General features: G+C 39.1%; 4 protein-coding genes, 1 non-coding gene and 1 pseudogene across 5 annotated transcripts in view; 4 read left to right on the top strand and 2 right to left on the bottom strand.

Moving 5' to 3' along the window:
- Positions 1-8,052: 8,052 nt before the first annotated feature.
- LOC122436000 (histone H2B type 1-A-like) lies at positions 8,053-8,627 on the bottom strand. Its single transcript, XM_043460122.1, has one exon. The coding sequence runs from the start codon at positions 8,617-8,619 to the stop codon at positions 8,137-8,139; it is 483 nt and encodes a 160-aa protein (XP_043316057.1). The 5' UTR covers positions 8,620-8,627; the 3' UTR covers positions 8,053-8,136.
- A 7,699-nt stretch (positions 8,628-16,326) lies between these two features.
- Positions 16,327-16,627, bottom strand: TCEAL7 (transcription elongation factor A like 7). Its single transcript, XM_043460120.1, is given in 3 exon segments — positions 16,327-16,466; positions 16,469-16,555; positions 16,558-16,627. Coding segments are annotated over 3 exon segments (297 nt in total).
- Positions 16,628-34,646: 18,019 nt separating this feature from the next.
- On the top strand, positions 34,647-36,303 carry BEX2 (brain expressed X-linked 2). Its single transcript, XM_043460121.1, has 3 exons — positions 34,647-34,799; positions 35,258-35,336; positions 35,674-36,303. The coding sequence occupies exon 3, from the start codon at positions 35,679-35,681 to the stop codon at positions 36,063-36,065; it is 387 nt and encodes a 128-aa protein (XP_043316056.1). The 5' UTR covers positions 34,647-34,799; positions 35,258-35,336; positions 35,674-35,678; the 3' UTR covers positions 36,066-36,303.
- Positions 36,304-57,618: 21,315 nt separating this feature from the next.
- LOC122434695 lies at positions 57,619-58,034 on the top strand (annotated as a pseudogene).
- Positions 58,035-64,337: 6,303 nt separating this feature from the next.
- LOC122436068 lies at positions 64,338-64,444 on the top strand. Its single transcript, XR_006267840.1, has one exon. It is a non-coding gene; the product is annotated as a U6 spliceosomal RNA (small nuclear RNA).
- A 7,369-nt stretch (positions 64,445-71,813) lies between these two features.
- TCEAL8 (transcription elongation factor A like 8) overlaps positions 71,814-72,089 on the top strand; it is a 2,180-nt gene continuing 1,904 nt past the window's right edge. Inside the window, exon 1 of the mRNA XM_043460119.1 lies at positions 71,814-71,940. The gene's annotated coding sequence lies outside the window, so the exon portion shown is untranslated. The remainder of the gene's footprint in view (positions 71,941-72,089) is intronic.

Below are 72,089 nucleotides of genomic sequence, written 5' to 3'. Positions count from 1 at the left end.
CTCTCTTATTCTGTTCCATTCATCTAGTCTTCTCTCATTTGCAAATACCACACTATCATGATTACTTTAGATTTATGGTAAGAGTTGCACTTCTGTTGTAGTCATTGATGCCGGTCTTTCAATTTCATTGTTCTTCAATGTTGTGGTGGCTATTTTGGGTCTTTTACCTCTCCTTATAAACCTTTGACTATTTTGTAATCTCCACAGAATAACTTGCTGGAATGTTGATTGGGATATAACTTTTTAATATGCCTCTAGAACTAGTTTTTCTACCTAACTCTCCTACAGTTACACACATTTAAGCTACCTCTGTTTCCCATCTAAATAAATAATGCCAATATACTTTTACATGCCAAATCAGAAACCTGGGTGTTATCCTTTACTTTTATTCCCTCACTTCCCTCAATCTCATCAATAACCAGTTCCTGAGAATTCACCCTTCTAATTATCTTTCACCTCTGCCTACTTTTTTCCAAATCTACTACCTGTTATACTGCCACAGTTCACTTTCAAGATACTCAATTATATTTTTCCTGGAATACTATGGAATGTTATTTGCTGACATTCCTACATTATATATTGTTCCTGTTTAATTGATTTATTTTTCAAATATGAAATCTTATAAAAATCACTGTTATTTAATATCTTATTTCTACTTTCTCCCATAACCATATGAAATAGGTACTTTTGGAAGAATATTTTTTTAAGAGGTTGATGTAGTGGGGCAGAAACCACCACCTTCACCAAGGTAAAAAGGAACTTTGAGTTACTTATTTATATATAAGCTTTTAGCAGCTTACACAGCCTTGTTACCATGGAATACTGAGAGGATAGACAGTAAGTGCAATCTTTGGGTACACTTGGGGACCCAAGAGCTTATGTGGGACAACTACTGTAAAAGATGAAAATTATGCATAAATTCATTTATTTAAATTCATTTCAGTTTCAATTCAAATCACAAGAAATCTGTTTTGGAACTTGAAAATGTTGCTTGAAAATTCCTCTGAATTATAAATACACATACATATACAAATACCCAAACTGATGAAAACAAACAGTAAAAGCAAACTCCACTGCCAGATAGATTAAGAATATTTTTTTAAGTGACTGCCCAAGAATAGAGAAAAAGCTAAGGAATACCATTGGAAGGTTGATATAGACTGAGAAACAACTTGACTTTTAGAATATAATAAAGATAACCTTTCAAATTCAGCAAAGAAAAGCTGGTAATTTTAAAAATTGCACATTTATTTATACTATTTTGACTTGGACACCAGCCAATCCATATGGTCCTCAGTCCCAGACTTTTCAGCCTAAAGAACATAAGTTCACTGCTACCCTCATCCTCATCAGGGGTTGTCATTAAATGAATACATATATGCATTACATAGTATGGCCATTAAAATATAAATGTGCAGGAGCTGATAAACAAGTCTCATCAGTCCATAAGAAGGACACATGGAATGATAGGTAGATTGGGAAGCTAGAATCCCAGCCTTGATACACTCCAGGGTTCAAAAGTATTACCTAAATTCCATATATATGTGTTAGTATACTGTATTGATATTTTTCTTTTTGGCTTACTTCACTCTGTATAATAGGGTCAATAAATAAATTAATTAATTTAAAAAAGTATTACCTAAAAACTTTGAACCTCAGTTTTTTATCTGTAAAATTAGAACAATATCTGTAACATAGGTATAAATCTGGGGATCTAAATGTAGAAAACACGAACGCAAAGCACTTTGTTTCTATCACTGAGACAGGTTTAAGAGGACACAACTGACCTGTTGGCAATGATTTTCTGTTAAGTAGGTAAAACCTACTGACACGAGCATATTTAGAGAATGATTTTGGACTAAAAGGTGAAGGTCAAAAGTAGTTTAGAGAAAGTGGCAGTCTTCATGAGCTGAGGTAGTCTGAAAAGACTAGAGATCAAAAAGGTTTTTAATACAGTCTTGGTGATGTGAAGGGAATAGTCTCATGCATTGCTGATGCCACTGTAAATTGGTACAAACTCTTAGGAGAAAAATTTGGAAATATTTCTAATAATGAAAATGCATATAATTTTGTATTGAGGTGAAATTCACATAAAATAAAATTATTTTAAGTGTGCAATTCAGTGGCATTTAGTATGCTCACAAAGCTGCACAAATGTCACTTCTATCTAGCCCCAAAACATTTTCCTTACTCCCAAAGGATATCTTTTTTTTTTTTTTTTTAAGCAGGAGTGAATGTTTACTGGACATAGGCAATTAGCAATGTTGTGATAGCTTCAGGTAGACAGCAAAGGGACTCAGCCACACATACACATGTATCCACTCTCCCCCACACTCCCCTCCCATCTGGGCTACTACATAACAATGAGCAGAGTGCCCTGTGCTATACAGTAGATCCTTGTTGGTTATCCATTTATTTATTTATTTTTTTCATTTATTTTTATTAGTTGGAGGCTAATTACTTCACAACATTGCAGTGGGTTTTGTCATACATTGACATGAATCAGCCATGGAGTTACATGTGTTCCCCATCCCGGTCCCCCCTCCCACCTCCCTCTCCACCCGATTCCTCTGGGTCTTCCCAGTGCACCAGGCCCGAGCACTTGTCTCATGCATCCCACCTGGGCTGATGATCTGTTTCCCTATAGATAATATACATGCTGTTCTCTCGAAACATCCCACCCTCGCCTTCTCCCACAGAGTCCAAAAGTCTGTTCTGTACATCTGTGTCTCCTTTTTCTGTTTTGCATATAGGGTTATCGTTACCCCTCTTTCTAAATTCCATATATATGTGTTAGTATGCTGTAATGATCTTTATCTTTCTGGCTTACTTCACTCTGTATAATGGGCTCCAGTTTCATCCATCTCATTAGAACTGATTCAAATGAATTCTTTTTAACAGCTGAGTAATATTCCGTGGTGTATATGTACCACGGCTTCCTTAGCCATTCATCTGCTGATGGGCATCTAGGTTGCTTCCATGTCCTGGCTATTATAAACAGTGCTGCGATGAACATTGGGGTGCACGTGTCTCTTTCAGATCTGGTTTCCTCAGTGTGTATGCCCAGAAGTGGTATTGCTGGGTCATATGGCAGTTCTATTTCCAGTTTTTTAAGAAATCTGCCCTACTCTTTTTACTTTAAAATTTTCCTAGAGATGCTTCAAAAAAGAATCTCATTCTTTTTAATGACTATGTAGTTTTGTTAGACAGAGGATAGTTTATTTGATCTTTACCGCCTGATGACTTGGGCTATTTCCAATATTTTGACTTGCCTCAGCACCCTGGGGAAATAGGTGGCGAAGCTTACAGAGTTGTGTCCTGGTGCACACAAGGTTCTGTTTGTGCCCTTCCTGAGTCTATTTCCCAGTCCTGTGTAAGTTCTGGCTGCTCTATGGTGGGGTTAATGGCAACCTCCTCCAAGAGGGCTTATGCCATACCCAAGTCTGCTGCCCCCAGGGCCCCTGCCCCTGCAGCAGTCCATTGCTGACCCGTACCTACACGGGAGACACTCAAACCCAGTTCTGTCTCAGTCTATGTGGGGTCTCTGGGTCCTGGTGCACACAAGGTTTGTTTGAGCCCTCTGAGTGTCTCTGGCGGAGATGGGATTTGATTCTAAACGTGAATTCGCCCCTCCACCGTCTCGCTGGGGCTTCTCTGCCCTTGGACGTGAGGTATCTCCTCAAAGTCTCTCCAGTGCCTACCATCTTGCTGGGCTTCTCTGACCTTGGACGTGGGGTATCTCCTCAAGGTCACTCCAGAGCCACACAGCCATGGAAAGCAGTATTGGCCAACATGCTGCTGTATTCTTGCCTGGAGAAATCTGCTCCCTGACAGAGAAGCCTGGCAGGCCACAGTCTCCAGGGTTGCAAAGAGTAGGACACTACCAGAGCAACCCCATGTGCAGAGGCACAAGACTTTTTTTGCCTGTGGCAGCTCTGCCCCAGTGAGAGTTGACCGTGACGGTGGCACAGCTGCTTGGCTTGCAGGGACTCTGGCAGCACCAAGTGTGCAGGGACATGGACTGCCTCCACCGCAGGAGTTATGGCCTTATCAGAGTCTTTTTTTGAGCCTCTTGTAGCTGACGATCAGAAGGCCTCTTTGGCCAGTCTTTCTCCGTAGCTCCACCCATTCAAGCACTTAGAGGGATTCCTTACCTGGGGACCTTCTCTGTTGTTTGGCTCATCAGGCACATATAGCAGCCACCCCACCCCCACCCCACCCCGCCTGGGGTCCTACTCTGCAGATTGGCACACCAGAACTTGAACGCACACCCTGGGTGGGGTCCTACTCTATAGTTCAGTGTGTCAGGTGCTTGCTGGGCCAGCCTCTCTATTGTTCATCTGCCAATGCTGGCACTGTGAGGAGAGAGAGGCTATGGTGATGGCTCCACCCCAAAACGTGACTCAGCAGTATCACCTAGCTTCCATGACTGCCTGGCTTTCCTCCACAGGCACTTCCCACCACAGTCCCCTCCCTCACATCCCCTTGATCAGTCTCTCCACAGTCAACAGCAGCCCTCACTTTGGGGTTGTTCCACAATCTCTAAACTCCAGCTACCAGCCACTGCACCTTCCAGGGGATCTGCATCCCAGTCTTGGGTATGTATGGTTGCAAGGACTGTCTGATTCTCATTCCATTTAGGCTGCCACAGATCAGCTGTTTCACTCTCAGCCTTAAATGTTTCTCCTCTGACTCAGACAATTGCCCTGATGTGGGGATTGGACCCTTGCTTCAGTTCCCCCACCTGCCGAGGGCAAGTCTAGTCCTACTAACACTCCTGTTTTTTCCCCTAGTTCCTTCATCCTACCAAGGTTTGGGTGGGTCTATATATTATTTTCCACTGGTCAATGACTTCTGTCCACTCTCAGCTCGTGTTCTGCATGTACTTCTGCATCTGAAGGTGTATTCCTGATATATCCGTGGAGAGAGATGTACTCCATGTCCACCTATTCCTCTGCCATCTTGTTCTCCTGTATGAATTTTTAAAACAATTTCAAAAACCAGGAAATTAGAAAATTGAAATGTGTGTGAAATTTTTGTTTTGCCATTTCTGTACTATGTATTAGTCCCCATTGATATATTTAAATGTTTGATTAACTAGGATATGTGGAAAATATGTAAATAAACTGGGATAAGTGGGGAAAGTATAATAGAGGTAGTGGATGGGTATATCAGTTTCTTCACTTTATCTATTGCATATCACACATAAACTGCTTCTGAAGAACTCCATAGTACACTTTGGGAGAATGAGAATAAACTGGGAAATGAAATTGCTAGGGAAATGATTTAGAACTTACTGAACTCTGTCATGACTGACCTAGAGAAAACACTAGAGTTGGGGTCAAGAGGTTGGAATTTTGTAGATCCTCCTAGCTTTTCTCTCATTGTTTTGCTGAAAGTCACATCCTTCACAGATTTCTACATCCAATAACGGTGGTACTGATAAACTCTTTTTAACTTTAAAAATTGTATGGATGTATTCATGAGTTGCAGTATTATATTTGTTCAGGGTTACAACATAGTGATTCAGTTGTTTTATATATTATACTCTGTTTACATTTATTATTAGATAATTGGTGAATTTCTCTGTGCTGTACAACATATCCTTGTTGCTTAAAGTTCAAAATGAACAGTTTAAAATATAATGAAATATTAAGTTCTAATGAAAACCATTGTAAATTACAAAAGACTGAAATTCAGAGTGCTTCCTCTCTCTCCAAGGATGTAGTAAGCTTGAAATCAATCTTTTAAAAAATAAATAGGAGAATAGGATTATGGACATGGGGAAAGGGGAGGAGAGGGTGAGATGTATGGAAAGAGTAACATGGAAACTTACATTACCATATGTAAAAAGATAGCCAATGGGAATTGGCTGTATGGCTCATTGCTGTATGGCTCAAGAAACTCAAACAGGGGCTCTGTATCAGCCTAGAGGGATGGGACAGGGAGGGAGATGGGAGGGAGTTCCAAAAGGGAGGAGATATAGGTATACCCTAGGTTGATTCATGTTGAGGTTTGACAGAAAACAGAAAAATTCTGTAAAGCAATAATCCTTCAATTTAAAAATTAATTAATTAAAAAATAAAAACTATCTCAAACACAAATAAAAGGAATAGGAAAATCAACAACTACTTTGAAATTCAGCAATATACTTGTAGAAATAAAAATGTCAATGCACCAAGAAGAAAATACAATGGACATTAAATTCAGTAAATATTATCATAAGCAATAGCAGTCAAATACTGGAGGTAGAAGAAGGAGTCATCTTATTTCTCTTAATTGCTGAATATCCTCCTCCTTCTTAATTTGATGCAAGGAGCTAGAGACATGTCCCACAACAAGAAATGGATGCATGCATGTGCGCTAAGTCTCTTCAGTTGTGTCCGACTCTTTGTGACTCTATGAACTGTGGCCCACCAGGCTCCTCTGTCCCTGGGAATTATCCAGGAAAGAATACTGGAGTGGGTTTCCATGCCCTCCTCCAGGGAACCTTCTCCATCTAGGGACAGAACTTGGGTCTCCTGTGTCTCCTGCATTGCAGGCAGGTTCTTTACTACCAGCACCACCTGGGAAGACCCAAGAAATGGATGTGTGCATGCTAAGCCACTTCAGTCGTGTCTGACTCTATGGATTGTAGCCCACTAGGCTCCTCTGTCCATGGGACTTTCCAGCAAGAATACTGGAGTGGGTTGCCATGACTTTCTCCAGGGCATCTTCCCAATCCAGGGAATGAATCCATGGCTCTTACGTTTCCCACATAAGGCAGGTTCTTTACCACTAGCACCACCTGGGACGCCCAAGAAATGGATGCCTGTACTTAAATTGCCACAGTTAAAAGCAAGTGCTTGAATGGAAAAACATCAGGGAAACTATCACCCCACGTTCCCGCTCCACCTCTAGGCTGAGTGTCACAGGAAGGTTGTTATTTGTTCAGCCCTCCTCACTCCACCATATGTTTGGCCAATTGCTTTGGCTCATGGGCTACCAGTCCCTCATTGGCTGCTACTTTGGAGACTATGGCTACATTCACTGTCACTGGACTATCCCATCAACCCCGAAAGTTTGCAATTCAGTCAGGATTTTTGTTTTGTTTTGTTTTGTTTTTTTAAAAACAAAATGTTCTAGGTTGCAAACAAAAAACAAGATCAGAGAAATCTGGATAAGGTAATTTCAGAAGATATGGTGCTTGATTCCAGAACTTTAGAATTTAAGAAAATAAGAATTTTACACTGTGTTTGAGTCCTATTTTACACATGGAAGTGAATTGGGATTGAAGGAATAGAATGGGTAAGTGTGATTTTTATATCTGCTACTGCTGGTGCAGTGATAAAGAATCCGACTGCCAATGCAGGAGATGAAGGAGACAGGGCTTCTATCCTTTGGTCAGAAAGAAGCCCTGGAGTAGGAAATGGCAACCCAGTTCAGTAATTTTGCTTGGAACATTTCATGGAGAGAGGAGCCTGGCGGGCTCCTGTCCATCGGGTCAGAAAGAGTCCGCCATGACTGAGTGACTGAGCACACATATACACATACACTGCTCTTTGTGTGCATGCGCGCTACCTTGCTTCGGTGGTGCCCGACTCTTTGCAGACCCTATGGACTGTAGCCCACCAGGCTCCTCTGTCCATGGGATTCTCCAGGAAAGAATACTGGAGAGGGTTGCCATGCCCTCCTCCCAGGGATCTTTTTGAGCCAGGGATAGAACCTGCCTCTCCTGTGACTCCTGCGCTGCAGGCGGATTCTTTACTGCTGGGCCACCCGGGAAGACCACACTGTTTTTTATCGGTTGCTATACCCCATATAAAAATCTCTGGATGACACCTAAATCTAGATGGGAGAATGAAAATGAAAAAGGCCAATGAAACTTTTAGGGAGAGAATTTTGACCATAAAGATCCCTAAAATCGCTGAGAAACCATGAATAGGAATAACCATTTAGGAAAGTGACGAGTTGCAACACGTTAAGAAAAAAGTACATGATTTTCCATCGAACAAATGGCACAACCGACACATATTGAAGCCAAGTTAATGAGGTTTTTATTAATTTCTTTAGGGGTAGAAATGCTTTGAAGAAGCAGTATAGGGCCTAAGGGGAGAACCCTTAAGTCTGGTTTGCGTCAGCTAGTTCTGAGGCAGTTCATTTGTGGGTGATGTATCTGATGACCGACTTGGTGGCCGCGGACATGGCATACTTGCCCATCTCCCCAGGCAACAGAAGACGCACAGCTGTCTGGATGTCCTCACTCATGATGGTACAGCGCTTGCTGGAGCGGGTCAGGCGCCCGGCCTCTTCGGCAATCCGCTCAAACATATCCTTCACGAAGCAGTCCATGATGTTTAACGTTTCGTGGGAAATACTCAGGCCTGTGTGCACTTGCTTCAGCACCCGGGGGAAATAGGTGGCAAAGCTTACAGAGCTGTTCAGACGGTAGGAGTGGCGACGGCGACGGCAACAGCGGCGGCGACGGCGGCGGCGGCCCTTAGCTGTCTTCTTCTTTGCCTTTCTTGGCTCGTCATCACAGGGTTCTGGTTTGGAGAACTCGGAGATCTCCATTTCGGAGGTGCAGGTTTCTTTAGTGACCAGGCTTTCCTCAGAGTTGTCAGAGGATGGTTCAGCCATGGCAGAGCCACCACTCCCCACAGGTCAGAGGGAAGAACAATGAGGTGGTTGAAGGCCGTTGGCCGAGTTTATAAGCCCTGCTTGCTCTGACGTCACAGACACTGTCCCTATCTGATTGGATAAAATGCCAAGGCAGGCCTGTTACTATGGCAGCCCATGTAACTTCTCACTGGATGTCCCACCTCCCAACTCCTGCCGTGCCCCTTCCCCACGTTTAACCCCCAGTCAGCCAAACTCAGTGAAAGTCACCTAAGTTGAAAAATGAAATAATCAGTTAGAGCTTCCTGAGAGAGTATGACTGACCTCCATATCTCAAACTCTTTCAGGCACCAGAGTGACTCAGGTCACTTGGTGGACATTTTGCTCCAACACAGAACCTTCTCCTGATTGAAGCAGGAGCAGAATGTCCTGGCTTCCTCAGCAGAGTGCTCCTGAAAATCATAGGAATTAATTGACCAGCTATTATCTCCAAAATTTATCAAAACTAGTGATCAGTATGAAGAGAATGACAAAATCCCACTCTCCAAATACAGAACACAAACAGAAATAGGAATACTTTCACATACATACTAAAAATATTTAACATTTTGCAAATTTTAAATTGTTTTCTCAAACATTATTTAAGTCCCCCAAGTACCACACATATTGGAATTTATTAATGATTTATAGTGGTTATTTCTCAAAAAATGATCACTCTTATTGCTGAAAAGCCTCCAGGATGAGAGAAAATGCATAAAAAAAGAGAAATAAAACACCTAGGAATAAACATACCTAAGGTGGTGAAAGACCTGTACTTAGAAAAAATAATACTCTGATCAAAGAAAGTGAAGATACTACAAACAGAGGGAAAGGTTTACCTTGATTATGGATTAGAAGAATTGATATTGTTAAAATAAACATGCTATCCAAGGCAATCCACATACTCAATGCAACTGCTATGAAAAGACCAGGGCATTTTCCACAAAGCTAGAACAGACAATTTTAAATTTTGTATGGAAAGATGAAAGACCCTGAATCGCCAAAACCATCTTAAGGAAGAAGATCAGAACTGGAGGAATCAGGTTCCCTGACTTTGAACTATATCAGGAAACTACATTAATCCAATCAGTATAGTATTGGCACAAAAACAGGCATGTGGAACAGAAGAGAGAGCCCAGAAATAAACCTATGTGCTTATGGTCAATTAATCTATAATAAAAAAGACAAGAATATACAGTGGAGAGAAGACAGTCTCTTCAATAAGTGGTGCTGGGATAATTGGATAGCTACTTGTAATAAAGTAAAATTAGAACATTCTCTAACAGCATATACAAAAATAAACTCAAAATGGACTAAAGACCTAAATATAATACATATATTATGTAGGAAGTCATTTTAAGAAACAGAATCCATTAGATATATTAATGACCTGTGTTTCTTTCACATTTGTAAATTCAGAAATTAAATGAACACATCAGTTATATAAAAAACATTAAAAATACAAAACAATTGGGTTTTGAAGAGATAACTGGGACCTCAAAGGTCTCTGATAGACAGGAAATCTAGGATGGAGAAAGGAAAAGCAATTTGATATTGAAGATTGGAAGGGGGAGTAACACTAGTAATTATTCACTTCAGTTGATGATTGAGGAAATAAGAGCCTAGTGAGCAATCACCTTGCAATGTTGTGGTTCACTGTAAAGGCAAAAGAAGGCAAATGGCTTCACGACTGAGTTAACAATTGCAAGTCTCAACTCACGGATGATGGTGTTGATAGGATAGGCATACCCCATTCAGAAACCTTTTCAACATTAGCATTGTTTATGGATTCACTTATAAGGAGGACCCCAACACAGCATAGAAGTTAAGTGCAACAAAAAATTCAGGAAAAAAAACTCATTTCACACTGCCTAGAATCAGAAGTTTCTACCCTAATTCATTCAGATGATCTAATGTCATTCTTTTTCAGCCCTTATTCTCTTCTTTTTGAAGTGGAAAACCTTCATTATTTTCAGCTTAACATCATAGGGATGGTGAGGACATTCAGTCAGAGAAGCTAAAAAGTTCACATTGACTCCATGTCAGCCAAGGAAGGACTCAAAACTGGTAGCCACAGTCACTGAGCCACCCTACAGCGAGGTTATCCTGACTAAACCAATAATGGTCTTCCTGGGGTGTTCAGGTCTGGTAACAGTAGAGTAAGAATTATGATTATTTATCTACTTTATTGTTCATTTTATAAACCTAATTAAGATCATTTAAATATTATGTAAGTATTAGAAAATGGCCAAATAGTAAAGAATCCACTTGCAATGCAGGAGACTCAGGTTCAATCCCTGGGTCCGGAAGATCCCCTGGAGTAGGCAATGGAATCCCACTCCAGTGTTCTTGCCTGGAAAATTCCATGGACAGAAGAGCAAGGCAGGCTACAGTCCATGGAGTCACAAAGAGTCGGACACGACTGAGCGACTAACACTTTCAACACTTTCAAGTATTCTAGAGCTCCTGTACAAAATGCTAGTGATTGGGTCAATTAAACACATTTATTTATTGTCTCATACTTGCGGAGGCTCTAAGTCCAAATCAAGGTTTCATCTGAGTTGGATCTTATGCAAGGTGTGAATGCATAAGGGGCCTCCATTACTGGCCACTTTCCTTGGCTTGTAAATATCTGAAATCTCCCTATACCTCCCCACATTTTCTTTCCTATATGTATGTATCTATGTCTTATTTTCCCTTTTTATATGGCTATAACTCATTTGGATTAAGACCTACTCTAATGAACGTATTTTAACTTGATTACTTGGTAAATACTCTATCTCCAAATATGATCACATACGAACACATATGAGTGTTTATGGCATAGATACATTAATTTTAGAGGCACAAAATCAACCCATAGGAGATATGCATTTTGAACTAATTATAGGCATATCGCCTGCCTCTTCCATCTCATTAAGAGAACACTGGGGACCACTTATGAGAAACAAGGTGGCCCCACCACAGTCATTTTCACAATTCTGTGAATGTTCAGTAATTTCATTTTAGTATTTGATTTCTTCTTCCCTCTGTGAGGGAGAAGATAGTCTGTCATTCTCAATGTATTCGTTACACCTACAGTTGTAATTATTTCCTATTGTGTAGGACATAAGAGCCTGTAAAGTACACCGCTCTCAGCCAAACACTGAGATAAAATCCTGATAATTCACGAAATCAAACTTTTCCTGAGCCCTTCAGGAAAGGGACAGGGCTCTACAGGACAGAAAAGAAACAAAACAAAACAGAAGACCTTCTTTAAACTGGCAGAACCTCATGAGATAAATAAAAAGAATTAAGGTCCTGGGGCAAGATACTAGAGAGAGCCTCCCTTAGTAGTACAGGTATGAAGTGGACAGTACCTATTCCATAACGGGCAATGAAGGTCTGTACTTTTTGGTCCAATATGGAAGAATTCTGATAGGCTATTATACCTCTAGGGCTCTCTTTGGTCAATGCAGTAAATATTTAGGATAAATGAGACTCATTGCCAAAAATATTATTTAGTATTTTGTGGAAAATTAGAGAAATCTTATGAGAGAATTTTTTAAAAAGAATATGATTGCCAAGGAGGCCAGGAAAATCTTCCACCAAAGCAATGTTAAGAAAATATCTCTAGGTGGGACCTTGAGATGATCGTAGACAGCCTGAATATAACTTTGGAAATGAAAAGCTAATTTCAGAGCCATTGCATTTTTGAAAAGGGAACTCTAGACCCACAGGAAAGAGACAGTATTTCACAGAATTATTTCATTTCTATTGTGCTCATTGTTGTTGCTTTCAATATCCCCATATTTACCTATGTGACATGCGAATATTTTTCCAAGCAATTTTTGTCCATTGCTATTATGTGTGAATTCCTGTTAAGAAACCTAACCCACTAGCATATTTTTATTGGGCTAGGTGTGTTTTACATATAGTGAATCCAATAATCAAATGCAGGCATTAGGAAACCAGTTTTACACCTGCACCATGCAGGCCTTGAAGACAGAAGTGCATGAGTGACTAACACTTGACACCTAGGAAGTAGGGAGGGACAATGGGGTTCAATGTTGAAGACCAAGAGGGGAAATGAGCATATATAATTGTTCACTTCAGAGGGTGATTGAAGAAAACAGCCACCTAATGAATAATCATGATCTAATGGTGTTGGCTATTGCACATACAAGTTAGGACAAGGGTTTTCTGCTTAAATAGCAAACTATACGTTTAAACCCTAGGGAAACAGTTCAAATTTTTTTCAACATAATCTGTATGATAGTAAGCCAGAAAGATAAAGAACATTACAGCATACTAACACATATATATGGAATTTAGAAAGATGGTAATGATAACCCTATATGCAAAACAGAAAAAGAGACACAGATGTACAGAACAGACTTTTGGACTCTGTGGGAGAAGGCGAGGGTGGGATGTTTCGAGAGAACAGCATGAATATTATCTATAGTGAAACAGATCACCAGCCCAGGTGGGATGCATGAGACAAGTGCTCGGGCCTGGTGCACTGGGAAGACCCAGAGGAATCGGGTGGAGAGGGAGGTGGGAGGGGGGATCGGGATGGGGAATACATGTAAAACCATGGCTGATTCATATCAATGTATGACAAAACCCACTACAATATTGTAAAGTAATTAGCCTCCAACTAATAAAAATAAATGAAAAACAAACAAACAAACAAAAAATAGTAGGGCAGTAAGTGTAATTTTATAACATTTAGTTAAAATGTATACTAAAATATATAAATTTTTAGGTGGATAGCTGTCAAACTGATGAGTGTTTGTGGAGAAGGGATTGAAATTGGATTAAGGTGTAGTTAAAGCAGTATGTTAAGATTAACAAGGCTATCTCACTGACTTAGTCAAGATGTTAAGATGTGGCTGCTCAGTCATGTCTGACTCTGTGACAGCATGGACTATTGCTCACCAGGCTCGTCTGTCCATGGGATTAGGCAAGAATACTGGAGTAGGTTGCCATTTTCTCCTCCAGGGGATCTTCCTGACTCACTGACTTTAAAATGGTTTATTATTACTTCATGTCAGTTCATGAGAGTTATTGGCTCTCCAGCTTGGCTCTCCTCCATTGATCGTTTGGGTATCTAACCTGCATTCATCTCACAGTTTTATGTGTTCCAGATAGCATACATTGTTTCCAAGGGTACTGAAAGGAGTGTGGAGAGGCCACCCTGCATTGTTTATAAGCCTTAGATTTATCTTATATTACATTTGATGGCCCCAGCATATGTGCAAGGAAATCTGGAAAAAGTAAAAGAACACAATTTTTTTTTTTTTCATTTTGGCCTTGCTACTCACCTTGCTGGGTCTTAGTTCCCTTACCAGGGACTGAACCCCAATTCCTCACAGGAAAAATGCAGAGTCCTAACCACTGGACCACCAGAGAATTCCCAGAACATGTACTTTCTGATCAGGCAGTTTTACTTTCCAGAATCTATTCTACAGAAATAAAAGCACCAGTAGTTTGAATATATGTACAAGCATGCTCATGGCAGGTAGCAATTCTTTTAGTGGGCAAAATATAGAAATAGCTTGAATGCTAATTAACAGGACAATAGTTTGAATAACACAAATTATATTCACACTATAGAAAATAGATTAATTGCATTTGTATTCACTGACCTTTGGAACATCCTATAAGACTTCTAAGCTGAAATAAGGGGACACAAAGTAAATGCATAACTCAAAGTCATATGAAGACATAAACAACAATGGTAGAGATAGCTATATAGCTAAATACAAAAGCAAATAGTTTTGCATATTTGGTTTATAACTTCTCTTTTTCTTCTATATGACTTAAAAGACTAATGCACAAAACAATAACTGTAAAGTTAATGTTCATACATAACCATAGACTCTATTTCAGGTGAGCTGTACAGGAGTCTTCCTATAATCAGAGAGCCTACTAGTTTATAATTCATAATTAAGAGCTCCTGAAAGTCATAATGTAACATTATAATATTTAGCTAAAATACAAAACAGAAATATATAAATTTTTAGATGCATATCCATAAAACTGACAAGTGTTTAATTGTGGGAAGGAAATTGAAATTGAATGTGTGGTTAAAGCAACTTATATTAAGGTGAACTAGGTAATTCATTACTTGTGACAATAGCAACATAAAGATATATAATGTCTTTACTCAGCAATATTCACTGTAAGAATCTCATTCTTGGCTGATTCATGTCAATGAATGGCAAAACCACTACAATATTGTAAAGTAATTAGCCTCCAATTAAAATAAAAAAAAAAAAAGGAATCTCATTCTTTTTAACTACCATGTACTTTTCTTGGTATGTAGCTAGACAACAATTTATTTGACCTTTTCCTTTTGATGAGTTAGCTATTTCTAATATCTTGGCTTTTACAATGTCACAATAAACATCCATCCAAGCATTCTGTGTATATATCATCTATGTCAGATATATATCATGTATCTCTAATATAACACAAAGCAGTGGAATTTTATATAATATGGTATATACATATTTTTACAGATTTGTTTATTTTTTCCTTTCCATTTGCAAAAGCTATTGGGGCATTAGAGATATTTTCCTGTTATCTGTCATGCTATTGCAAATATTCTTCTTCCAGGCTATTTCTTGTTTTTAGATATTTATATTTTTTCCTTAACAACCTCTGGATTTACTTTCATGCTTAAGAAGATAATCACAACACAAGACTATATAAGTTTTTCTTAATTTTCATTGCAATATTTTATTTGTATTTTTCACATTTTCATCTTTAAATCTACCTGGGATGTATTTTTGTGTATGTGGCTAGTAGGAATCTATATTCATTTTCTTCTGATTGGATAGTCCAGGTAGTTGATTCTTAGGTTAAAAAAGCTCCCTGAAAATGTATGAAATCTTTAAATAAAAATGCTCATAGCTAAAAATTTGCTCACTGCTCTGATTCTTTCTTTCTTTCTTTTTTTTTTATTATTTCTTTAGGACAAAGTCTAAGCAGTAGAATTTGTGAGACATGGAGCATGCAAAGTATAGAGCTTTTGGTACTTACTGTGAATGGAAGCAAAAAATATGGATATAGCAATTTACTCTCTCAGTGAGTATGAAAATGCCTACATATTCAATAAATCTGAGTATTGTAAGTAAACATTTGTCTATTTAATAGAGATAGCAACTTGTTTTTATTTTATTCATTTTCATTTGTCTTCAAAGGTGATTGACAATTTCTTTTATCATGTCTGTTTATTTTAGTTTTTTGTGACACAAGTAATCCACACATACACACACACATATATATAATTCATTTTTGGAAAATGAGAAGATGCAGATAGGTAAAAAAATAAAATACAGATAACACAGCAATTCACTGCTAACCTTTTGTTATATAATAATTCAGACTTTTTTGGTATTATGACATATATAAATGTACATATAAGATATACATAGATAGGTATATCTATATATCATTTTTGCAATATTATTTTCACTTTACAATATACAATGAGCACCTTCCCATGCAAACAAATGAAACAACTCTGTTAAATGAGTGAGATCAGGTCAAAAGATGAAATGTTGGTAACAAGAGTCACACGTAAAACACTGAAGGATTGGAATAAAATAGAAGCAAATATTTCGCAAGAAAACGCAGACAAAAGGAACCAATGCTGCAATATTAGTAGCAGAAAATAGTTGAATTCAGGGGAGAAATGCATTAAATGGGATATGGATGGTCCTGAGAATGCCTACGGTTAGAAAGCAGAGCCCTAAATTTCTTTCTCAGACCCCTTATCTCTTCCAAATGCCTTTCCATCTCATCTCCCTCTCTTGTCATTTCTTCATCCTTAAAATGCTAAAGTCTATGTCCTCTTTAAATTCCTCGAGAGACTGAAGCAGCCTTTGCCTAAAATTTCCTTCTGTTTGCTGGCGTTGGAACTCTCCATCGAGCGCTCTTCCTGTCTCTTTGGCACATTGCACTTGGGCTTTCCTTCATTTTCTTTGCAGGATTTTTGCATGATGTAGTGATTTCCTGCTTAAGTCCAGGGAGAAAATGTAAGTAAGATTGCTTCACTTCTTTTGATTCAACCTTGTCAGTTTCTCTTTGAAGCTGGTTACGTGCCTGATAGCCTACCCCTGCTACACTGGTCCAGCCCTCCTGAAATTCGAGATGCTGCCCCTTCCTCTCCCACCCCTTCTCCGCCTCCTTTCTCCTCCTTCAGCAACCCACCATCAAGCAGACAAGGCTAATGGCCTCTGATGGGCGGGAGAAGGGGAGCAGACAGGGAGGTGAGCTGTGAGGCCGCAAATTTAACCCAGCTCTCGACCTTTCCAACTCCCACCCTCAGAGACCACTGTCTGAGTGCCTCTCTCATACTGACCAGAGACGGTTTGGGATAGTTTCCTTCTCTTTTTCTTGCCTTGAGAGATCTGTGAACACAGACCCTCAGACCTGCTGGCAGAAAGGAAGGAGTGGGGAGTTGGTTCTCTGTGAATCAACCAGCCCCAGAGACAACACATTATTATCTTGAATCCAGGATCCTCATCACTGTTGTTGCCCCCAATCTCCTACCTCCTGTTTCCCCTCCTGTTCCTATCCTTTCCTACTGGATCTCTGTGCCACCCCCACCTTGCATCCCTCACCCTCAGGCTGAGTCCTACCAGGGCCACTGTCCCCTCACTCCCCACTTCACTGCATCCCTCACTAGCAGTCAATGAGACGAACTGTTTTCACATTATCTCTAAATTTCTCTGTCTCCACCTCAGGATTCCAGCCTTTCTCCACACACCAGCCCACGCCTCATTTCCTTCAACAGAGTTGGGTAAAGAAAAGAAGAAAACAGGGAAATCTTACCAGTGTGAGGGAAGCTGATTATTTCTAAACTACCACTAAACTTCTGGGTGTCTCTCAAGAGACTTCTATCTACTCCAGCCCCGCCCTCCTTCAAAAATACAATTATCTCCACGGGGGGTTGGGGAAAGCAGTCCTAGACCTTCTCCAGTACTAGATTCAGCCACTACCACCCCAAGAGTTCCAGTGGTTCACTCACACCAACCTGCTGGGATTTAAAGATTTTATGTCCTCTTTCTCTTGGTCACTAGCAGGAATGCCTGCAGGGCAGTAAGTAGCTGGTAACCAGAGGAGAAAGAAGCCCAGAAATATAGGGACTTCATGCCAGCTCCTGATCACGTGAGGATTATGTCATCCTCCAACTCTGGTCCCCATTTCCCCTCCCACCAGCTGTGCTGGAGCAGTAGAGCAGCTTACCAACACCCCCCACTCCCACCAGGCCCTGTCATTCATTTTTGTCACTGCTAATTCCAGAGGTCAAAAGGGGCCCCTTCTCCCTGTAGTTGTAATTTGCCTCTCTCTGATTACCATAGTCATATTAACAATTGTTACTTTTTAAATGGTTGTATTGGAGAGAGAAGATTATTCATCTTCTTCTAAACTACAAGAACAGAAAGGTAGCAGTCTTCCTTTCACCCGCCCTCTCCTCAGTCACTAACAGCCACCATTTTCCTTTCACTTCAATTCTTGCAACCAAATTAGAGGGGATGGGGTAAATTAAGGAAGGAAGTAATGAGTGGGATCGTGGTTTGTAGTTTTGTTCTGATAATTTCCTAAATTTCCTATTCTTCCCCCAATAAACATATTATATTCCTTTAATAATCAGAAATACAGTAACAATACATGCATTTAAGAAAAAAGATTCACGATAAGGGATAAAAAGACCCAGCCATCTGTTTCTGTTGCTGAGTCGTAAGAAATGTAGAATCTCCAAGCAGACACATTTTTGGAAGCTTAAAATGTACAGGACAACTAGAGGCTACACTTTTGAGGCACTCCTGAGTATGTGGAAGCCTTTTCATTAGGCGAGCTCCTGATTCCATAATGCTACACACCTCGCCCTTAGATTTTCAGATCTCAAAAGTCAGTCATAAAATTTTACTACTTTGATCTCAGTATCATGCCTTCTCTCTCCCAGTTTGTACCATGCCCTTTTATCTCCCTTAATACTGTGTTTAAAAGATCCCACCTTTCCTCAGAACTCTTATTTAGAATCCAATAGATTTTCATTTCTCCCATACATCTCTATCTTATTTATGTTTCTTTGGACCTTACTCTGGAGAAAGAAATGGCAACCCACTCCAGTATTTTTGCCTGGAAAATCCCATGGACAGAAGAGCCTGAAGGGCTATAGTCCATGGGACACAAAACAGTCGGACATGACTTAATGACTAAACAACAACAACAACAAAGACCTTACTCAGTCACATTGGGGAATTAGAAGCACTAACAGAAACTGGCCCCATTTAGTCAATTATCACACAAAAGTTTTTGTTGCTAAGACTTTTGGTACTAATCAGTGAATCTGTTGTTGATTGGTTAGCTTGAAATATATGCAACAGAAAGAGGGATTTTTTTAATGTTATTTACTTATTTATTTATTTTTGGCCATGCTGTGCAGCTTGTAGGATTTTAGTTCCCTGACCAGGGATTGAACCTGGGTCCTCCCAGGCAGTGAGAGCATGGAGTCCTAACCACTGGAACACCAGGGAATTCCTAGAGATGTGTTCTTAATATTTGTTTTTAGGAAAACAGTGGCTCATCATAAATGCAAAGTTGCCACCAACCATTTTGAGGTAAATAGTTCCAAAAACTATTTAAGAGGAGAAAGAAAAGAGATCTTTAAAAGAGTGGGGCATTGTTGTCACAGTTATTAAGGAATGGTTAGTTGTGATCTGTTGGTGGGGTGGAGAAGTCCTGAAGCCTCTGTAAACAGCGTTTTCATGCAGATCATTGAATTTGTGGGGTTCTTTTTTCCAGTTTGAAAGCAGTCTCTCTTTGTTAACTGACCAGATTACAAAAATGAAAGCAAATACCATAGTTCAGGGCTTCCCAGGTGGTGCTAGTGGTGAAGAACCCACCTGCTAATGCAGGTGATTTAAGAAGCACAGATTTGATCCCTGGGTCAGGAAGATCCCCTGGAGGAGGGCATGGAAACCCACTCCAGTATTCTTGCCTGGAGAATCCCATGGACAGAGGAACCTGGCAGGCTTTGATCCATAGGGTTGCATAGAGTCAGACACGACTGAAGTGACTTAGCACACACAGCACCATAGTTCGTCCTTCTAATAAGCCTGTTTTTCTGGTATTCTCTATCATTAGTATCTCTACCTTCTATAAAATGCATTTGTGGCAAGTCACTTCAGTTGTGTCTGACTCTTTGTGACCCAATGGCCTGTAGCCCCACCAGGGTCCTCTGTCTATGGGATTCTCCAGGCAAGAATAGTGGAGTGGATTGCCATTTCCTTCTCCAGGGGATCTTTCTGACTCAGAGGTCAAACCCATGTCTCTTATGTCCCCTGCATTGGCAGGTGGGTTCTTTACCAGTAGCACCACCTGGGAAGCCCACAGTAAATAGTGCACATAGAATTTTAACTAAGGTATTCAGACTCCAGGCTTCCCAGGTGGAGCTAGTGGTTGAGAACTTGCCTGCCAATGCAGGATGCATAAGAGACATGGGTTCAATCCCTGGGTCAGGAAGATCCTCTGGAGAATGGCACAGCAGCCCCCTCCAGTGTTCTTGCCTGGAGAATCCCATGGACAGAGGAGCTGGCAGGCTATAGTCCATAGGGTCACAAAGAGTCAGACATGACTGAAGCAAATTAGTATGCATGCACATTCAAACTCCAGGGGTGGCACGTGATGAAAGTCAATTCTATCCCTTTTTCATGGATGAAAGGAAGAGCATAGTTCTATCCTCTTTTAAACTGAGTGGAGGTGGAGGCTCTAAGAGAATTACATGCAGAGAAAGATCTGCAAGAAGAAGGTACAGAACTGGTGTACAGTTCTTAGTTGTTCTTGTTGCTTAGTCACTAAGTTGTGTCTGACTCTGTGAGCCCATAGACTGCAGCATGCCAGACTACCAAGTCCTCCACTACCTCTTGGAGTTTGCTCAAATTCATGTCTGTTGAGTTGGTGATATCATCTAACTATCTCATCCTCTGCCACCTCCTCCTTTTGCTTTCAATCTTTCCCAGCATCAGGGTCTTTTCCAATGAGTCAGTTTTTCACATCACATGGCCAAAGTATTAGAGCTTCAGCTTCAACATAATTCCTTCCAGTGAGTGTTCAGAATCAATTTGCTTTAGAACTGACTAGTTTGATCTCCTTGCAGTCCAAGGGACTCTCAAGAGTCTTCTCCAGCACCACAGTTCAAAAGCATCAACACTTTGGTGCTCAGCTTTCTTTATGGTCCAACTCTCACACCCATACATGACTACTGGAAAAAAAAAACATAACTTGTTACTACTTATTCTGTTGATCTAAAAGGGATAGCAGGGTAAAGACAGAGACATAATGTACACTCACCTTTGTTATGGCAAGGATGGGTGAATATTTCTGTGTGTTAGGTAGACACCAAGCTGACTTGCTGGTTCCTTTTTCAATATGGCTTCACACAGGGTGAGGGGACTCTGTAAGTAAATTGTCCAGAATTGTGCAAAATATGCTAAAATAAGGGCTTCCTAGGTGGTGCTAGTGGTAAAGAACCCACCTGCTGATGCAAGAGATGTACGAGACACAGGTTCGATCCCTGGGTGGGGAAGACCCCCTGGAGGAGGGCATGGCAACCCACTCCAGTAATCTTGCCTGGAGAATCCCATGGACAAAGGACCCTGGCATAGCTACAGTCCACTCTTCGTGTCGCAAAGAGTCAGACACAACTGAAGCAACTTAACATGCACACACGCATGCTAAAATAAAACAAATGACAGAAATGATAGACAAACTGGAATCAGGCATATCCTCTGCCTTGAAGAACTAGATAATGAACAAATACATCAAATAACTACAATGTTTTCAGACTGTATACAATTGGCCGCACAAGGGTGTGGTTCCTGAGAAAAGAGAAGCAATCAAGGTAAGCCCTATGATTGCTTTGGATTTTGACTAAAGGCATCCTATGGATGGTGGGTGGCATAAAGAAGAGGAGTGTTTGCTTTCCTGAGTTGACAAGAAAGATATTGGAGGTAGAGGTGGCTGAAGTTAGTGAGGAAGAATACCAAAGATGAGGGATTAGTACACAAAGACATTCTCCAAAAGTCTTTAAAAAGCTTCCCTCGAGTCCATTGCTATATATTAAGCTGCACATACATAAAGTGAAACTTCACGAAACTGGGCAAAGAATGACAAGTGAGTTACAAACCAGACATAAAAGGCCACATATTGTATGATCATATTTATATTAAATATCCATAATATGCAAATCAATAGAGACATAAAGCAAATGAATGTTTTCCAGGGGCTAAGGGAAGAATGGAGATCAGAGTGCTTAAGAGGGCTGGGATTTCCTTTTGGGATGAAGAAAATATTCTGGAGCTAGATGGTGTTGATAACTGTACACTTATAAGTGTACTAAAATACATTGAATTCTACAGTTAAAAATGTTTAAAGGTGTGCCCAGTGGTTAGAAGTGGAGTAGAGAGACGCTGAACTCCCCTCCTCCCACAGGCACAACCAAATCACAACTATTTACAGAGCAACTATCTATGACAAGAACCTGAAGACTAACAGAAAAGATTTTCCACGACTAAAGATATAAAGCAGAGAAGGCAATGGTGACCCACTCCAGTACTCTCGCCTGGAAAATCCCATGGACAAAGGAGCCTGGTAGGCTGCAGTCCATGGGGTCTCGAAGAGTTGGACACGACTGAGCGACTTCACTTTCACTTTTCACTTTCATGCATTGGAGAAGGAAATGGCAACCCACTCCAGTGTTCTTGCATGGAGAATCCCAGGGACGGAGGAGCCTGGTAGGCTGCCGTCTATGGGGTCGCATAGAGTCGGACATGACTGAAGTGACTTAGCCACAGCAGCAGCAAAGATATAAAGCAGGAACCACAGTGAGACAGGTAGGAGGGGTGGAAACATGTACACATATATAGTAAAGACCCACATCCCTGGGTAGGTAACTCACAAATGAAAAGATAATCACAATTGCAAAGGGTCTCCCCAGGGAGTAAAGAGTCCAAGCTCCATATCAGATTCTGTAATCCAGAGTTGCTGCACTATGAAGGCAAGTCCCTAGAAAATCTTTGAAAGCCAGTGGAACTTGTGTGCAGGAGAACTAGAGGGCTGTAAGAAACAGAAACTCTGTTCTTAAAGGGTGCACACAAAATCTAATGTGCTCCAAGTCATAGTGCAGAGGCAATAATTTGAAAGGTGCTTGGTTTGGACTCACTTGCTGATCTTAGAGAGCCTCCCAGAGAAGCAGGAGGAAACTGAGACTCCCTCTGGGTCATAGATGCTGGTGGTAGCCATTTTGGGGAGCTCCTTCTACCACAAGGACACTGATATTGGCAAGTGCCATTTTGGAGTCCTCTTTCTAGCCTATAGAAATAGGAGCTTACCTACCCACCAGCAAGTTGGCATCAGTTTCAGGACCTCCAGCTCCATAGCCTGCTGCCCCAAGACCCAGCCCCACCACCAAGCAGATTGGCAATCATGATAGAAGGCAGAGCCTGGCAACCAACTGGGCTAGGGAACCCCATCTACCACTGTGCCCACAGTAGTCCTCTCCACCACAATAGAAGAGCCCATGTAGCCCGCACAGTGGGCATCTCTGGAGCATATAGCTCTGGTGACCAAAAGGGAGTATGGTATTGGGCCAAATAGGACATCTCCTACATAAGACTAATTTTCCAAGATGAGGCAATATAACCAACCGCCCAATATATAGAAATGAAAACAGAGAATTAGGCCAAATGAGGAGTTAAAGGAATATATTTCAAATGAAGAAACAAGACAAAACCCCAAGAGAAGAAATGAACAAAATGGAGATAATCGATCTACCCAATAAAGAGTTCAAGGTAATGATCATAAAGAGGATCACTGAATTCAAGAGAATGGATGAGCACAGTAAGAATTTCAAAAAAGAGTTTAAAAATACAAAGAATCAAACAGAACTGAACACTGCAATAACTGAAATAAAAAATAGAGTAGAAGGAATCAACAGAAGGTTAGACTATGCACAAGAATGGATCAGACAGCAGTGGAAATCACATAAGCTGAATGGAAAAAAGGAAAATTTTTTTTTAGAAAATGAGGATAGTTTGAGGACAAAAATCAAGCATAATAATATCTTTATATAAATACATAAAGCAAATATTAACAAGCACAAAGGGAAAATTGACAGTAACACAATAATATTGGGGGATTTTAACACCCTAATTATATCATGGCACAGATCATTCAGACAGAAAATCTATGAGGAAACACTGGCCTTAAATGTCACATTAGACCATGTGAATTTGATGGATATATGTAGACATTCCATCCAAAAGCAATGAAATACACATTCTTTTCAAATGCACATGAAACATTCTCCAAGATAGATCACAGGCTAGGCCAAAAAACAAGTCAATAAATTTTAAAAGATTGAAAACATATCTAACATCTTTTCTGACCACAACTATATAAAGGTAGAAATCAAGCACAAGAAAAAAAAACTGCAAAAACCACAAATACATCAAGGCTAAACAACATGCTACCAAACAGTCAAATAAGTAAGTTAAAAAATAGCTGGAGACAAGTGAAAATGGAAATACAATGATTTCGAACCGAATGGGACACTGCAAAAGTCAATCTAAGAGGGTAGTTTATAGCAGTACAAGCTTACCTCAGAAAACAAACAAACAAACAAACAAACCCTCAAGGAAACACTCTAACCTTACATGTAAAGCAACTAGAAAAAGAAAAACAAAGCCCAAAGTTACTAGAAAGAAAGAAATAAAACAGATCAGAGTAGAAATAAATGAAATAGAGACTAAAAAACCCAAGAAAAGATCAATAAAACTAACAGCTGGGACTTTGAAAAGACAAACAAAATTAATAAGTCTATAGCCAGATGTATCAAGAAAGAAGGCCTAAATAAAATAAAAAAAAAGAAAGAGAAGTTACAACCAATGCTGTAGAAATAAATACAAAGGATTATAAGAGATTGCTGTGAATAATTTCATGCCAATAAAATGTACAGCCTAGAAGAAATAGATAAATTCTTAGAACTATCCAATCTCCGAAGGTTGAATCAGGAAGAGATAGAAAATATGAAGGGATCAATTACCAGTAATGAAACAATCAGTAAAAAAAACAAAACCAAAAACCCCAACAAACTAAAGTGCAGGGCCAGATGACTTCATAGGTCAAGTCTAACAAATATTTAAAGGAGAGTTAAAACCTATCTTTCTCAAACTATTTGAAAAAATTAGAGGAAAGAGTACTTCTGGACTCAGTCTATGAGTCCAGCATCACCCTGATACAAAAATTAGACAGAAACCATAAAAAAGTATATTACAGACCAATATCACTGACAAACATAAATGGAAAAATCCTCAACAAAATATTAGCAAACTGAATTCAATAATACTTAAAAGGTTCATGCACCATGATCAAGTGAGATTTATCCCAGGGATGAAAGGATGGTTCACTGTCTGTAAATCAATCAAGATGATACTCCACATTAAAAATTGAAGAATAAAAATCATATATGGCAACCCACTGCAGTATTCTTGCCTGAAAAATTCTATGGACAGAGGAGCCTGGGGGGTTATAGGGTTATAGGGTTGCAAAGAGTCAGACATGACCGAACAACTACACACATCAATAGATGCAGAAAAAGCTTTTGACAAAATTCAATATGCATTTATAATAAAAAAATCTCAACAAAGTAGGCATATAGGGAACATTCTTTAACATAATAAGGACTACATATGGCTAACTTTGCAGCCAACATCATTTTCAATGGTGAAAAGCTGAAAGCATTTCCTCTAAGATCAAGAACAAGACAAGGATGCCCACTCTCACCACTTTTATTTGATATAGTGTTGGAAGCCCCAGCTACAGCTATTAGACAATAAAGGAATTAACATTGGAAAGGAAGAAATAAAGCTGTCACTCTTTGCAGGTGACTTGATACTATACGTAGAAAATACTAAAGATGCCATGAAAAATCATTAGAACTATAAATAAAATCAATAAACTTGCAGGGTGCAAAATAAATATACAGAAAACTGTTGTATTTCTATATACTAACAATGAACTATCAGAAAGAAATTGAAAAAATGTGTTTACAATTGCATCAAAAAGAATAAAATGCCTAGGACTATATCTAACCAAACAGGTTAAAGACATGTACTTGGAAAATGACAAGATGTTGATGAAAGAAATTTAAGATGACACAAATGAAAAGATATCCCATGTTCATGTATTAGAAGAATTAATATTGTTAAAATTACCATACTTCCCAAGGCAATCTACAGAGTCGATGCAATCCCTATCAAAATCCCATAAATCACAGCAAGATCCTCTATGACCCACATCCCAGAATATTGGAAATAAAAGCAAAAGTAAACAAGTGGGACCTATTAAACTTAAAAGCTTTTTTATAGAAAATTGTAAAACACTGATGAAAGAAATCAAAGAGGACACAAACAGATGGAGAAATATACTGTGTTCATGGATTGGAAGAATCAATATTGTCAAAATGACTTTACTACCCAAAGCAATCTATAGATTCAATGCAATCCCTATCAAGCTACCAACGGTATTTTTCACAGAACTAGAACAAATAATTTCACAAGTTGTATGGAAATACAAAAAACCTCGAATAGCCAAAGTAATCTTGAGAAAGAAGAATGGAACTAGAGGAATCAACCTGCCTGACTTCAGACTCTACTACAAAGCCACAGTCATCAAGACAGTGTGCTACTGGCACAAAGACAGAAATATAGATCAATGGAACAGAATAGAAAGCCCAGAGATAAATCCACAAACCTATGGACACCTTATCTTCGACAAAGGAGGCAAGGATATACAATGGAAAAAAGACCACCTCTTTAACAAGTGGTGCTGGGAAAACTGGTCAACCACTTGTAAAAGAATGAAACTAGAACACTTTCTAACACCATACACAAAAACTCAAAATGGATTAAAGATCTAAATGTAAGACCAGAGACTATAAAACTCCTAGAGGAGAACATAGGCAAAACACTCTCTGACATAAATCACAGCAGGATCCTCTATGACCCACCTCCCAGAATATTGGAAATAAAAGCAAAAATAAACAAATGGGGCCTAATGAAACTTAAAAGCTTTTGCATAACAAAGGAAACTATAAGCAAGGTGAAAAGAGAGCCCTCAGATTGGGAGAAAATAATAGCAAACAAAGCAACAGACAAAGGATTAATCTCAAAAATATACAAGCAACTCCTGCAGCTCAATTCCAGAAAAATAAATGACCCAATTCAAAAATGGGCCAAAGAACTAAACAGACATTTCTCCAAAGAAGACATACAGATGGCTAACAAACACATGAAAAGATGCTCAACATCACTCATTATCAGAGAAATGCAAATCAAAACCACAATGAGGTACCATTACACGCCAGTCAGGATGGCTGCTATCCAAAAGTCCCACTTTTGGGCATACATACCGAGGAAACCAGATCTGAAAGAGACACATGCACCCCAATGTTCATCACAGCACTGTTTATAATAGCCAGGACATGGAAGCAACCTAGATGTCCATCAGCAGACGAATGGGTAAGGAAGCTGTGGTACATATACACCATGGAATATTACTCAGCCATTAAAAAGAATTCATTTTAATCAGTTCTAATGAGATGGATGAAACTGGAGCCCATTATACAGAGTGAAATAAGCTAGAAATATAAAGACCAATACAGTATACTAACACATATATATGGAATTTAGAAAGGTGGTAACAATAACCCTATATGCAGGACAGAAAAAGAGACACAGATGTACAGAACAGACTTTTAGACTCTGTGGGAGAAGGCGAGGGTGGGATGTTCTGAGAGAATAGCATTGAAACAAGTATACTATCAAGGGTGAAACAGATCACCAGCCCAGGTTGGGTGCATGAGACAAGTGCTCGGGGTTAGTACACTGGGAAGACCCAGAGGGATCGGGTGGAGAGGGAGGTGGGAGGGGGGATCAGGATGGGGAATACATGTAAATCCACGGCTGCTTCATGTCAATGTATGGCAAAAACCACTACAATATTGTAAAGTAATTAGCCTCCAACTAATAAAAATGAATTGAAAAAAAATAGTCCACATTAAAAAAAAACACTTTAAAAAAATTAAAAGGGAATTGTTTGCCTACTATTTTGTCTTTCCTCCTTCCTGTGTCCTAGAACTCAGATGAAGAATAAAGGCAAAAAAAAAAAAAAAAAGACAAAAAATAAATAAATAAAATAAAAAATAAAAAGATTTTGAAGGGGAAAAAAAAGAAGCAATCATGTGAAAAAAAAAAAAAAAAAGAATAAAGACAACGCTCTTAGAGATAGCAGAGCAACAGGATAGAAGGCACCTGACTTCATATAGCAGACAGATTCACCTGCCCAAAAGTTCCTTTCTATCTCTAGACTATTTTGTATGAGAGAAATACACTTCCCTCTTATTTGAACCATTGTATTTTGGGGGTCTCTATTACAGTGGTTTATCTTGTATCTTAAACTTGTGAAGAGGGTGATAGATTTTCTGTGTGGAAAGGAAGAATTTTTCCATATCACTTTTTTCTGAAGCATGAAAAAATGTGGCTAAAATGAATTAATAATATATGTTGTGCTTGTTTCCTAGTTTGTTATTTGCTATGTTTATTTCTGGTGGTTTTATGTATAGAAATTGCTTGTTTTAATATTGACTATATAAGAATATTCAGAAATAAGGATTCATTATATTTTATTCATTACAGTTAATGTTTATATGTATATGCATATAGACTAATATTACAATCCCATTGAATATGTTATTTTTAATCTACTTTTCTATTATTTAAAGTGTAAATCATGAAAAGCATTCTTTATCATCAAATATACTTTTACAGTGTATTTTTATTGTTTACTAGAACTCAGTTATGTAGATAGGCAATGACTTGTTTAAGCCTAATAATCTACATTTGTATATTTTGTTTTTTCAACGAAAAAGAACATCTTTATGTGCAACTCTTTCTACACATGTTTATTTTTTTCTGTAGAATAGAATGTAAAAAATTAAGTGACTGTATCAGACAATATGGACATTTCTTATAATAATTACTGTCAAATAGTTCTCCAGGAAGAATTACCAAATCATAGATAAACTATAAGTTCCTATTGTATAGCACAGGGAGCTACATTCAATACATTGTGATAAACCAAAATGGAAAAGTATGTGAAAAAGAATGTATATGTAAATATATATATATGTATGTATAATGGAATAACTTTACTATACAGTAGAAATTAATACAACACTGTAAATCAACTTTACATCAATAAAATAAATTTTTAAAAAGAATGTACAAAGTTACATATCCACCAATAGTATGCAAATTTTTTTTAACAGTTTACTATGAGAAGAATGATGTAGGTTTGTTTGGCATTTAAGGAATTTCTTAATAGAGTAAAAAATACATATGTAAAATGTCCAAATTATAAATATGTAGCTCAGTAAAATTTTACAAACTAGAACCATTTAACAAACATTAAAACAAAACAAAAAAGCCAGAACATTAACAACACTGTAGAAATTCCATTCCCGTCATTACCCAAAAGTGCCCAGCATCATAGATAGCAATGCCTGTGTCAAAATCCATACAAACTCACATACATTCCTCTTTTTCACTCTGGCTTTATTTCAATATTTCAATATTATGTTTGTGAGATCCATACATATTATGTGTAGTTGTAATTTGCACATTTTTTATTGCTGAATAATATTCCACACAGTTAAGCAATACATTTTCCTAATGAAGAACATTTGGATACTTGCTAATTTTGGCAATTTAAAAAGTGCTATTATGGGCTTCTTTGGTAGCTCAGACAGTAAAGAATCTGTCTGCAATGCAGGAGACCTGGGTTCGATCCCTGGGTCAGGAAGGTCCCCTGGAGAAGGGAATGGCAACCCACTCCAGTATTCTTGCCTGGAAAAATCCCACAGACAGAGGAGCCTGGTGGACTACAGTCCATGGGTTCGCAAAGAGTCGAACATGACTAAGCAACTAACACAGATTATGAACATGTGTGTAAATGTTGTTTGGTAAAACAATGCGCACTTTTTATTATGGGTATATCTAGAATGAGAGTACTGGGTCTTAGAGTATACATATGCTTACCTTTATATATTTTTCAAACAGTTTTCCAAAGTGTTAATACCAGCTCTAATTGTACTTGTAAAACACTTGTACACTTGCTTTTTTGTCTTTATTAGCTTAGACATTCTGAGTGGCATTTAGCAGTATCACATTTTGGTTTTAATTTGCATTTCTCTGCACACTAATGAAATTGAGCACATTTTCACAAATGTATTAGACATTTGGATATTCTGATTTTTGAGCTGTTATTTTAAGGTGTTCACTCATTTTTCTATTGGATTGGATTTTTCTTATTCATTTGTAAAAGTTATTTATACTCTATAGATACAAATCACTTCTCAGATATATGTTACAAAAACATTTTCCTAGTTTGGGGCTTGCTTCTTTATTCTTTTGATGATATCTTTTGACGAATAGAAGTTTCTGATATTAAAAAATACAATTTGTAATATTTTTGAATCCTTGTTATTAGTCTTTTTTGTGTCCTTTTCAAGAACACTGCCTACTCCAAAGTCACAAAGACGACTTCCTGTGTGCTTTGCGTTAGAACAGTATTTCTACCTTTCTCATTTAGATCTGCAATCCATTGTGAGTTTATTTTTGTGTATTACTTAAGGTAGAGTTAACAAACATTTTTCACACATGGATATTCAACTGATCTGCTATGACTTAAAAAAAATCCTTATCTACTTCACTGTCATCTTTGCCATAAATCAAGGATAGTATGTGTAGGTAAGTTTCACATGTGTGCGTGTGTGCATGAATGAATATATATATGTTAATATTTGAGACAATATCATACTATTTCTTCACTATAGCATTGTATTAAGCTTGATATCTTGTATGGAAATCTTGGAGTGCTCTTCTTCAAAGTTGTCTTGGTTATATTTGGTTCTTTATTTACATTTTCATATACAAAGCTGGGATTCTGCTTGTCAACAGAAAAATAATCTGCTGAGATTTTATATGGATTGCATTGAATTTATGGATCAATTTTGCAATAATTGACAACTTTAAAATATTGTCTTCCAATCCATATTTCTACACTTATTTAGGTCTTCTTTAATGTTTTTCAAAATTATATTATAATTTTCAGTGTAGAGGTCTTGCAAGTATTTAATTAGGCTTTTCCTATTTGACTTTTAGTCACCTTTATTCAGTATAATTTACATACAATAAGATACATAGGCATTTTAATTATACAGTTCAATGATTTCAACAAACATTGCCAGTGGAGTCACTACCCCATCAAGATAGAGAACATTTCCCTCAGCTGAGAAAGCTCTGTTATGCCCCTTTTACAGTCAGAAAAATCACAAGTTTCAAGTCAGGCAAACATTGTTTTAATTAAATTTACATCAATATAATTTAGTTTTGCCTGTTCTCAGTTCAGTTCAGTCACTCAGTCATGTCCGACTCTTTGTGACCCTATGGGCTGCAGCACGCCAGGCTTCCCTGTCCATCACCAACTCCTGGAACATGCACAAGATCATGTCCGTTGAGTTGGTGATGCCATCCAACCATCTCATCCTCTGTCGTCCCCTTCTCCTCCTGCCTTCAATCTTTCCCAGCATCAGGGTATTTTCCAAGGACTCATTTCTTCGCATCAGGTGGCCAAAGTATTGGAGCTTCAGCTTCAGCATCAGTCCTTCCAATGAATATTCAGGACTGATTTCCTTTAGGTTGGACTGGTTAGATCTTGTAGTCCAAGGGACTATCCAAGAGTCTTCGGTCCAATAGCACAGTTCATAAGCATCAATTCTTCGGCACTGAGCTTTCTTTGTTGTCCAACTCTCACATCCATAACATGACTACTGGAAAAACCATAGCTTTGACTAGACTGACCTTTGTTGGTAAAGTAATGTCTCTGCTCTTTAATATGCTGTCTAGGTTGGTCATAGCTTTTCTTCCAAGGAGCAAGCGTCTTTTAATTTCATGGCTGCAATCACTATCTGCAGTGATCTTGGAGCCCAAGAAAATAAAGTCTGTCACTGTTTTCATTGTTTCCCCATCTATTTGCCATGAAGTGATGGGACCAGATGCCATGATCTTCATTTCCTGAATGTTGAGTTTTAAGCCTGATTTTTCACTCTCCTCTTTCACTTTCATCAAGAAGCTCTTAGTTTTTCTTTGCTTGATGTCAGAAGGGTGGTGTCATCTGCATATCTAAGGTTATTGATATTTCTCCAGGCAATCTTGATTCCAGCTTATGCTTCATCCAGCCCAGCATTTTGCATGATGTACTCTGCATATATGTTAAATAAGCAGGGTGACAATATACAGTCTTGACGTACTCCTTTCCCAATTTGGAACCAGTCTGTTGTTCCATGTCCGGTTCTAATTGTTGCTTCTCGACCTGTATACACATTGCCTTTTCTAGAACTTTATATAAATGGAATCATGCAGAATGCACTATTTTGTATCTAGTAACTCTCCCTACATATGATATTTTTTCAGATGCATCTCTGTCATTGCTTGTACCAGTACTTTGTCCCTTTCTATGGCTTCAAAGTATTCTAATGCATGAATGCATCACAATTTTTTTATTCATTTCTTGATGGACTTTTGGATTGTATCCATTTAGGGGCTATAATTAATGGAATTGCTATGAGCATTCCTGTGCAAGTTTTTCTGAGGAAATATATTTTAAATTCTGTTTGGGAAAATTCCTAAGAGTGGAATTTCCAGGACATATGGTTAAGTATAAGTCTAACTTTTCAAGAAACTGTTAAAATCTGTCAAGGTGATTGAACTTCTTATCAGCAGTGAATGAGAATCCCAGTTGTCCGTATCCTCAAAAATGCTTAAGATTGTCAGACTTAAATTTTAGCTACTCTGATGAGTATGTGGTGATATTTTATTCTGTATTTTTTTTACATTTTCTTGATGATTGAGGTTGAGCATCATTCTATGAGCTCATTGGTAATTGATATACGTACTTTTGTGAGATTTTTGTTCATTCTGATCATCTTTGTCTTTTTTTAAATTTTCATATATTATTTATTTTGATCATTTTTATTCTGATCATCTTTGTCTTTTTTAAAATTTTCATATATTATTTATTTTGATCATTTTTAATTGCATTGCTACCTTCTTCTTTTTAAATTTGAGCCCTTTATACATCTTCTGGATATAAACCTTTTGCTGGTTACACATATTATAAATATTTTCTCCCAGCTTCCCATTTCATCTTTTAACCATATCTTTCAAAAAGTAGTTTTTAATTTTGGTAAGTCCAGTGTCTGTATACTCCACTATCTGTACAATTACATTGTAAGTCTAGAACTTAGATAACACAATTTTCCAGATTTGTGTTTTTCTTTTCAAAATTATTTTGCCTGTTCTAGGCCCTTTGTGTTTCCATATAAATTTGGGGGGAGGGTAAGTTTGTCAATTTTGGAGAATGAAATGGCAACCCATTCAAGCATTCTTGCCTGGGAAATATCGTGGACAGAGGTGCCTGGTGGGTTATAGTCCACGGGGTCACAAAGAGTCGGACATGACTTAGCAATTAAACAAAAACAAAGTTTATCAATTTATATGAAGTTGCCTGCTGCAAGTATGATTTTGACAGCACTAAATTCATGGTGCTTTAGTTGCTAAGTCTGTCCGACTCTTGCCACCCCATGGACTGTAGCCCACCAGGCTCCTCTCTCCATGGGATTCTCCAGGTAAGACTACTGGAGTAGGTTGCCATTTCCTTCTCCAAGGGATCTTCCCCATCCAGGAATGGAAGCCAGGTCTCCCACATTGCAGGCAGATTCTTTACCACCTGAGCTACAAGGGAGGCATTGAATTTATAGATCAATTTAAAGAGAATTAATATCTTAACAGTACTGAATTTCTTGATCAAGGACCATGGTTTATCTTCACATTCATTTTGATTTTAGCTTTTTTCGGTGGTGTTTTGTAGTTTTCAGTGTATGAGTTTTCTTCATGTTTTCTTAAATTTATCCCAATTCCAATTGTTCATTGCTAGCATACAGGATCACAACTGAGTTTCTGTATAACTACAAGTGTGCTAAATTAAATTCTTAGTTCTACAGTAGGTTTATTGTAGATGCCTCAGGAATTTATCAACATATGATCATGCGGTTTGCAAACAGACATACTTACTGCCTTTTGAATCAGAAATTTGTGACGGAGTTTCTGCTGTTCTTTTAGCTCTGAAAAACAAACAAGGCTCTGCTGTGCTACACACTTATTGGCTCATTTCATGGAAGGGCCCCATGAATCTAGGGGACCCTCAGAAGAGGAACCATCAGCTGCCCTGTCCTTTTCTAAGTTCTAAAAATGTAGCTGCCTGTAGAGTCTATATTTATATAACGACTTAGCAGAAGAAACAGGTGGTTGGTTTCTTTTCACCAAACTTTAACCCCTTTTCAAATAAAAACCACGATGTATTTCCTTTTTAAAAAGTACATTGACTCTTGTTTAAAATAAAGGGAAGGGAACAAAACACAGAGATATTAAGAATTTTTCAAAATCCAGACTCCTAGGCTCTTTTCCAGACCTAATTCTTCTATCCGTTTTAGTGGAGGAAAAGAGACTGGAAGCAAAGACAGCAGGTGGAAGGAGTGTCCTGGGAACAAGAGGGAAAACTCAAGTCTTCAGCAGAGAAGTGGGCCTGGCCATCGGCCCCCTGGGAAGGTACTGCCCTTCCGAGGCCAGAAGAGAAAGACCCAGGAACAAAAGAAGAAAGGAGAGCTCTGACGCCGGCTCCTGGACAAGTGTCACGGGGCTGGGTGGTGGGCGGCGGGGTGGGTGGGTAAGAGTAGGTGCAAGGGGAGGTGTCCCTGCTGGCTCCGGCTCTGAGAGACCCCCGCTCGGGGCAGGAGGGGTGGGGTGAGGGCGTGGCCTTCCGCGGTGACGAATGCCCCACGTGACCGGGCAGGGCCGTCTTGCACGCCCAGCTCTTGCGTCAGAGCCGACTGTACCCCCGCTCGCTTCTTGGTACCTGCTCCGCCTGGCCCTGAGGGGAGTGCGGGCCGGGGCGGCCCCCAAGAGTGGCAGGCACGAGGGGAGCAGGTAAGGGACCCGGAGTGGGGTCCGCAAAGGTGGCGTGGGCGAGCGGACGCGGCCTGTGGACCCTTTCTCAGGGGGCCTGTTGCCCCGGAGTGGAGACTGCAGCTCCCACCCCCCTCCCGCCGCCACCCCGCGGCCCAGCATTTGGCCGCCGAAAGCGGCAGGCCTTTCCGGGAGCTGAGATTGGGGACGGGCCGGGAGACCTTGGGGCAATAGCCCCTTGCGAACACCTGCCTCTCGCACCGTAGCAAGCTTTCCCCACAGCCCTGCCCCACCCCCGATCTTCTCGGGGGTAGAAAAAAATGGTGGTCGGTGCCGGGTGTTGGGGCTGGGAAGGGGGAGGCTGAGCGTGGGAGCGGGGCACACTGGGTGGGGGTAGCTGGGGGTAGGGGATCCGGGGCCGGGAGGGAGCCGAGCGCCCGGCTGCAGCAGCTTCCTGCCCCCACCCCGACCCTCTGCAGGTCTGCGAGTCGGAAGTGTTTCGGCGGCACACTTGCAGCAAGAATCGGGAGGAGCAGGAGACAGCAAGGATAGGCCCAGGTCGGTGCGAGGGACAGTTGGGCGGTGGGGGGAACGCGGGGGAAAACCCTAAGACTCCAAATGCTCCCTGCAACCCCGTCCTCCATTTTGATGCCTGCAGAGACCTGGGCCTGGATCGGCAGGGAAAATGGTGGGTTTGGGGCGCGGGACGGGGGGAGTGCTCGGACTGGGGGCCCCCTAGAGGGCGTAGGAGGCCTCTCAGGTGGGAAAAGGAAAATTTGAAAAGCCTTTGACCACCAGGACTGGGAATATTGAGAGGTGCGTAGTAGGGCCTCTGTCCTCGGTGCTGATCATTCCACCCAGAAAATAGTCCCTTGTTGCATCTTTTGTCTCCTAGGAGCAATGGCGTCCAAAGAGGAACAAGCAGTAAAAAATCGCAACATGGAAGATGCCAACCAGGAGAATGAAAAAAAAGATGAAAAGGATCAAGATGCTAATAAAAGAGAACCTATGGCCCTCCTTTTGGGTGCTAGTGAATATTCTGTACCTAGAGGAATTCGTAGGCGGTTCCGTGTTAGGCAGCCCATAATACATTATAGATGGGACGTGACTCAGAGGCTTGGAGAGCCACAGGCGAGGATGAGAGAAGATAATATGGAAAGGATTGGGGAGGAGGTGAGGCAGCTGATGGAAAAGCTGAGGGAAAAGCAGTTGAGTCATAGTCTGCGGGCAGTTAGCACTGACCCCCCTTACCATGAGCATCATGATGAGTTTTGCCTTATGCCTTGAATCCTGATGTTTTCCGTGAAGTTAGGAGACACTTACTTCCTAAACTTACATGTTCTTGACTTACCTTTGTTGTAAACGTTTTGGTGTTAAACTTGTTTCTTGCGTGTTTCCTATTACCAGCTTCTAATTGTTGTGTTTTTGACCCAGTCTCTTAAGTTTCTGTCAGCAGGAAAGTTTTAACTGTTGCATGGAGAAATGTTCATTATATATTGTGAATTAATAAAAGTTTAAAAAAGCATTTTTTCCCGTAAAATCGTATATGTTTTGTATACGAACACACCATCTAAGAATATATAAAGTAAAAGTATCTATTATCTATTTATGGTAGAACTATGAATAATTTTAATTTTCTTATCTTTATTTTCTCCCTCTTTGTTTGTCTGCATTGGAAAATTCCCAAATGATGCTGACTGGAGTACTAGATCTTACCTTTTCAGTATCACATTCACAGATAATTTCTTGTGTTTTTCACAGAAATGGAAAGCCATGTTCATTGCCTATCATATTTATCAATTTAGAACTGTCAGAGGGCATCCTCATTTTAAAGATTTGAGGTCCTGGTGACTCACAGGTTACACCCTCCATGTACTAATTTTTTTTTTCTTTTTGGCCATGTTTTGCAGCTTGTGGGATCTTAGTTCCCTGACCATAGATTGAACTGGGGCTGCAGCAGTGAAAGTGCCAAGTCCTAACCACTGGACTGCCAGGGAACTCCCTCCATTTTCTCAGTTTTCAAAACATTAAGGAAAAGTATTAAGGAAAGAGCTTGTTGACCACCTGATGAAAGTAATGTGAGCACTTCTAAGTACTTATGACAAAATCTTGTTTTTAGGTTACCTCAATCTCTTATTTAGAAGTATAAACCTAATAATGATGAGACATACCTCTTTAAAAATCATAATGTTTCTCAGCAAGATGAATATAATAATCACCTCCCAAACCTTTTGTGTGCACTTGATGAGGCAATAAGTCTGTAAGCTTTCTTTAAGCTCTTAACTGCCGCTGGGAGATGCATGACCCAACCCTTTAGATACTACCTTCAGTTATTTGAGGGAAGTTCCCAAAGCCGAGTTATCCCTATACTCACAAACAAGTTCAATAGGCTAATGGAAGTAGGTACTTCCATTCCTCTGCTGTTGTGCCCCATTTCCACCTTCTTCCCAGGTTGTTGATGTACAAGGGGTCCTTAAGGTGAGAAAGTCCTACTATGTCTCTGGAATTCCAAATGAATTGAATCCTCACTCTGTTCCATAAACTGTGCATAAATCCCTTCTCTCTGTTATGCTTCCTGGAAAGACCCTGTCTTTCCCAAGTGCCTTCCCAAGAAATCTCCCTGTTTATGATACTATGCAAGATGTGTGAAGGAACAGCTCACTTAATTTGAGAAAGTCCCTCCTCACATCACCCTAGTGAAACCTATGAAAGTAAAAAATTATCCTATATTGAGTCCGCGGGGTCGCAAGGAATTGGACATGACTAAGTGATTGAACAACAATATTGAGTTAGACTCCAGGAGATCATGTCAGTGAATTCAGGAGATAACCAAATGTGGAGATCTTTATGAGAAGATTGATTGGAGGACTATTGGGTTAGTGTCCCCAAAGAAGATGAAACTGCCATGCAGTGTGCTAAGTAGGTGAAATACATATGTATGAAGAGAGTCTTCTGTGGAAATAAACTTAGAAGTTAGGATTCTAGAATGCTTGGCAAACCATAGCCCATGAGCCAAATCTAGCCTCCCGCTTATTTTTTTTGGCCAATGAGCTAAGAATAAATTTTACATTTTTTAGTGGTTGAAAAATATTTTGTGACATGTAAAAATTATGAAATTCAAATGTTGATATCCATAAAGCTTTATTGGAATACAGACATATTTATTAATTTATATATTATCTATGGTTGGTTTTGGCTTACAGTGGCAGAAAGGAGTAGCTGTGAAGAGATGGTATGGCCCATCTCTTTGTAAAGCCTGCATACTTATTTGGCCCTAATAGAGAAAGTTTGGTTGGTTGTTGCCGGAGCTTCTTAACATGGAGCCTAACCACTCACATACTACACCATTAGATACCCTTTCATATCCAAACACTCTGTTAAGAGCCAAGGGAAGGTGGTTTACAGCATTCTGTCCAGAGACTAGAATCCTAAACTCATCCTTCTCTGAGGCTGACAGGGCACCTTGGATCTACCTATAGACAAAGAGATGTACACCTGTACACCTATACCCCCCACTCTAGAATATAGCATCGCAATAGAACTTACAAATCCAAAGGGGAAAGTGGCTAGGCAGGTGAAAATGGCATGTAACACAGCAAACCCCAGACATCATGAATTGGATGCCTAATCAATTTCAAAGCCCTTCCTCCTCTAGGTGCTTGAGACACAAGGTATATTCATATGAGACAGAAATTTATAAAGAGAAAGGCTAAAGTTGAAAAGACAGGAAAACAAATGAACAGAGAGGTTTATGCCCATCAGACTTCTCACTCTTTTTCTTCTTTTTTTTAAACTGTATATTTTTGGCCACACCATGCCACATTCAGGGTCTTAGTTTCCCCAACCAGGAATTGAACCCACACCCCCTGCAGTGGAAGCACGGAGTATGAACCACTGAACTGTCAGGGAAGTCTTTTAGACTTATCAGTCTTGACTGCCAATGTTTGCAGCAACTTCTATGGAAAACAGAAGCATTGTCTTGGCCTAAGGATATTCAGCATTTCCTTCATGAAGAGAAATTGGAAGCTCATGTGTGAGTGAATTTATAGTATATATTTGATAGAAGGTTAGACATGCATATACCCCCAAAACTGTACGTCTCTTTGTATACAGGTAGATCCAAGGTGCTCTCTCAGCCTCAGAGAAGGATGAGTTTAGGATTCTAGTCTCTTGACAGAATGCTTTCTGTTAACCACCTTCTCTTAGCTCTTAACAGAGTGTTTGGATCTGAAAGGGCATCTAATGGTGTAGTATGTGAGTGGTCAGGCTCCATGTAAGATGCTCAGGCAACAAACAACCAGCAGAAAGTGACCAAAAGACAATAAGGAAACTGGGCATGGAGTTCCCTTGAAGGAAACAGCCATATCTAACACCTGGTTGTATTTGCCTATTGACATCATTTCTATGTGGCAAGCTTCCTTTTCTCCCTCAGTGGCCATTCTTCACAAAGTTCAGTTCAGTCGCTCAGTCATGTCCAACCCTTTGCGACCCCATGAATCACAGCACGTCAGGCCTCCCTGTACATCACCAACTCCCGGAGTTTACTCAAACTCATGCCCATCGAGTCAGTGATGCCATCCAGCCATCTCATCCTCTGTCAGCCCCTTCTCCTCCTGCCCCCAATCCCTCCCAGTATCAGGGTCTTTTCCAATGAGTCAACTCTTCGCATGAGGTGGCCAAAGTATTGAAGTTTCAGCTTCAGCATCAGTCCTTCCAATGAACACCCAGGACTTATCTCCTTCAGGATGGACTGGTTGGATCTCCTTGCTGTCCAAGGGACTCTCAAGAGTCTTCTCCAACACCACAGTTCAAAAGCATCAATTTTTCGGTGCTCAGCTTTCTTTATAGTCCAACTCTCACATCCATACATGACCACTGGAAAAACCATAACCTTGACCAGATGGACCTTTGTTGGCAAAGTAATGTCTCTGATTTTTAATATACTATCTAGGTTGGTCATAACTTTCCTTCCAAGGAGTAAGCATCTTTTAATTTCATGGCTGCAGTCACCATCCGCAGTGATTTTGGAGCCCCCCAAAATAAAGTCTGACACTTTTTCCACTGTCTCCCCATCTATTTCCCATGAGGTGATGGGACCAGATGCCATGATCTTAAGTTTTCTGAATGTTGAGCTTTAAGCCAACTTTTTCACTCTCCTCTTTCACTTTCATTAAGCCATAATGGTGGTGTCATCTGCATATCTGAGGTTATTGATATTTCTCCCGGCAATCTTGATTCCAGATTGTGCTTCTTCCAGACCAGCATTTCTCATGATGTACTCTGCATAGAAGTTAAATAAGCAGGGTAACAATATACAGCCTTGACGTACTCCTTTTCCTATTTGGAACCAGTCTGTTGTTCCATGTCCAGTTCTAACTGTTGCTTCCTGACCTTGCATACAGGTTTCTCAAGAGGCAGGTCAGGTGGTCTGGTATTCCCATCTCCTTCAGAATTTTCCACAGTTTATTGTGATCCACACAGTCGAAGCTTTGGCGTAGTCAATAAAGCAGTAATAGATGTTTTTCTGGAACTCTCTTGCTTTTTCGATGATCCATCGGATATTGGCAATTTGATCTCTGGTTCCTCTGCCTTTTCTAAAACCACAAAAGGGATAGACAAATTCTTCTCATAGATACCTAAAAAATCTAGCAAAGAGAAGACAGTGAGATTAGAGAGTGTGCCCTTTGTTATCAAAGAAAAGGGTGTTCAAAAAAGTTTTGAGAGGTAGCTATGGATTGGGTCATTGAAATTTTAGTATACCATGTATATCTAGTAGATATCTGATGAATGAAAAACTAAGTAAGTATAGATTTAGTGTTTGTCAGCAAATGACCAACAAGGATACATGTTTGAATCCTTATGCATTTCAATAAAATTTAAATAATAATGTTGATAATATAACGTTTGAATACAAATAATTGCTGGATTTTTTTTCTTAAAAAAATAAAATCTATTGAAGGAAATTCGGGCAATAAACTTAAGGGCCACCTTGTGACTAAAGAAAGCTATGCAGTTTGAATTTTCTAGCCAGAGGCAGAGCAAGAATAGTGTACAAACACTGGACTCTTTCAGCAAGTCCAGATACACATGAAATGCACTTTGGTTAGAAGTCAAAACAAGTCCTGAAAAATTAACCATCATTTGAAACATCAAGCCACATTTATGCTTCAAATGAAAATAGAGTAACAGGGACTGGATTTACTTCCCTATAACTGAAAAAAACAAAAATGTGGACAAAATATATAAAACAATAATTGTCAGTTACTGAACATTAGACAGTGGAGGGAAAAGTTCTCTGAGAGCGGGGTAACAATATGAGCCTTCAAATTGCCCCCAACTTACTATGTATTATAGGATTTACAACACATGTAGGAGTGAAATGTATGTCAATAGTAGTACAAAGGCCAGGAGGTGGGGAATAGGTGTACACAATTTTAAAGTTCTTATTCTATACCTTAATATCACTTGAAGGTAGATTCTGAAATGTTAAAAATGTATATTACCAAAATAGATAAAATGGAATCTTCAGAATACACAAGAAAATGTTGGAGGGAAAAGAGAAAAAAAAAGAGCAGATGTGACAAATGGAAACAAATGGCAAGATACTTAATTAAAATTCAAACATGTCAATACCAATAATCACTTTAATGTAAATGGTCTAAAGACCTCAGTGATAAAGCAGATATTATCAGACTGTATAGAAAAAGAAGACATAAATATATGCTGCCTATAAGGCCCTTATTTTAAATTTAAAGATACAAATTGATTATAAGAAAAAAAATGGAAAAAGATGAACAAGCTTAACACCAATCAGAACAGGGCTTGAGTGGCTATAATGATATCAGTTATGATATATTTCAGAGAAAAGAATAATACCCTGACAGGTTACAGTCCATGGGGCCACAGAGTTGGACACGACTGAGTGATTAACACTAATACATCATGATCATAGAATGTCATTACATAATTTTAAGTGGTAAGTTTGTCGAGAGGACATAAAAATAATAAATATTCACATATTACAGTGCTTCATGTAAATTGGTAAAATGATAAAATTTTATCATTTTTAAATTGATAAAAATGCAAGGATAAAAAGAAAAATCCCAATTACAATCATAGATTTCAACACCTTCTCTAAAATACTGATAGAACAAGTAGACAGAAAAACAGCAAGTACATATGACTTGAACAACACTGTGAACCAATTTACCTAGTTGACAATTGTAGAACTTGCCACCAACAACAGTACATTTGTTTCACATGCACGTGGAATATTGACCAAGATAATCCATATACAGGACCATAAAATACGCCTCAATAATGTTAACAGGATTCAAATAATAAAATATATACTGAACACAATAGAATTAAACAAGAAACTAATGACAGATCTCTGAAAATTCCCCTAATATTTAAATTAATGTGAAACAATACAGATCTAAATAGCTCAAAGAAGTTAAAAAGGGGAATTATAAGATACTTTGAATTGAGTGAAAATGAAAACTAATCATATAATAATTTGTGATACAGCAAAAGTAGTACTTGGAAAATTTTATAGTATAAACACTTGTATTGGAATAGAAGAAAGCCCTACAGTTGTTCAATAAATGGAAATTTTATTTAAAACACTTCCTCTAATGGAAACTATAGGTGAAGATGGCTTTAGTGGTAATCCTACCTATTGTTTAAAGATGCATGCATGCATGGTCAGTAGCTTCAATCATGTCTGACTCTTTGCAACCCTATGAACAGTAGCCCACCAGGCTCCTGTGTCCACGGGATTCTCCTCACAAGAATACTGGAGTGGGTTGCCATGCCCTTATTCAGAGGATCTTCCTGACCCAGGGACCAAACCCTTGTCTCCTGCATCTCCTGCACTGCAGGCAGATTCTCTACCATTGAGCCCCCTGGGAGGCCCCATTTAAAGATGACAGAACACCAAGTCTATGCCAAATCCTTAGAAAATTGAAGCAGAGAGAATACTTCCAACTCATTCTACAAGGCTAGAATTATCCAGATAACTAATCAGACAATTATATTACAAGGAAAGATAACTAAAACCAATATCCTTCATGGACACATATGTAAAAATTCTTAACAAAACTTTAGCAAAATCTAGTTCAATTATTGGACTTGGAAGAAAACCTATGACCAACCTAGACAGCATATTAAAAAGCACAGACATTACTTTACCAACAAAGGTCCGTCTAGTTTTCCAGTTGTCATGTATGGATGTTAGAGTTGGACTATAAAGAAAGCTGAGCCCCGAAGAATTGGTGCTTTTGAACTGTGGTGTTGGAGAAGACTCTTGAGAGTCCCTTGGACTGCAAGGAGATCCAACCGGCCAATTCTAAAGGAAATCAGTCCTGAATATTCATTGGAAGGACTGATGCTAAAGCTGAAGTTCCAATACTTTGGCCACCTGATGCGAACTGACTCATTGGAAAATACCCTGATGCTGGGAAAGACTGAAGGCGGGAGGAGAAGGAGATGAGAGATGGTTGGATGGCATCACCGACACGACGGACATGAGTTTTAGTAGGCTCCGGGAGTTGGTGATGGACAGGGAAGCCTGGCGTGCTGCAGTCCATCGGGTAGCAAAGAGTCGGACATGACTGAGCGACTGAACTGAGCTGAAATGAGTTCAATTATATATAAAAATTACAATACAACATCACCAAGTAAGGTTTATCCTGAGGATTAAAAGCAGGGTTAGTATTTGAAAATCATAATTCACCATACTGACATAAAAAAGAAAGAATAAACATATGATCATCTTAAGTGAGAATGAAAAAAAACTGCTAAAATTTAGAAACTGATTACTGATTAATACATTAAGGACCAGAGATACATTAATATGTCTTTTGTTACCTGAATGTTATTGACTGGAGATGTTTCGATATTCACTTACATAACAAATTGCTGGTCACAAGCCAGCAAAAATATGTACAAAAATAATACTTTTGCAAAAATCTCCCCATCAATAATGTGTTAAAATACTCAGCAATGAGGTCTAGAAGAGACCTTCCTCAACCTGATACATCTATGAAAAACTTACAAAATGATATGTGCCTACAGGCTAAATGTTTCCCCCCTAAGAAAAAAACAAGGCAAAAATGGACATTTTTACTAATTAGAATCAACACTGTACTAGAAGTTCTAGCCAATACAGTAAGAAAAAGAAATAAAAGTAATACAAATTGCAGAAGAAAAAAATAGAAATATCTTTATTCATAGAAGACAAAATTGTCCATGTAGAAAATGCTATGTAATATACTAGAAACTACTAGAGCTAGTAAGTGAGTTTAGAAAAGTTTCAGAATACAAGATCAATATACAAATATATTTCTAGTTTTCTGAGACTGCCATGACAAATTACCATAAACTTGGTGACTTAAAAAAACTGAGATTTATTCTCTCACAGGTCAGTACGCCAGAGTCCATATCAAAATATCACTAGTACTAAGTTCTCTCTGAAGGTTCTAGGGAACAAAATCCTTCCTTACCTCTTCCAGTTCCAGTGACCCTAGACATTTCTTTGGCTTGTGGCAGCAACTACAATTTCTGCTTCTCCTCTGTGTGTCCTTTCTGTCTCTTCTGAGGACATGTTCTTTGGATTTAGGGCCCATCATGATTCAGTGTGATATCACTCAATTCTTAATTATATCTGCAGAGACCCTACTTTCAAATAAGGTCACATTCCGAAGTGCTGAGTGAACATGAATTTTAAGGAAAAATATTCAGCTCTCTACAAGTAATGAGTAGCCAGAATAAAATTTAAAACAATGTCATTTACAGTAATATCACAAATACGAATTATTTAGGGTTAAATTTGACAACAGATTTTCAGGATCTGCACATTGAAAACTACAAAACATTCATGACAAATTAAACCCCAGCAATTTTTAATACAAATTGACAATCTGATTCTAAAATTTATATTAAAAAATCCAAAGAACTGAGAATAGTCCAGATGATTTTGAGAAGAGGAACATTTCTGAGACCTTAGACTACCTTTCTTACAAGACTATTATAAAGGTACTGTAATAGAACAGTGTTGTATCAGCATAAATATAGACAAATTGATCGATAAAAAAAAAGCCAAGAAACAGACTCATATATATGCTTTTGACAAAGATTCTGAGGCAATTTGATGGTAGAATAGGCACTCTTTTCCATAACTGATGTTGGAACTAGTTTCAATTGACATTTTATTAATGATCATGATCACGATCACCACCACATCATCATCATTAGAAAAACTTTATCTCACATCATATAAAAAGTTGAGTCAAACTTGTCAAAGACCGAAATATAAGGTAAAACATAAAATTTACAGAAGAAAACACAGGAGAAATTCTAACACTTTCAGTATGTAAAAAAAATTTAAATTAGAATTAAAAAAAACTCTAATAGAAAACAAATCAATATATTGGACTTCATCAAAATGTAACCTTTCTCATCAAAAGACATTTTGATTCTCAGAGATGGATAGAGACAAACTGTTAGAAGTCCTAAGATTTCTCTCTATAACAATAAATAATGACACACGCTAAGAGAGTACAAGTGTCTTGCCATATATCTGAGAAGCTGCAGGACCATAATTAAACTTGAGCTGGATTTCAGTTTTACTGACAGCAAAAAACTGACCTGCAGTTCTGGATAAATAGAGCTGTCCCATCCCTTCCACACCTTTAATCTTACAACTGAAAAACCAAAATAGACAGTCAGTTAGTTCAGCCGCTCATTCATGTCCAACTCTCCATGACCCCATGGACTGCAGCATGCCAGGTTTCCCTGTCCTTCACCATCTCCAGGAGTTTGCTCAAATTTATGTCTATTGAGTCAGTGATGCCATCCAATCATCTCATCCTCTGTTGTCCCCTTCTCCTCCTGCCCGCAATCTTTCTCAGCATCAGGGTCTTTTCCAATGAGTCAGCTCTTCACATTAGGTGGCCAAAGTATTGGAGCTTCAGCATCAGCATCAGTCTTTCCAAAGAATATTCAGGACTGATTTGCTTTAGGATTGACTGGTTTGACCTCCTTGCAGTCCAAGGGACTCTCAAGAGTCTTCTCCAAAACCATAGTTCAGAAGCATCAATTCTTTGGTGCTCAGCTTTCTTTATGGTCCAGCTCTCTCATCCATACATGACTACTGGAAAAAAATATAGCCTTGACTATAAGGACCTTTGCTGGCAAAATAATGTCTCTGTTTTTTAATATGCTGTCTAGGTTGGTCATAACTTTTCTTCCAAGGATCTAGTGCCTTTTAATTTCATGGCTGCAATCACCATCTACAGTGATTTTGGAGCCCAAGAAAATAAAGTCTGTCATGGTTTCCATTGTTTCCCCATCTATTTGCCATGAAGTGATGGGACCAGATCCCATGATCTTCATTTTTTGAATGTTGAGTTTTAAGCCAGCTTTTTCACTCTCCTCTTTCACTTTCATCAAGAGGCTCTTTAGTTTTTCTTCGCTTTCTACCATAAGGGTGGTGTCATCTGCATATCTGAGGTTATTGATATTTCTCCCAGCAATCTTGATTCCAGCTTGTGCTTCATCCAGCGTGGGATTTCGCATGATATACTCTGCATATAAGTTAAATAAGCAGGATGAAAGTATATAGCCTTGCTGTTCTCCTTTCCCAATTTGAAACCAGTCTGTTGTTCCATGTCCAGTTCTAACTGTTGCTTCTTGACCTGCACACAGATTTCTCAGGAGGCAGGTAAGGTGGTCTAACCCTTACTTTTAGAATTCTCCACAGTTTGTTGTGATCCACACAGTCAAAGGCTTTAGCGTAGTTACTGAAGCAGAGGTAGATGATTTTCTGGAATTCTCTTGCTTTTTCTATGATCCAACGGATGTTGGCAATTTGATCTCTGGTTCCTCTGCCTTTTCTAAATCCAGCTTGAACATCTGGAAGTTCTTGGGTCATTTACTGTTGAAGCCTTGCTTGGAGAATTTTGAGCAGTACTTTGCTAGCGTATGACGTGAATGCAATTGTGCAGTAGTTTGAACATTCTTTGGCATTGCCTTTCTTTGGGATTGCAATGAAAACTGATCTTTTCCAGTCCTGCAGCCACAGCTGAGTTTCCCAAATTTGCTGGCACATTGAGTGCAGCACTTTCACAGCATCATCTTTTAGGATTTAAAATAGCTCAGCTGGAATTACATCACCTCCACTAGCTTTGCTCGTAGTGATGCTTCCCAAGGCCCACTTGTCTTCAGACTCCAGGATGTCTGGCTCTAGGTGAGTGATCACACCACTGTGGTTATCTGGGTCATGAAGATCTTTTTTGTATAGTTGTTCTGTGTATTCTTGCCACCTTTTTAAAAATACCTTCTGTTTCTGTTAGGTCCATACCATTTCTGTCTTTTATTGTGCCCATCTTTGCATGAAATATTCTCTTGGTATCTCTAATTTTCTCTAATTTTTTTTTATAAAACATGGTCCACTGGAGAAGGGAATGGCAAACCACTTCAGCATTCTTGCCCTGAGAACTCCATGAATAGTATGAAAAGGCAAAAATATATGACAGCTAAAGATGAACTCCCCAAGGTGGTAGGTGTCCAACATGCTACTGGAGAAGAGTGAAGAAATAGCTCCAGAAAGGATGAAGAGGCTGAGCCAAAGCAAAAACAATGCCCAGTTGTGGATGTGACTTGTGATGGAAGTTAAGTTCAATGCTGTGAAGAACAATATTGCATAGGAACTTGGTCCATGAATCAAGGTAAATTGGAAGTGGTCAAACAGTAGATGGCAAGAGTGAATATCGACGTTTTAGGACTCAGTGAACTAAAATGGACTGGAATGGGTGAATTTAATTCACATGATCATACATTTACTACTGTGGGCAAGAATCCCTTAGAAGAAGGAGTAGCCCTCATAGTTAACAAAAGAGTCCAAAATGCAGTATTGGGTGCAATCTCAAAAATGAGAGAATGATCTCAGTGTGTTTCCAAGGCAAACCATTCAATATCACAGTAATCCAAGTCTATGCCCTAACCACTAATGCCGAAGAAGCTGAAGGCGAATGGTTCTATGAAGACCTACAAGACCTTCTAGAACTAACACCAAAAAAAGATGTCCTTTTCATCATAGGAGACTGGGCTGTAAATGTAGGAAGTCAAGAGATACCTGGAGTAACAGGCAAGTACTCCTCTTGGACTACAGAATGAAGCAGGGCAAAAGCTAACAGAGTTTTGCCAAGAGAATGCACTGGTCATGGCAAACACCCTCTTCCAAAAACACAAGAGATGACTCTACACATGGACATCACCAGATGGTCAATACCAAAATCAGACTGATTATATTCTTTGCAGCCAAAGGTGGATAAGCTCTATATAGTCGGTAAAAACAAGACTGGGAGCTGACTGTGGCTCAGATCATGAACTCCTTATTGCAAAATTCAGGATTAAATTGAAGAAAGTAGGGAAAACCACTAGACCATTCAGGTATGACCTAAATCAAGACTCTTATGATTATACAGTGAAGGTGACAAATAGATTCAAGGGATTAGATCTAATAGAGTGCCTAAAGAACTATAGATGGAGGTTCATAACATTGTACAGGAGGCTGTGATCAAAACAATCCCTAAGAAAATGAAATGCAAAAGGGCAAAATGATTGTCTGAGGAGGCCTTACCAATAGCTGAGAAAAGAAGAGAAACAAAAGGCAAAGGAGAAAAGGAAAGATATACCCATCTGAATGCAGCATTCCAAAGAATAGCAAGTAGAGATAAGAAAGCCTTCTTCAGTGATCATCGCAAAGAAATAGAGGAAAACAAAAGAATGGGAAAATTAGAGATCTCGTCATAAAAACCATAGACATATCCTAACAAAAAGCACATGATAACACTGGAAGATAGAGATACAAAGGTGGACTGACTGGAGATCTTGGGTTCTCAAGGAATTCAAGAAAAGTATATTAAACCTTGACTAATGTGTCAAGGAAGAAACCATAAGAGAATTTAGAAAATTCAAGATAAATGAAAATGAAGACACATTATACCACAATTTATGGGTGACAGTGAATATAGAGTTTAGAGGGAAATTACAGCTATAAACACTTACATTAAAAAAGAAAAAAGATCTCACATGAAAAGCTGACTTCATATATCAAGTATAAAAAGAAGAGTAAATTACACCCAAAGTTATTAAAAGGAATGAAATAATAAAGATGAGAGTAGAGACAAATATAATAGAGACTAGAAAAGCAATAGAGAAAAAATAAAAGTTAGTTCTTCAAAGAATCAATAAAAAAAGAAAAAAAATCTCCAAAATTTAAAAATCTCTAGCTAGGTTGAATAGGGAAAAAAACAGAATATTCTATAGGCTTAAAATTGGCTGATTCATATCAATGTATGACAAAACCCACTGAAATGTTGTGAAGTAATGAGCCTCCAACTAATAAAAAAAAATTAAATTACAGAGGAGATATTATGACTAATTTTACAGATATAAAAAGGATTATAAGACAGGACTATGAACAATTGTATGTCAACAAACTGAACAACCTGGATGAAATAGACAAATTCCTAGAAGCTCATAACCTACCAGGACTGAATACTGAAGAAATATAAAATATGCGCAGAACAATAATGAGTAAGGAGACTGAATCAATAATCAAAAACTCTCAACAAAGAAAAGAGCAGGATAGGATGGTGTCTCTGGTAAATTATACCAAATATTAAAAAAAAAAAACAAAACACCAATCTTTTTGAAATGCTTCCAGAAAACTGAAGAGCAGGAAACACTCTATAACTCATTCTACCAGGCCAGCTATATCTTAATACTAAAGCCAGAAGAAGACACTGAAAGAAATGAAAACCACAGACCAATAACTCATACAGATATTTATTCAAAAATACTAGAAAATGGAACTCAGCAGTACATTAGGATTATACACCATGACCAAGTGGACTTTATTCCTGGATATAAGTACTGCTCAAAATAGTGAAAGTCACTCAGTCGTGTCCGACTGTTTGTGACCCCATGGACTGTCCATAGGGATTCCCCAGGCAAGAACACTGGAGTGAGTTGCCATGCCCTTCTCCAGAGGATCTTCCCAACCCAGGGATAGAACCCAGGTCTTCTGCATTGCAGGCAGATTCTTTACTCGCTGAGCCACCAGAAAAGCCCTGTTCAACATATAAAAATACATTAATGTAATAAACCACATTAAGAAAGGGAAGGAAAAAGAAATTATCTCAATGGATTCAGGAAAGACATTTGACAAAATTCAACACTCTGCCCTTTCATGATAAAAACACTCAGCAAACTAAGAATAGAAGGAAACTACCTCAACGTAATAGATGCCTTCTATGAAAAGCTCACAACTAATACCATACCCAGTTGGTGAAAGATTGAAAACCTTTCCTTTAAGATCAGAAATGAGAGAAGGATGTCACCTTCATCACTTCTACTCAACACAGTGATGGAAGGCATAGTCCAAGCACCATGAGGTGAGAAAACAATCCATACTGGACAGGAAGAAGAAAATATCTCTGTACTCAGATGACATGATCTTATATACTGAAAACCCTAAAGAGTCCTCAATAAAACTGTTAGAATTAATAAATAAATTTAGCAAAGTTGCAGGTACAAAATCAATGCATAAAAATGGGTTGTGTTTCTATACACCAACTGTGAACAATCTGAAAAGCAAATTAATACTCTTTTTGATAGCATTAAAAGAATAAAATATTTTGGTATAAAATTAAGCAAGGGTGAAAAACACTTTTACACTGAAAACAAATATAAAATAGGAGTAAATTTTACGTTCATGGAATGGAAGACAGTATTGTTAAGATGTCAGTACTAGCCAAAATAATTTATAGATTCAGTGCAATCCTTATCAAAATTTCAACGATGTGTTATTCAGGTACAGAAAAACCTGTCTTAAAATTCATATGGAATCTCAAGTGACCCTAAATAGCCAAAACAACCCTGAAACTGAAGAACAAATTTGGAGGACTCACTGTAAAGTTATATAATCAAACAGTGTCATTCTGTTATAAAGACAGATCGGGATGGGGAATACATGTAAATCCATGGCTGATTCATGTCAATGTATGACAAAAACCACTACAATATTGTAAAGTAATTAGCCTCCAACTAATAAAAATAAATGAAAAAAAAAAAGACAGATCAATGGGCTAGAATACCAAATAATTCTCATATGTAAGTCAAATGAATTTTGACAAGAGTGCCAAGATCATTCAGTGGGGAAAGACTTCCCACCAGCCACTAAGATCAGAGTCCCAGCAATGCCTGTGTGTTACCTTTCTTAAGATATTGACAAATTGGACACAATACATTTATTACTTTTCTTCCTTTGATTCTAGTGATTTTATTTTGTCTTGAGTTCATTGTTTATTTAGCACATGACCCTGGTATATGTTTTGCTTGCTGCCAAAATATATACACATCTCTACTATGTCTGAAGGGAAATCTTATAGAGGTTATTACTATTAATGCCACTATAAAAATTAATGGAGATTATTGCTTTCCTCAGGAAGAAACTACCTCCTAGAACACTCCTCAAGTACCTAGAAAGAGGACTTCCCACTTCTTAGCACCTTATCCTACTCCCCAACTCCAACTTTCTATCACTATCTCCTGTTTTATGTCTCTGACCATGGACACAACTACCTCTTCTCTATAGCTATAAATACTACTAACTTTTTCTATATATTTTACTAAACTATCAGTTTATACCCTCCAATAATATAACTACTGGATTTGTCACCAAGATATTTTTGTCATAAAAATATATAATTATACTTATAACACTCTTCAAGTCTACCAAAAATATTGTTAGAGACCTTGAAAACTTCAGATTTGTTTTCTTGGCTAATGCCATATAAATAAGGAATTTGGTTATGGTTGGTCTACAAAGACTCTTTATTCTCCTATTTGTTTTCCTTCTTTTAATTCTCACAATAAAATGTTTTCTATGCTATTTAGGGCAAATTATTTCCTACTCTCTGCAAATATCCTCTACTACTTGGGCCACTCAAATACCCCAAATAATCAAGCTTAAAACAGAAGTCAAGACATCAAAGAGTAAATTGCAATTTTTTTTTTGTAAAAATGCCTTTTGATCCATTCAAGTGACAGTGTATTATGCCCTGCCATCAAAAGAATCTTTGAATCTTATAAATTCATATATAAAAATTAACTCAAACCATAAAAATTAACTCAAAATGAACCAAAGACCTAAATACATGAGCCAAAACTTTAAAACTCTTAGAAGAAAACAATGTGATAAATCTTCATGTTCTTGGAGTTGGCAATAAATTCTTAGATACGACATTAAAAGCATGAACAGCAAAAGAAAAACAGATAAATTGGACTTCATAAAAATTTAAAACTTCAGTGAATCAAAGGACACTATCAAAAAGTGAAGACAATCTAGAATATATGAAAATTTTCTGCAATTCAACAACAAAAAGACAGCCCAATTAAAAATAAGCAAAGGACTTAAATAGATATGTCTCTAGAGAAGGTATGTAAATATCCAATGAGCACATGAAAGGATGCTCAATTTCATCAGTCATTAGGAAAATGCAAATCAAAGCTACTTCTCACCAGCTAGGATTATAGGAATAAAAAATGGAAATTAACAATTGTTTTGGAGAATGTGGAGAAATTGTAACCCTCATACATTGCTGGTAGGAATGCAGAATATTGCAGCCACTATGGAAAACAGTTTGGCAGTTCCTCAAATAGACATAGAAACATAGAATTACCATATGACCTAGCAACTCCATTCCTAGGCATATACTCAAAAGAAATAAAAACACATATCCACATAAAAAAATACCTAAATGTTTAAGGCAGCACTAGTCACAATTTTCAAAAGGTGGAAACAACCCAGATATCCATCAATGTTTGAATGGATAAACAAAATATGATATAGACATAAAATGAAGTATTTTCAGCTATAAAAAAATGAAATACTGTACATGCTGCAATGTGGATGAACCTTGAAAAAATTATGCTAAGTGAAAGAAGTCAGACATAAGAGGTCACACATGGCATGATTCCATTTATATAAAATATTCCATAGAATCAGGAGGCAGATTAGTTGTTGCTAAGGACTAGGGAAAAGGGAGAATTGGGAGTGATTGTTTAATGGGTATGGAATTGATGACAATGTTTTGGAACTAGATAGAGGTGATAGATTCACAACATTATGAGTGTACTGTATGCCACTGAGTTGTACACATTAAAATGGTTAACCATTAATGTTACTTTCTCCTGAGAAATAGTCCTATTTGAAAAAAGATGTATGTGAAAATATATTTTCTAGGTCAATTGACCTTCCTTCATTTTTTACATTACCCCATTTGAGCATTTGAAGAAAGTAATAGATACTATCCTAGTCAAATGTACACACCCAGTAATATCCTACTCTCCCACACACACACATACATGCACATCATTTTGAACATTATTCCAGGGAGTTCTTTAGTTAAGAATGCCTGAACCCAAGGAGTAAGTGCTCTCCTTTAACATAGCTCTGCTGCTATTTGTCTCTTCCTGTCTCATTCCCAAGTAGCTGCTTCTCCTCTGTCTTTTCTCAGCCTCATAGCTCCTGCTTCTTCATGATGTCAACCAGTTCATGTCTCAGGATTTCTGAGGTTGCTAGGATACAGATCTTCTTTTCATAAGTCTACACATTTTACTACCTTTTAAACATATGCAACCTTGCCTGTTACTTCAGGTGGTTCACAGACTCCCTCAGTTGAAAACACCTGGTCCAGTCAATCAGTATGGTTGGCTTATCAGAATTCTGACACTGGTCTAAATCTGGCTGAGAGGATGCCAGGGTGGGTGTGGACTGGCAGGCAGCAACCCTGCTGATTGGCTAGGCTCCTGCAAGATGCCCTGGAAGTAAAGATAATAGAGTTGAAAGACCCAGCATGCTGCATCTCCCTAGTTAGGTGGTAGGCAGCAGATAGACAGAATCAAGGAAATTTCCACTTGGGCACTGGGAATAATGGCAGACAACAAGCAGGTATGGAGGCTTTCCCCACAACAATCACTTCTACAGGCCTTATGGAAACCCTCTGCTGCAGGGATCTAGAAGGGATCTGTTTTGGTCTCCAATTGTCAGAACAGCATTCCCATCTCTGCTGGAATTGAGTAATCTCTGTGGGAATTTGGGGGAGGGAGGGGAGGAGCCAAAAGCATTTATTGAAGTCACCATCTTGGTCACTTCTCCATGTATATTTTTGGAGTAAGCAACAGTCAGGTAGGGCAGGGAAGATCAGATCATGTTCGGCACCCCTCAAATGCTCAACTGCCTTTGTGCATGGTTAAACCTCTGAATGAAATAGCCACAGGCCAGATTTTCAAGACTGATATTGTGTTAGGCATCACGTACCAGCAAGTGCACTTAGCACTCAGCTATTGTTTGGGAACGTTAAATACATGGATTTTTCAGTAGAACATGACATTTATGAAAACTAAAAAAAATTATTTTATATGTAGCCAACCAAATCTACTTTCTATATAATAAAAATTAATATTAGAAACTTAACTTGCTCTCAGAATTTGGGGATCTTGTTTTTTTCTTCTATGTTAAACATGTTCTTTTCCCAAATGAAAAGAGCTTTATTTAACTTATAAGAATAACTCATGCTCTGAGGAATACATTAAGTAAAACTGAAAAAACAATTATTTAGAAGAAAAGAAAATCACTGTTTCAACTACCTGTTTCCCTACCTGCCAATCCACCCTGTACTTATTATGTGAAGACAGAAGGAGTGACAACCAGGGTCAGAGTAGAGAAGTAGGAGGGGACAGGTGCTTTGAAATCAAAGGAGAGAAAGAAATTCTTCAGAAATGTACCAGTGGGGCCAGTAGCCCTGGGAGAAGATATGGCCACTGATAAGGCAGCACAAATATATACCATAGGGAGCAGGGGCCCCATTTGACCTCTGGGATTAGTCATGATCAAAATGAGGACAGGGCCTAAGGCAGTGAAGGAAGGGGACTGAAGGAGGGTGAGCTGGGAGGGGGCAAGTGAAGGGAGGAAGTGGGCTGACTTCTGACGCACTTATTGCAGGAGGAAGGAGAACTAGGGATTCGAGCCCACTGGTGACACTCCTTCCTGTGATCCAGAGCTGACGCCTGCAGAAGTCCCTCTCCTCCAGGTATCAGCTCCCTATTTCGTGGAGGAAGATAGATTTCAGATTGGGGGTCAGAGGGGACAATTGCCCAATAGCCCCACAGGTCACAGGTTGGTACCAGCCAGAGCAGGGGTTGGGGGGAGACTTGAGGTAGGGATAGTAACAGAAATAGAGGCTACACAGGATCCAGTCTGCTTTCCAGATGCACCCCTGTTCATTCTCCCACCCCTATTCATTTTTGTGCAGAAAACTGTGTGAGTGTTGGGGGAGAGGTCCAGGTATCACTTATTTCCCTAGTTAAGGACTGGCTTATGGCAGCAAGGCTTCCCTGGTAGCTCAGCTGGTAAAGAATCTGCCTGCAATGCAGGAGACCCCGGTTCAATTCCTGGGTCAGGAAGATCCTCTGGAGAAGGGACAGGCTACCCACTCCAGTATTCTTAGGGTTCCCTGGTGGTTCAGACGGTAAAGATTCTGCCTGTAATGCAGGAGACATGGGTTGAGAAGATCCCCTGGAGAAGGGAATGGCTACCCACTCCAATATTCTTGCCTGGAGAAGCCCATAGAGAGGAGCCTGGTGGGCTACAGTCCTTGGGGTCACAAAGAGTCAGACATGACTGAGTGACTTTCGCTTTATGGGAGCAAGAAATTTGAGAAGGAAGCATCTCCCTGAAATGGTCACAAAATCACTGCCGTTTGTGGATCCCTGGGGGTGGGGGTGGCAAAAGGCAAAGACCAGAGCAGGTTCAGGACTGGATTCTCTCTACCCCTTCCCTGATGTTCATACATTTGGTGCAAGAGACAGAGGACTTGGTGGGAGGAGATAGAGAAGGGCCAGAAGATGAGAATGGGTACCAGTTGGGATCTCCTAGGAGGCAGTTTATCAGGGACATTTGAGGAGGGAGGAGGGAGGGGAGGGGGATGGAGAGGAAATGGCCTGATCCCTCCAGGATGGAGGGAAGAGGACAAAGCCTGGGAACCCAAAATGGGGAGGCAGACCCCTTTGCAAAGGGGCCGAGACTGTTCTTCTTCATATTTGATCCATTTTGGAAAAGAGGGAGAGGGGAATAAGGGTGAGGGGAGGAAGAGAGGTTCTAAAGAGGAGGGGGACAGAGGTTCAGTCTGGAAAGCAGCTCCCTATAGGGCAGGAGAGGCTTCTGAACTAGTGAGGGTCAAGAGGAGGTAACATGGGCCAAAATTTTAACTGAGTTTGGAAATAATTTATCTCTTGCATTGCAGGAAAATGTGGTCTTTCTGTGTATGCGGAGAGGGAGGGCATGGCAGGAAGGCTCTGGACATTTCTTCCCAGCTCCATGACTCTACCATCACCAATTTTCAGAATGAGTGATGGGTTCATTCTATCTGGGTGTCCAGGGGTGGGGGTTTGGAGGGCAGAGACCTGAGCACAGCTTGCTCTGTCTTCTGAACATTAATGCCCTGGACCTCACAAGAAAAAGTGAGATAGAAATTTGGAAGGAAGATTGGAAAACATAGAAATACTTTGGAAACAATCTCTCTCTGCCATTTCTCATGGCAAAAAGAAAAACAGAGGCTGTTAGGGAGGGACTGTAGAGGGAGAACAGTGAAGCAAGGGAAAGGGCAAGGGGATGGCAGGAGCTAGAAAGTTTTGACAAGCAGTGGGAAAAGAATCAGTTTCCCCAGTGACTCAGTGGTAAAGAATCTACCTGCAATGCTTGGTTGGGAAGATCCTCTGGAAGAGGACATGATAACCCACTCCAGTACTCTTGTCTGAGAAATCCCATGGACAGAAGAGCCTGGTGGGCTACAGTCCATAAGGTCACAAAGAGTCGGACATGACTGAAGCAACTGAGCATGTATGCAAGGGAAAAGAATCAGTATCCCCTTGCCAGTCATTCACTTCTCAATCCCTCATTCATCATCTGTCTCCTGTCTCCCTATAGATCTTCAGGTCTGTGGCTGTAGGCACCAACCCAGACAAAGAAAGGAAAGACCTGAAGTACAGTGCAGGTTAGTGGGAGTGGGCAACTGCCCCAGAACCCCTGGAAGTAGGAGTTCCTAAAGCCTGAGTGAAGTTGGGGAGCCCACTATCTGCCACCCCTCCTCCAAGACTCCCTATTCCAGTCTCAGAATACATGGCCTTTGTCAGGACCCTAAGGGAGCATGGTGTTTTATTGTTGGTGAGGACAGAGGGGAGAACAAGGAAGTGAGAGTTGGTAGGCATGGTATCTACGAAGCCCTTGAAGATATCAGAGTATCTCTGAAATCTGAGAACTGGCCATTGTTCAGTTGTATCTGCAATTCTAGAAGTCTTACAACTGTAGACAAGAGGAAAAAGAAACTGGACAGAATTCTTGCAGGTCAGTCTAAGTCGGGGACCACCAGGTTAAAACTGTTATGGGCATAGTCAAGACCAGAGCAAAGTTTAGGGACAAATCTGCTCTTATGGACTTATCAGCATAGCCCACTTAAATGTAGGGAGAAATACTTATGGAAGTGTCTGCAAGGCGGGCTCATGTAAATATGTGTGCCAACCTTGCAGACACAGGGAAAGAAAGGAGAAAATATACGGGCGGGAGTGCACCTGAAAGTTGGGATAGGCTGATAAAGATCCTAAATCATACAGGCAACTGTTTATCAGGACCTGTATTTCACCACCTAAATCCTGTCTACTTTGTCTCCATTTTGTCTCCTAGGACAGGCAAAGGAGGGCAAATCTCAACATGGAGAAGGTCTACAGAGAAAATGAAGGAAAGCCAGAAAATGAAGGAAACTTAGACAATGAGGGAAGGCCAGAAGATGAAGTACAGCCTGAAAATGAAGGAGAGTCAAACGAGAAGGAAAAGCTGGAAGTGGAGAGGAAGTCAGAACAGGAACCAGAGGTCCAGAATGAGAGGGAACCAGACAATGAGAGACAACCAGCAGATGAGGGAAAGCAAGAAAAGCAGGCAAGTCTGAAGTTGAGGGAAACCCACTCAGAGAGGGCAAGTCGGAATCCCAGGCAAAGCCAGAGAGACAATTTCACACTGCTGAAAAGCGCCCTGCTGAAGATTATGTGCCCTGGAAGGCAAAAAGAAAAACGGACAGGAGGACAGAGGATTCCCCCACAGACTGCAGATTCTCTGGGTTGTGGCAGTAGAGATTATCTTTTCATCTGTACTTTCCCCACTAAAGAATACAGATGACTTTTTGTCATAAAATAATTAATAAAAGATTTAAAAAATAGGAAGGTACATACAAAGTGAGTTTATGAAAGTAGGGGATACACTTAAAATTCCTGTTGTCAGGATGTGAAATAATGTGTGAAACACATTATCTCTGGGGCTTGAAGCTGGAAGAATCAACTTGGCAGTTATTATAGATTCACTGCTATAGAAAACAGTCTTGTGATTTGTGAATTGGGGATAAAACTTGCCTTCCAGGGCTATGGAAATGATCAGATGATACACTGACTGTGTGAGCTGTGTTGGGCTGGCTCCTATGCTCTCTCCTTCACTAACAAGGCCAGAACTCCATCAGATGTTTAGGAGGGGGCTGGGTGAGGTCTCAAGTGTGTCCATAAGTAAATTCAGACAGCTGATAGGTGGGTGCCACTCTCCACTGGTTAATGCTGTGCCTGAAGCACACTCTACCTCTTCTCATGGGTCCTGTATTCTCTTAAGTGCCCCACTGCTGCTGGTGCAGTGAACTCCTCAAGAGAACACAGCTCCTTTGATTTCTCGAGAGTTCCTAGTGAGTTACACCCCACTATGTTCCCTACTGGCTTCCCAGATGGTGCTAGTGGTAAATAATCCACCTGCAAGTGCAGAAGACATACGAGACATGGGTTTGATCCCTGGGTTGGGAAGATCCCCTGGACAAGGGCATGACAACCCACTCCAGTATTCTCGCCTAGAGAATCCACATGGATAAAGGAGCCTGGTGGGCTAAAGTCCATAGGGTTGCAATGAGTCAGACACAACTGAAGCAACTAAGCATGTACACATGCTCATGTTCCCTACTGAACTATGGAGAAAGTCCCTCTTCTCACATTCAGTTCAGTTCATTCACTCAGTCATGTCTGACTTTGCAACCCCATGGACTGAAGCACACCAGGCTTCCCTGTCCAGCACCAACTCCCAGAGCTTGCTCAAACTCATGTCTATCAAGTCGGTGATGCCATCAAATCATTTTATTCTCTGTCGTCCCCTTCTCCTAATGCCTTCAATCTTTCCCAGCATCAGGGTCTTTTCTAATGAGTCAGTTCTTCGCCTCAGGTGGCCAAAATATCAGAGCTTCAGCTTCAGCATCAGTCCTTCCAATGAATATTTAGGACTGATTTGCTTTAAGATTGACTGGTTTGATCTCCCTGCAGTCCAAGGGACTCTCAAGAATCTTGTCCAACAACACTGTTCAAAACTGAAGAAGCATCAATTCTTCAGCACTCAGCCTTCTTTATGGTCCAGCTCTCTCATCCATACATGACTACTGGAAAAACCATAGCTTTGACTATAAGGATCTTTGTTGGCAAAGTAATGTCTCTGCTTTTTAATATGCTGTCTAGGTTGGTCATAGCTTTTCTTCCAAGGATCTAGTGCCTTTTAATTTCATGGCTGCAATCACCATCTGCAGTGATTTTTGGAGGCCAAGAAAATAAAGTCTGTCATGGTTTCCATTGTTTCCCCATCTATTTGCCATGGAGTGATGGGACCAGATGCCATGATCTTCGTTTTTTGAATGTTGAGTTTTAAGCCTGATTTTTCACTCTCCTCTTTCACTTTCATCAAGAGGCTCTTTAGTTCCTCTTTACTTTCTGCCATAATGGTGGTGTCATCTGCATATCTGAAGTTATTGACATTTCTCCCAGCAATCCTGAATCCAGCTTGTGCTTCATCCAGCCTGGCATTTCTCATGATGTACTCTGCATATAAGATAGATAAGCAGGGTGATAATATACAGCCTTGATTTACTCTTTCCCTCAATTTGGAACCAGTCCATTGTTCCATGTCGGGTTCTAACTGTTGCTTCTTGACTTGCATACAGGTTTCTCAAGAGGCAGGTCAGGTGGTCTGGTATTCCCATCTCTTGAACAGTTTTCCACAGTTTTCCCCCCTCAATTTGGGCTTTTCCTTTATGGGACAAGTCAGTTTGTTTGATTGGGGTACCTTGTTGGAGAGGGAAATTATTGTTGGACTCTACCTGATTTAGAACCAGTTCATTGGGAACTAGTTCATTGGTTTTGTTTTAGTTTTGTGTGCATTGATGCTAGAATTTGTTTGAGACTTTTGTGTTGGAATTTGCATTTTTTTGTGTTTTGGTATTATCAAATTTATAAAAATGGGAAATATTGAATCTATCCCAAATATATGGGACATATATGAGATATGTTAAGATCAAAAGAGTGATGGTCCCTGAATGGGTCACCCAAGTATTATATGATCTTGCAGTTAGAATTGTTTTGCAAAAGAGCAGGCAAAAGATATGAGATTCTACAGGTAGACACTTTTATGCTATTTCATCAGGAGGAGAAGAAATCAGAGGGTTGCCCCCTTATGGTATAGCAGTCTGAAAGGAAACCCAAGGGAGAACCTGTTCTACAAGGAGAAGAGAGAGGAAATGAGAATGGAGACATTTATTTCAAAACTTAAAACCCCCTCCAGTCTATCCAGCTTTCCCACTGGCTGAACAGGCTGCACTGGCAGTTTTTCCAACTGCCCCTCGCCATGCCACCAACATATTCACTCCTTTCACCACCTCCTGTTTCCCCTACCCATGAAAATCAAGTAGAAGTTTCTAGGTTCACCCCCAGAGCACAGGGCCCTGGCTTAGCATCACTATCTAAGGCCTTGGATGGACTTGAGGTGTCCAATTCTAATTTCCCCACAGGCGTCCTGGGTAACTTTGACAGTGGGGAACAAGTTGATTGACTTTCTAATAGATATCACTCCCCAAACCTTCCCTATTTATTTTAAGAGGCTTGTAAGTATTAAACATAGAGGAAATAAAGTTATCCTAGGAGAAACTTCCCTATACAATGGAGATGCAAATGTTCTATCTGATCTTCTCAGGAGCCCTCATCTTTGCCATACTTTTAAGATGCAAAATTTGAAAAGATGGTAAAGTAATTTAGAAACTAATTTGTTAAGGGTAAATAGAAATTCCAACTGTGTTTCTATAAATATTTGGTCATTCAGACAAGTGAGCTTGACTTGTTCCATCTTCCAAAAACCTAACTTTAATCCAACCACTTTTGTAAACTGATGGGTTTTACATTTCTGTACCTCAGGGCTGAAACTGTGAAATGAGAGCTATGAGGTCTCCCTGTTTGCTTCTGTGTTTGCATGTGCCTCTGTCTTTGGATAACGTTGCTAAGGTTGATTTGTGGATGAGCTTACAAACCAAACAATTCTAAGTATAAGAAAAATTAAGAGCTAAATGAGTTTCAGTTTCACTTGAACTGGGAAACGTTCAATATTGAATTAATACCTGGCATTAACATTTAAATTTATTGATCCAATTAATATAGATCTGTCTTCAAAGTCATTAACATTAAGTATAATTACTTTAACTGCATTTAGAGTTAGTACAAGTTAAACGAAATCTTGTTGTATCTGTTGCAAATCTGTCAGCAAGAAAAATAACTTGATATGTTGAAACTTTAAAGTAAATATAAACAAAATAAGAGCTTTTAGGTAAACTCTATAAGAATAATTATGTTTTAAAAATCACCTAAAATAGTCTCTCTAGATTTTGGTAACTATTACTTGCCTTTTGGTTTTCACTAGAAATTAAGGTTTTCAAGAGTCAGGGATTTTAAATTAAATATATAATTAGAGCTACTGAAAATAGTATTTCAGTATGTGTTTTTTGTTAGGAAGGTATAAGGAACAGAACTACATTTTACTGAGAAAGTTTTATACATGGTCAGGATTAACGAAATTTAGATTGAAGTTAACTAAGTAAATGGATTTTGATAAGTAAGTTAACATGAGACTAGAATTTGATCTCTCTGTTAGAAGTGCTCCTTTTTGATAACAGATTATATGAGCTTCTGTGCCCTCAGGTGATCCATGTTTGTTTTCTTTTAATCATTTTGTGACTTTAGTTAAATGAATAAGTATTGTTTCACAGTGACCTATGATCCTGTTGTGTTTAAACGCTGTTTGGTATTTTTTGACAAAACTTCCCAAGTCAAATTATAAGGAAGCTCCTCTCACCTCTAGCTAACTTTGGGATGCTTCAAAGGGCCCCCTGAAACACCCCAGAGAGATACTAAATTAGTTTAGTTCACTTGGTATGTTAGATTACATGTGAAGTGTTGTCAAAAGAGTAAATCTTCTTAGGTTATATTGTATGGTAAATGCTATAGGTATTCTAGAGATTATACGGAGTTCCTAAAATTCTGATACATCCTGGTAAAATTATCAAGCATAATTCTAGCTATTATCTGAAAATGTTATAACCAAGTTACTTTGTCAGTTGCATTATAATCAAATTTAAATGTGCCTTCTTAAGTCTTTTGTCATTATAGACCATTACAGTTTCACTATGATGCCATTGCAAAAATGCTTCCTTTGCAGGATTTATAAAAAGGACTTTTGGATAAATACAAGTCTCTGATATTCAGACCATAATCCTGAACTGAGTAAGAAACTGAAGAATTCTAATGGGAGATCTAATGGCTTTATAACCTGTCAACAGAAGGGATTAGTTACACAGGACTGTGTGAACTGGTGAATATGCTTATAATATTTATGGTTTCTGTCTGAAAAATTACTGGCTTACTTCTGTGTCTTTCCAAGGGGAAAGTTTTCCTTACACTAATTATGACTTGTAATTTGGTAAATTATTACCATTGTAAACAGAATTGAAACATTTATCTTTTTCTGTCTACCTGGTTGATCCTGCCAGTAGCATATGCTGTATCAAAGATTAAGCCATGCATGTCTAAGTACACAGGGCTGGTACTGTGGATGGCTCATTAAATGAGCTATGGTTCCTTTGGTCACTTATAACAACTGAATTACAGCTAGTTACACTAATCATTGTTTTAATTTGCTCTTTGTTTCCAAATTTTTTCTGCTTTCTGTCTCCGTGCTGTACTATGTCCTTGTCAATGTTATTAGCTGCATTACTTATATCCTATTTTATCAGATTGTTGTTTCTCTCAGCACCCAGTGTGTAACCAGGACTCCAACAAAACTTCTATGGCTGACAAAAAGAATTCTTGTTATATTTGTTGCAAATTTGTCAGCAAGAAAAATAACTTGATATTTTGAAACTTTAAAGTAAATATAAACAAAATAAGAGCTTTTAGGTAAACTCTATAAGAATAATTATGTTTTAAAAATCATCTAAAATAGTCTCTCTGGATTTTGGTGGGGAGGCTATGTTCTGGTGGGGAAATTTGTTTCTCACAGGGGTACATGATAGAAATTCTGAAACTAATTTAACTATATACTAGAGTTAATTAAATATGTGAATAAATTATGCATAAAGGAGAACCAGGTTACTCACTGTCAGAGATAGAAATTAAAAATAAAAAATAAGAGGAGAGAAAGCTAAATGGATATGTGTAGTAATGGATTACAGTCACATGTATTAGTATGAACTTGTGTGTCTTTATATCATTTGCATCTATAGAGATACAAATAGCTATAGATATACATGATAAATAAATGCAGAGATTGTATATATACAGTTTGATATTACAAACATGCATCTCCTTGCTCTATCAGCTAAGAAATTTGAGAAGCAATGACACCCAAGTAGCAACCAGAATACCCTGCACTCAGATCTTAATTACTAAATATGATTATCCAATAAAATTAACCAAGACTCCTCAGAGAAATGGCTGATTATTGGACTGGGAAAAGGATAAAACCAGATGAACCTGGAAGATATTATAGTACCAGAAAGCAAGGAAGCAGAAAAAAGATAAAGGTATGCCAACCTGAAAGAGCTTCCAATTGCCAAAGCTAGAAAATTTGGACAAAGCCCCCCCCCCCAAATGATTGTATTGTGTTATAACCCTGAAGACTTAAAAATCCATGTGTCACACTGATAGGAACAAATAATCATATGAATAAGTAAATGGGGGAAGGATCTTTCTTACATAATAATTTCAAATATTAAATGTAGAAGGAAATGAGGGCTATGAAAAGTTACCCTCAGAACATCACAGTAATAATTTTTGCAGGCAAATCCACAGAATGTTTGCACAGTCTCAAGTTATCTGACCCCAAATATTTATCAGTTACTGTGGTTGTTTTTAGACATATCCACAAACACTTTGATGTTCCTCCCTCCAGGAGGTAGAGTTTAATTCCCTTCCTCTCTAATATGGGCTAGACTTAGTAACTTGCTTCCAAACAAATAGAATATGAAAAGAGAAAAATAGTAATTTTACAAGTGGAGAAACCCAGCATTCATCTTAATCAAACGATCAAAGTTAACCTCACCAGTGCTCGCTTCGGCAGCACATATACTAAAAGTGGAACGATACAGAGAAGATTAGCATGGCCCCTGCACAAGGATGAAATGCAAATTTGTGAAGCGTTTCATATTTTTCTGAAAGAGACACGTGTACCCCAATGTTCATCGCAGCACTGTTTATAATAGCCAGGACATGGAAGCAACCTAGATACCCATCAGCAGATGAATGGATAAGAAAGCTATGGTACATACACACAATGGAATATTACTCAGCCATTAAAAAAGAATACATTTGAATCAGTTCTAACGAGATGGATGAAACTGGAGCCCATTATACAGAGTGAAGCCAGAAAAATAAACACCAATACAGTATACTAACACATATATATGGAATTTAAAAAGAGGGTAACGATAACCCTATATGCAGGACAGAAAAAGAGACACAGATGTATAGAACAGACTTTTGGACTCTGTGGGAGAAGGCGAGGGTGGGATGATCTGAGAGAATAGCACTGAAACATGTATACTATCAAGTGTGAAACAGATCGCCAGCCCAGGTTGGGTGCATGAGACAAGTGCTCAGGGCTGGTGCACTGGGAAGACCCAGAGGGATGGGATGGGGAGGGAGGTGGGAGGGGGGATCAGGATGGGGAACACATGTAAAACCATGACTGATTCACGTCAACATATGGCAAAAACCACTACACTATTGCAAAGTAATTAGCCTCCAACTAATAAAAATAAATGAAAAAAAAAAAGTTAACCTCACCAGTGATCAGTCATGCTGATGTCATGTAACCCTGACATTGTGATAAAAAGGACACTTTCCCCAAATTAAAAACAGCCATTGTGATTATAAGAAAACATAAGATAAATCCAAATTGAGGACCATTTTACAAAATACCTCACTCTTTAGAAGTGTCAAGGTTATGAAAAACAAGGAAAGACTGAGAAACTGTCATAGAATAAAGAGATATATTGACCAAATGCAACATTGTGTCCTGGATTGAATCCTGGGACAAGAAAAGGATAGCAGTGAAAAATCCGGAGAAGTCGGAATAATTCTGTAATTTAGTTAGCAGTACTGCACAAATGTTCATTTGTTTTTTTTTTATAAATGTACCAAAATTATTAGGCAAAGCAGGATGTAGGGTTTACAGAAATGCTTTGTACTATCTTTCAAACACTTCTTTAGAACTAAAATTATTTCAAAACAAAAAGTTTAAAAAATAAACCAGACTGAGTTTCAAGAACCCAAAACAAAACTCTCTTAATGAATGAAAGCGATTGAACAGTTAAGAAAACAAACTGAAACATAATTGAACAAATTCATTATTCAGTGAGAAAAGGAAGATTTGACAGACCATAGCTGACAGCAATTACTGGAAAAAATAAAATTATTCTACGATTATACCAGAAAATTAGAACTACTTAATAAATTCATTGCATGCATATACATATATGTATGCATTATGTGTTTGTGTGTGGAACAGTACTCTTTAAATACTGTTCTGCCACTTTCTTCACTCAAAAATATGACTTCAATATAATTTGCTGTCACTGCATGTGCATTATTTCATTACTTTTTATTTCTGCACAACTTCCACAGTATGGATAATTAATTTAACCGTTCTCTTCTGAGTGAAAATTTAAATAATTTCTGCCACCTTGAACTTTCATCACTGGAGTGGTTACAAAGTTGAACCAGGTAAGGTTTTTTGTTCTAATGGTCTTACAGATAAATAAGGGATACAAAGTAGAAAGTCAAAAAACCAGGGGGAAAGCCTTAGGATAGGTAAATAGAATGCCTCAAGGATAAGGTAGCACAGGCAACTAAGGCAGAATCAAGAGGTCAGCAAAGAAACTTTCTTTCCACTGTAAACTTAATTTTTAAAAGCACCCAGAGAAAAGCAATAGCACTCTCCCCAACAACTCTGTTTTTTGCCACAGGAAAAAGTTGCCTGGTCTAAGCTGTAGTATGGCTGAAATGTGCCTCCCTGCAACCCAGCAACATGCTCCACATAGATGTGAACCTCAAGGCTTAAGCAAAGCAATCTCAAGAATCTAGTTGAGGTGGGTCTTGGGCATTCTGTCACATAGTAAGAAAGTCTAAGTAGACCAACTCAAGGATTCCTATGGCTGTGATCAACACAGATACCATGGGGACATATGAAATGTCAGTGGTTATGACACAGCATTTCAGGTTCACAGTAATTCATAAGCATTATGCCCTTGATAACTAGAAACTCTTGGCTACAATAATCTACAATGTTTGTAGCATTTAGCTGAGAGTTCAGGAAAATGGACAGAATTATCTGGAAGAGATGAAAAGTTGCGCTTCAAATTATGTTCATTTGCTTGGATGCAGCAAATGTCTATTTTGAAGAGGTTTTGGATCTTGTGAAACTTATGCATGCCAAATTCCCAAAAGTGAAGGAACACAGTGACAGGAGGGATGGTAGATGACTTTACTTTCTGGGTTTTTTTTGTTGTTGTTGTGTTGTTCTTTTTTTTTTTTTTTTTTGAGTTTACTTTCTGAAGCAGAGACATACAATCTATGTAGAAATCTGCTTGGCCACTGTGTGCACCACTCACATTAGAACATGAGTGGATTCATGCTCAGTTGAGCAAAGTGATGAAATATGTTGGGTCTACTTGCACTCCAGATGGGTTTATCATCTCAGACGGCAGCCGCTTCAGTCCATGCTCTGTAGACAAACCTTTGGATCTGCAGCAGATTTAGCCACACTGGGAGGGATGTTTTCAAGCCATAGACAGCATACTAGAGAAATGAGGGAGAGAAACAGCCATCTCAAGCTCTTCTATGGGATAAGCTTTGAAAGGACAATAAGAAATATGCAGAAGGAGTTGTTGAATTCAGAGCTTCAGAAAATAACTTCTAAAGGGAGCATAGAAAACAATATTCTAGATGTCATAAGCTTGTATAAGAGCTCCTTTCTCCTCCCCTCACACCACTGGAAAGGCTGTGGACTTTGGAGCTATCCCTAGGGCTCTCTTGGTGCACAAAAACAGAATATTGACTGGGTCAGAGGGGCAGGGTGTCTACTCTCCAGAACTCACGTCTTCATTATTTAAATCAATGTGTACCCCCTTTTCTTTCCTTTTTAAAAATAGTTTTTAATTGACTATAATGCTCTTTGTTTCCAAAAATCTTACATTTAAAAGCTACTGTGATTAACTTAATTTAAAAGTAGCTGAGGCAAAAATATACAATGGAGAAAAGACAATCTATTTAACAAGTGATGCTGGGAAAACTGGTCAACCACCTGTAAAAGAATTAAACTAAACACTTTCTAACACCACACACACACACAAACTCAAAATGGATTAAAGATATAAATGTAAGACCAGAAACTATAAAACTCCCAGAGGAAAACATAGGCAAAACACTCTCTGACATAAATCACAGCAAGATCCTCTATGACCCACCTCCCAGAATAATGGAAATAAAAGCAAAAATAAACAAATGGGACCTAATTAAACTTAAAAGCTTTTGCACAATGAAGGAGACTATAAGCAAGGTAAAAAGAAAGCCTTCAGAATGGGAGAAAATAATAGCAATCTAAGCAATGGACAAAGAATTACCTCCAAAATACACAAGCAGCTCATGCAGCTCAATACCAGAAAAATAAATGACCCAATCAAAAAATGGGTCAAAGAACTAAACAGACATTTCTCCAAAGAAGACATACAGATGGCTAACCAACACATGAAAAGATACTCAACATCACTCATCAGAGAAATGCAAATCAAAACCACACTGAGGTACCATCTCACACTGGTCAGAATGGCTGCTATCAAAAAGTCTACAAACAATAAATGCTGGAGAGGGTGTGAAGAAAAGAGAACCCTCTTACACTGTTGGTGGGAAGGCAAACTAGTACAGCCACTATGGAGAACTGTGCAGATTCCTTAAAAAACTGGAAATAGAACTGTCATACAACCCAGCAATTCCACTGCTGGGCATACACACCGAGGAAATCAGAATTGAAAGAGACATGTGTACCCCATGTTTATCGCAGCACCATTTACAATAGCTAGGAAATGGAAGCAACCTGGATGTCCATCAGCAGACGAATGGGTAAGAAAGTGTTGGTAATATACACAATGGAATATTACTCAGCTATAAAAAAGAACACATTTGAGTCAGTTCTAATGAGATGGATGAATCTGGAGCCAGATTCAGAGTTAAGTAAGTCAGAAAGAAAAACACCAATACAGTATATTAATACATCTATATGGAATTTAGAAAGATGGTAACGACGGCCCTATATGCAAGACAGCAAAAGAGACACAGATGTAAAGAAACAGATTTTTGGACACAAGGCACTCAAAGCTGGTACACTGGGACAACCCAGAGGGATGGGACGGGGAGGGAGGTGGGAGGGGGGTTCAGGACGAGGTGGGGGGACACATGTACACCTGTGGCTGATTTATGTCATAGTATGGCAAAACCCACCACAATATTGTAAAGTAAGTAGCCTCCAATTAAAATAAATTAATTAAAATTTAAAAAAAAATAAAAGTAGCTGAGTGCTCTATTGATGTACTGAAATTGCTCAGGGACAAAGATGAAGGTAAAGGCATGTACCATCTGGCTCTTGGTCAGGTGTGCACCAGTGAGCTGACTGATCTCTCTCATATGACTTTTAGGAAAACAGGGCAATATCCTCTGTCAGTAGCTCCATAAAAATGGTGTTAGGGTTGTTCTGACTACCCATAAGCAGAATAAACAGAGGAGGAGACAATGACATTTCTGCTCCAGTTTTATGCAAGCAGGGAAGGTTCATCTGTGAGCCAACTGGCATACAGCTCCTTCTGAATCTCTGAAATTTCTGGGAGATGCACTGCTTAAAATCCCAATAGCCAGTCAAGCAGCTTGAGAGCTGGAGCCTGCCCCCCATTAGCAACCCACATCTGAATATCTGTCTGGTTAGATAACCCCACCCAACATACACACAAATACACAGGAAAGGGGAAAGGTACAAGGCAACCTTTGCTGAGGGCAATATGAGGGGTGCAGACCCTATGTGCAGCATTGACAGGGGAGGGAGAGCTCACTTCCAGCTGGGGAGGCTTTTTAGAGGCTGGGTGATGGAGCTAGGTCCCTAAGAATGAGCAGAACCAGGATCTAGGAAGGAGAGGGGTGCAATCAGGAGGAAGAAAATTGGGTGCAAGGACAAAGAGAGAGAAGAAAGCACACTTGGGCACAGTGAATGAGAGTTGCTTTTGGATGGGGCAGAAAAGTAGATGACAAGTGTGGCTCAATTCTGATCAATAGTGAAGGTCAGGATGAGAAAAGCAGGATAGACCTCACAGATGGGTTGCCATCCAGAGCCTTTGAGCAGGAGAATGACAAGTTGAAAATAAGGAAGAGTGAAGTTTAATTTGACAGAAATGTGCAAAGTAAATTGAGAAGGGACAAGGAGGTGTGAAGGTAGACAGATCAGATAAAAGGTTACCCTAACAGTCTGGTTTGAAGCAATCAGGTCCTAACCCTGTACACAAATGTTTACAGCAACTCTTTTCATTATTACTCAAAACTGGGAAGAACAAAAATTTACCCTACTGAGGGTAAATGGACAAATAAACTGGAACATATTTATACAAAATACTAATCAGTAAAAAGAAAAAATGGGTTATTAATGCATGAAACAACTTAAATGATGAATCTCTAAGGCATTATGCTGAGTGAATGAAGCCTGTTTCTAAATGTGACATATTGTAGATTTCATTTACATAACATTCTGAAAAAGAGAAAATGATAGATGAGAGGTTGCCAGAGTTCATGGAAGGGGCTAAGGTATGACTGCACTAGGAAGTTTTTTTTTGGGGGGGGTGAATGAACTGTATGCTGACTATGGTGGTAGTTCCACAAATATATACATTTCTTAAATTTCATAGAACTATACACCCAAAACAAGGTTAATTTCACTATATGATAATAATTTTTTTAAAATATCCATTTCCCCCATTAAATATAAGGGAAATATTTTGTGGTAATGGTTACCTCTTTATAATTCAATAGCTATATTTATATTAAATACTCTCCCTTGAATAATGGAAATGTATCTCTCAATTGTGGAATAAATAATTCATGCTTAAATATAAATTGTGAAACATAAAAACAACAAAAATACTTCTTCCAACCCTGCTTTCTCTGTGGTGGGCTCTGTCTTTGGCTACCACATCCCACCGTGACCATCCTAGATAAGAGACCCCTCTTTGCCTCTTTCCCTGACTCTCCAGCTGGCTCCACTGGTCAGACTGCCATTCCCAGTAGCAACATACCTCCAAGTACCAGTATATGCTGGGTTGCAGGAATATCAGTTTCCTCTTTTAACCAATATTTTTACAGCAATGATGTTCTCTCTGCTTTCTGATTATAACAATTACATATGTTGCTCATGAACAAACTGATACCAGAATACCTCGAGAGTGGCCTGCATGAATGAAAATTCCACTGCTAAAAAGCCTCACACCAAACTATCAGAACTCACCAGGAACTCTCTCCTTTCTGTATTCTAAGAGTGTGTGAGAGTTATTTTCCAGTACATTTTTTTTTTGAGTTCCAAATTAAAGTAGACTCCATGGAAAGGAGGCTTTCCTATAGATTCATTTGATTAGCAAGACACTGAATCCTACAGAGGTCATAAGAGGAAGCCTGAAGCCTCTACTTAAAACTCAACCAGAAGCCACAGAAGCAGCAGTCCTCACAAGCGGTCAGACATCTAACACTTTACAACGTGAGTTTAACCAGAAAGAGAAGAACTAGTGGATTACTTACATAAAACTGCTAACAAGAGAAAACTGGGCCTCTTCCCACCGATTAATTTGGCGTCAGTTTTAAAAGGCGCTGTTTTAATAAGATTTAAAAAAACCTTTTCTAACACATCAATATGTTGTGAAAACTGTCATTTCATTTGCAGCTATCAGAAAATTTTTCCAAAGTTTTAAAAATTGATTTAACTAATTTGTCTTCCATATTGTGTCAAGTATTGCTTATGTGGCATTTCTTTTTTAAACATCATTTTTAAAGAGTAAGCTTATTGTTTAAAACATTAAAGCAGAAAACTATTTAAGAGAACTAGTAAAAAAAAAAATCCCACACTCTCACTCCCAGGTTCTTTTCTAGCCGCCCTTCTGCCCGGATCTACCACCTTCGCCCATTTTAATGCTAGACAGAACTCCAAGGGAAATGGTGGACTGTAGGATCTTGAGGGGAGGAGAGGAGGTGAAATTGGAAGCAGGAGAGAGATGATTCCCCAAAGAAGGAGAAATTGTCTATTCACCCCGAGAGGCTGATTCTCCCTGGTAACCCGAGAAAGACGAAGAGAAACTGCAGGAAGAAGATACCAGTTTTATTGTCTCTGATTGGCAAATATGAAAAAAAAAAAAAAAAAAAGATTGACAGTATCAAATGGAGGGAACGCAGGGGGCGGGCTGCAGTGTTAAATGGGAGGAGTAACCGAGGACTCGAGCTCATTGATGACGCGACCCTCACGTGACCAGGAGTCGACGTGTGCAGAAGTCCTTATAGTCCAGGGCCTGTTTCCCAGGAGCAGCTCCCTATAGCTGGAGGAGGAGAAAAGTGCCCCGGATCCTTTCAGGTCAGTATAAAGCTGGGCGCTGCCTTCGGGACCCTGGGGTCTAGGAGTCAGATAGCAGAAACCAAGCATAGCCGGTACTACTTTCCTAACACCACGGTTCCGCTAAACTTCCATTTTTGTGCAGGAAATTTTGGGCAGTTTGGGGGTGG

Source organism: Cervus canadensis, chromosome X (assembly GCF_019320065.1).
Source record: "Cervus canadensis isolate Bull #8, Minnesota chromosome X, ASM1932006v1, whole genome shotgun sequence".
Classification (NCBI taxonomy): Eukaryota; Metazoa; Chordata; class Mammalia; order Artiodactyla; family Cervidae; genus Cervus; species Cervus canadensis.
The sequence above is the reverse complement of the archived record's forward strand: the minus strand, read 5'-3'. Positions and strand labels throughout refer to the sequence as shown.

Excerpts from the sequence above, each read along its gene's own strand:
- LOC122436000 (XM_043460122.1), bottom strand. The coding sequence starts at position 8,619 with ATGGCTGAACCATCCTCTGACAACTCTGAGGAAAGCCTGGTCACTAAA.
- BEX2 (XM_043460121.1), top strand. The coding sequence starts at position 35,679 with ATGGCGTCCAAAGAGGAACAAGCAGTAAAAAATCGCAACATGGAAGAT.